The sequence below is a fragment of the Culex quinquefasciatus genome, chromosome 1 (assembly GCF_015732765.1).
Source record: "Culex quinquefasciatus strain JHB chromosome 1, VPISU_Cqui_1.0_pri_paternal, whole genome shotgun sequence".
NCBI lineage: Eukaryota > Metazoa > Arthropoda > Insecta > Diptera > Culicidae > Culex > Culex quinquefasciatus.
In genome coordinates this window covers 111,750,651-111,822,739 of record NC_051861.1, presented here as the reverse complement: position 1 = coordinate 111,822,739, position 72,089 = coordinate 111,750,651, and the positions used below count along the sequence as shown (strand labels likewise).

The 72,089-nt window shown below is 36.2% G+C and overlaps 1 protein-coding gene across 3 annotated transcripts; it reads right to left on the bottom strand.

Moving 5' to 3' along the window:
• Positions 1–39,803: 39,803 nt before the first annotated feature.
• Positions 39,804–71,329, bottom strand: LOC6050205 (rhombotin-1). 3 transcript variants are annotated; one of them, XM_038248764.1, is made up of 4 exons: positions 70,423–71,329; positions 47,786–48,129; positions 47,597–47,737; positions 39,804–41,498 (listed from the first exon to the last, which is right to left on the bottom strand). In XM_038248764.1, the coding sequence occupies exons 2-4, from the start codon at positions 48,127–48,129 to the stop codon at positions 41,123–41,125; spliced, it is 861 nt and encodes a 286-aa protein (XP_038104692.1). In that variant the 5' UTR covers positions 70,423–71,329; the 3' UTR covers positions 39,804–41,122. The 3 variants fall into 3 exon arrangements, with proteins under 3 accessions (XP_038104692.1, XP_038104691.1, XP_038104693.1); XM_038248763.1 differs by having other exon boundaries at positions 70,417–71,328; XM_038248765.1 differs by having other exon boundaries at positions 47,597–47,722; positions 70,417–71,328.
• Positions 71,330–72,089: the final 760 nt, after the last annotated feature.

Genomic DNA, 72,089 nt, shown 5'->3' with positions numbered 1-72,089 from the left:
TAAAACTCAATTGCATAAATTCTAACCCATAATAGAGCTGTCACTTTTTCAAAAAACTCAAAGTTTGACATCAATCTACTGTTCCTTATTGCAACATTTAACGCATTTTTTGTAACGGAGGTATTACACTATGGCAAACGAACAAACTCGCACTTTTTCGTTTTGACAGTTTGCCAAACTCGCAAACTTGTTTGCGGCAAACTGCAAACAAATGTTGGCGAACACACGAGTTTGTTTGTTTGTTTGCCGTAGTCTAATACCTCCTTAAGGTACTGTTTCTATTTATAATAATCATAATTTGGAAGGCAATTTCACCCATCTGTCCATCCTTTTTTGAAAATACTTGTCATCATTCTTCATTATCACAATATTATTATAAGGAATTCCAACAAAAAACAACATCTTTCCTCCATTATCCCCCTGGCGAAACCTTTTCAGGGGACATCTTTCGAAAGAGTCAGAAAAAAATCCTCCTCTCATCGATAAGAAAGTGCAGTGTCATTAATTAAAAATTCCTGTTCTTAGAGCAAAAAATACATTCGGTCACCCTTCTTCCTTGCCGAAGTAATGAAGTAACAACAAGCAATTTTAATGCAAATGAATTGCCGGCCCATAAAATTAATCCCACCGGACAGGTCCCCGAAGTCACCTCCCGCCAAGAATCTTGCGACCTCTCGGTAGCCTCGGTGAGTTATGGGACGGAGAATAACCCTTTTTTTTTGGTTAGGGACGGGATATCGAAAGAGGCCAGTTTAATTACCGCAGGCCGTCCCTCATCTTCTCTGACCTGATTTATAATGGCAATTTCTTGTTTTAACCCGTATAGGCCTGGGTGAAATTGGAATCACTAAAATGGCCATAACTCAGCGAAAACTCAACCAATTTGCATACTTCTTTATTCGTTGGACTCGTTAGAATGTCTATTTTCCGAAAATGACCCGCAGAACCCGGAAATGTTCCGGTGGCCGGAGATATTCCGGTGGGTCACTGGGTCAAACAGGGTCAAAAATGGCCATTTTTGGGTCCCGCACTATTTTGTTAATAAAAATCTTGGAAAAAAACACATTTTTTTCATGTTACGATATTTGTTCTACCAACAGACAATACTGACCATGGATTTTGCACCACCAGGGATGTTCCGGATTGAGCGGGCAGGTTCCCTACCCCGGGGGAACCGGTCAAGGGACGGTCAGAAATAAAACTATTTCTATCATGGCAATATGGGTGTCAAAGTTCATCATTTTCAAAACAAAGCTCATTTATGATCCCCAAAACCACTTTTGGACCGATCTGGCCACTTTGGGACCGGTTCCCGGTACTCCGGTGGAACTCGGAATATGGCAAATTACGGGATTATTTCTGAATAATTTTTGACAGGGCAATATGGATGTCAAAGTTCTTCATTTTCAAAACAAAGCTCATTTATGATCCCCAAAACCACTTTTGAACCGATCTGGCCACTTTGGGACCGGTTTCCGGTACTCCGGTGGAACCCGGAATAAGGCAAATTATGGGATTATTTCTGAACAATTTTTGACAGGGCAATATGGATGTCAAAGTTCATCATTTTCAAAATCAAGCTCATTTATGATCCCCAAAACCACTTTTGGACCGATCTGGCCACTTCGGGACCGGTTCCCGGTACTCCGGTGGAACCCGGAATAAGTCAAATTACGGGATTATTTCTGAACAATTTTTGAAAGGGCAATATGGATGTCAAAGTTCATCATTTTCAAAATCAAGCTCATTTATGATCCCCAAAACCACTTTTGGACCGATCTGGCCACTTTGGGACCGGTTCCCGGTACTCCGGTGGAACCCGGAATAAGGCAAATTACGGGATTATTTCTGAACAATTTTTGACAGGGCAATATGGATGTCAAAGTTCATCATTTTCAAAATCAAGCTCATCCATGATTTCCAAAATCACTTTTGGACCGATTTGGCCACTTTGGGACCGGTTCCCGGTACTCCGGTGGAACCCGGAATGTGGCAATTACGGGATTATTTCTGAATAATTTTTGACAGGGCAATATGGATGTCAAAGTTCATCTTTTTCAAAATCAAGCTCATCTATGATCCCCAAAAACACTTTTGGACCGATCTGGCCACTTTGGGACCGGTTCTCGGAACTCCGGTGGAACTCGGAATAAGGCAAATTACGGGATTATTTCTGAACAATTTTTGACAGGGCAATATGGATGTCAAAGTTCATCATTTTCAAAATCAAGCTCATCCGTGATTTCCAAAATCACTTTTGGACTGATTTGGCCACTTTGGGACCGGTTCCCGGTACTCCGGTGGAACCCGGAATGTGGCAATTACGGGATTATTTCTAAACAATTTTCGGTAGAAAAGTGGTTTTGGGGATCATGGATGAGCTTTATTTTGAAAATGTTGAACTCTGACACCCATATTGCCCTGTCAAAAATTGTTCAGAAATAAATCCGTAATTTGTCATATTCCGGGTTTCACCGGAGTACCGGGAACCGGTCGCAAAGTGGCTAGATCGGTCTAAAAGTGGTTTTGTAGATCATGGATGAGCTTGATTTTGAAAATGATGAACTGTGACATCCATATTGCCCTGTCAAAAATTATTCAGAAATTATCCCGTAATTTGCCTTATTCCGGGTTCCACCGGAGTACCGGGAACCGGTCCCGAAGTGGCCAGATCGGTCCAAAAGTGAGATCATAAATGAGCTTTGTTTTGAAATGATGAACTTTGACATCCATATGCCCTGTCAAAAATTATTCAGAAATAATCCCGTAATTTGCCTTATTCCGGGTTCCACCGATACCAATCCCAAAGTGGCCAGATCGGTCCAAAAGTGGTTTTGGGGATCACGGATGAGCTTGATTTTGGGAATGATGAACTGGCATCCATATTGCCTTGTCAAAATTATTCAGAAATAATCCCGTAATTTGCATTCCACCACCGAGTACGGAACCGGTCCCAAAGCCAGATCGGTAGTGGTTTGGGGATCATAAATGAGCTGATGAACTTGACATCCATATTGCCCTGTCAAAATTATTCAGAAATAATCCCGTAATTTGCCTTATTCCGGGTTCCACCAGGCCGGGAACCGGTCCCAAAGTGGCCAGATCGGTCCAAAAGTGGTTTTGGGGATCATAGATGAGCTTGATTTTGAAAATGATGAACTTTGACATCCATATTGCCCTGTCAAAAATTATTCAGAAATAATCCCGTAATTTGCTTATTCCGGGTTTCACCGGAGTACCGGGAACCGGTCCCAAAGTGGCCAGATTGGTCCAAAAGTGGTTTTGGAAATCATGGATGAGCTTGATTTTGAAAATGTTGAACTTTGACATCCATATTGCCCTGTCAAAAATTGTTCAGAAATAATCCCGTAATTTGCCATATTCCGAGTTCCACCGGAGTACCGGGAACCGGTCCCGAAGTGGCCAGATCGGTCCAAAAGTGGTTTTGGGGATCATAAATGAGCTTTGTTTTGAAAATGATGAACTTTGACATCCATATTGCCCTGTCAAAAATTATTCAGAAATAATCCCGTAATTTGCCTTATTCCGGGTTCCACCGGAGTACCGGGAACCGGTCCCAAAGTGGCCAGATCGGTCCAAAAGTGATTTGGGGATCACGGATGAGCTTGATTTTGGGAATGATGAACTTTGGCATCCATATTGCCTTGTCAAAAATTATTCAGAAATAATCCCGTAATTTGCCTTATTCCGGGTTCCACCGGAGTACCGGGAACCGGTCCCGAAGTGGCCAGATCGGTCCAAAAGTGGTTTTGGGGATCATAAATGAGCTTGATTTTGAAAATGATGAACTTTGACATCCATATTGCCCTGTCAAAAATTATTCAGAAATAATCCCGTAATTTGCCTTATTCCGGGTTCCACCGGAGTACCGGGAACCGGTCCCAAAGTGGCCAGATCGGTCCAAAAGTGGTTTTGGGGATCATAGATGAGCTTGATTTTGAAAATGATGAACTTTGACATCCATATTGCCCTGTCAAAAATTATTCAGAAATAATCCCGTAATTTGCCTTATTCCGGGTTCCACCGGAGTACCGGGAACCGGTCCCAAAGTGGCCAGATCGGTCCAAAAGTGGTTTTGGGGATCATAGATGAGCTTGATTTTGAAAATGATGAACTTTGACATCCATATTGCCCTGTCAAAAATTATTCAGAAATAATCCCGTAATTTGCCATATTCCGAGCTCCACCGGAGTACCGGGAACCGGTCCCAAAGTGGCCAGATCGGTCCAAAAGTGGTTTTGGGGATCATAAATGAGCTTTGTTTTGAAAATGATGAACTTTGACATCAATATTGCCCTGTCAAAAATTATTCAGAAATAATCCCATAATTTGCCTTATTCCGGGTTCCACCGGAGTACCGGGAACCGGTCCCAAATTGCCAGATCGGTCGAAAAGTGGTTTTGGGGATCACGGATGAGCTTGATTTTGGGAATGATGAACTTTGGCATCCATATTGCCTTGTCAAAAATTATTCAGAAATAATCCCGTAATTTGCCTTATTCCGGGTTCCACCGGAGTACCGGGAACCGGTCCCAAAGTGGCCAGATCGGTCCAAAAGTGGTTTTGGGGATCATAGATGAGCTTGATTTTGAAAATGATGAACTTTGACATCCATATTGCCCTGTCAAAAATTATTCAGAAATAATTCCGTAATTTGCCTTATTCCGGGTTCCACCGGAGTACCGGGAACCGGTCCCAAAGTGGCCAGATCGGTCCAAAAGTGGTTTTGGGGATCATAAATGAGCTTTGTTTTGAAAATGATGAACTTTGACATCCATATTGCCCTGTCAAAAATTATTCAGAAATAATTCCGTAATTTGCCTTATTCCGGGTTCCACCGGAGTACCGGGAACCGGTCCCAAAGTGGCCAGATCGGTCCAAAAGTGGTTTTGGGGATCATAGATGAGCTTGATTTTGAAAATGATGAACTTTGACATCCATATTGCCTTGTCAAAAATTATTCAGAAATAATTCCGTAATTTGCCTTATTCCGGGTTCCACCGGAGTACCGGGAACCGGTCCCAAAGTGGCCAGATCGGTCCAAAAGTGGTTTTGGGGATCAAAATTAGCTTTGTTTTGAAAATGATGAACTTTGACACCCATATTGCCATGATAGAAATAGTTTTATTTCTGACCGTCCCTTGACCGGTTCTCCCGGGGTAGGGAACCTGCCCGCTCAATCCGGAACATCCCCGGTGGTGCAAAATCCATGGTCAGTGTTGTCTGTTGGTAGAACAAATATCGTAACATGAAAAAAATGTGTTTTTTTCCAAGATTTCTATTAACAAAATAGTGCGGGACCCAAAAATGGCCATTTTTGACCCTGTTTGACCCAATGACCCACCGGAATATCTCCGGCCACCGGAACATTTCCGGGTTCTGCGGGTCATTTTCGGAAAATAGACATTCTAACGAGTCCAACGAATAAAGAAGTATGCAAATTGGTTGAGTTTTCGCTGAGTTATGGTCATTTTAGTGATTCCAATTTCACCCAGGCCTATACGGGTTAACTTGGTCGAAAGATGGACGGAATTGGTGGTTTGGTGACGTTTCTTCCGGAAAATTAATGGTCATTTTGGAAGGGGTTTGGAAATGTGGTCCAAGATGGCGGTGAATATTAATCCAAGATTGGTTAGAATACTAGAAGCGTGCAGCGAAAAGCTGAAAGTCGGACTCTTTACTCTTTACTCTTTACTCTTTACTCTTTACTCTTTACTCTTTACTCTTTACTCTTTACTCTTTACTCTTTACTCTTTACTCTTTACTCTTTACTCTTTACTCTTTACTCTTTACTCTTTACTCTTTACTCTTTACTCTTTACTCTTTACTCTTTACTCTTTACTCTTTACTCTTTACTTACTCTTTACTCTTTACTCTTTACTCTTTACTCTTTACTCTTTACTCTTTACTCTTTACTCTTTACTCTTTACTCTTTACTCTTTACTCTTTACTCTTTACTCTTTACTCTTTACTCTTTACTCTTTACTCTTTACTCTTACTCTTTACTCTTTACTCTTTACTCTACTCTTTACTCTTTACTCTTTACTCTTTACTCTTACTCTTTACTCTTTACTCTTTACTCTTACTCTTTACTCTTTACTCTTTACTCTTTACTCTTTACTCTTTACTCTTTACTCTTTACTCTTTACTCTTTACTCTTTACTCTTTACTCTTTACTCTTTACTCTTTACTCTTTACTCTTTACTCTTTACTCTTTACTCTTTACTCTTTACTCTTTACTCTTTACTCTTTACTCTTTACTCTTTACTCTTACTCTACTCTTTACTCTTTACTCTTTACTCTTTACTCTTTACTCTTTACTCTTTACTCTTTACTCTTTACTCTTTACTCTTTACTCTTTACTCTTTACTCTTTACTCTTTACTCTTTACTCTTTACTCTTTACTCTTTACTCTTTACTCTTTACTCTTTACTCTTTACTCTTTACTCTTTACTCTTTACTCTTTACTCTTTACTCTTTACTCTTTACTCTTTACTCTTTACTCTTTACTCTTTACTCTTTACCTTTTACTCTTTACTCTTTACTCTTTACTCTATAAGTTTTTTGACAATTTTGTCAATTTTGTCAATTTTGTCAATTTTGACAATTTTGACAATTTTGACAATTTTGACAATTTTGACAATTTTGACAATTTTGACAATTTTGACAATTTTGAAAATTTTGACAATTTTGACAATTTTGACAATTTTGACAATTTTGACAATTTTTACAATTTTTACAATTTTTACAATTTTTACAATTTTTAACAATTTTTACAATTTTTACAATTTTTACAATTTTGACAATTTTGACAATTTTGACAATTTTGACAATTTTGACAACTTTGACAACTTTGCTTATTCTTGTTTTTTGTAGCAATCATTTAGACAGCTACACTGAAAAAAATGCTCATAAAAACTTTAAGCAATGCAATGCATGGTTTCAAATTAATTCTTGTCGTCCTTCCGCAGTAAACACACCATTTTTCAGCGATCACAAACAATAAATTAAAAAGATCATTATCTGCACTGAATGCGCGCAGCGAAAAGTTGTTGAAAATAAACCTGACAATTGTATCATTTTCCGGCCTCCCTCGGAAAAAAATGTGCAGTCAAATGGCACTTTGAATGCACTTTTCGATAGCGCGAACCTCCTCCCACCCTAACAATAACAAAAACAACAACAAAAAAGCCAGTTGCAACTCCACTTGCCCACCGCTTATCTGTTGATCAGCTTTAAAAACGAAAAATTATGAGCTAATTATGCATGAAACCGTGCGCCCCTTTTTACAGTTTGTACACATTTTAATGTGTTTTTTTATTCGTGTGGTCGTGGTCAGCCCTTCCACCATTTTTGCACGGCACAGCCCTGAAACCTGAAACCACACGCGTTTTTCCGGAACTGTTGTGGGGTGAAAACCCCCACCCCGAAATCCGTGCAACCGCGGTCAAATGATAATGATCTGTTTATTTTGCGCCGAAAGCTTTCCATAATCGGCAATTTATTGAAATTAACTCGTGGTTGTAATTCCACCCACCCCTGCCAGCGCTGACGTTCACCTCTTCGACAGGGCTGTGCCAAACGACTCCCCGTAGTCCGGTTTCGGTAATCAAAGTTGGCCGTGCCTCGTGATGATGCTCGGCATATGGTTGCAGAAAAGCGCCACTTTTACGACGTCTTTATCAGTCCGTTCCGGGCGCCGGAATGTAATCCCCCTCTCGTCTTATCACGTGGAGTGGTCCTCCCCTCGGGGGAGATGACGCCAGCTTCTTCTGCGTATATTTATCGAGTAGATTTCGGTGCGAAATGGTTATGACATGACAAACCGCAGTTATCGTCCGAAGAAAGAAGAGATTTCTTTTTATGACCTCCCCCTTTGTCCAATCCTGATGGGTCATAATCGCAGCTTCACCTTAATTGAAACGATCCCCCAACAAAACCGTATGCCCTTAATCAAAGAGTGGGGCTACCTTAAATAAATCTTCCCCAACCCCACCGCTCCTGTCAAAACAACCCCCGGTTTTGACAGGTCTGGTGGTGCCATCTGGTGCGTGTCCTTTCATATGCAAACCATGATTAATTGATTGTGACCAAATGTTGTCACTCGCACCACTCGTCCTGTCATCGCCGCCATGTTGCATCGTAGTAGGCCGTTGCTGGTCTTGACTTTGGCTGCAACCTTGCAGTGATGTTTGTGTGGCAAATGTCAGTGGTGGGAATGTCACTGCGTTGGAAATAATCAAAACAATGTTCACACGCTAATCTAAAACAACTCAAGTTTTGAATTTGGAAGGTTTTTTCACTAAAAATGTCAAAAATGTAAAAAAAAATCATAAATGTCGAAAATGTCAAAAATGTCAAAAATGTCAAAAATGTCAAAAAAGTCAAAAATGTCAAATATGTCAAATATGACAAAAATTACGAAAATGTCAAAAATGTCAAAAATGTCAAAAATGTCAAATATGTCAAAAATTACAAAAATTACAAAAATTACAAAAATTACAAAAATTACAAAAATTACAAAAATTACAAAAATTACAAAAATTACAAAAATTGCAAAAATTACAAAAATTACAAAAATTACAAAAATTACAAAAATTACAAAAATTACAAAAATTACAAAAATTACAAAATTACAAAATTACAAAATTACAAAATTACAAAATTACAAAATTACAAAATTACAAAAATTACAAAATTACAAAAATTACAAAATTACAAAATTACAAAATTACAAAATTACAAAAATTACAAAAATTACAAAATTACAAAAATTACAAAATTACAAAATTACAAAATTACAAAATTACAAAAATTACAAAAATTACAAAAATTACAAAATTACAAAATTACAAAATTACAAAATTACAAAATTACAAAATTACAAAAATTACAAAATTACAAAATTACAAAAATTACAAAAATTACAAAAATTACAAAAATTACAAAAATTACAAAAATTACAAAAATTACAAAAATCACAAAAATTACAAAAAAAGCAAAAATTACAAAAAATACAAAAATTACAAAAATTACAAAAAATACAAAAATTAGAAAAAATACAAAAATTAGAAAAAATACAAAAATTACAGCAATTACAAAAATAACAAAATTTGTTTGTTTTGTTTTTTTTTTTTGTTTTGTTTCTTTTGTTTGTTATTTAATTTAGAAAATTATTGCTTTTAATATTTTTTCAATTTTCTTGACCTTTTTTAAAACACGCTCGCAAATGTGTCATTTTCACAACCCTTGACACGCACGATTGCACTAATGATTTTAAACTCCGTGACCACCGCCATCGTCGTCGGTTGCACATCTTCTTGTGGCAGCAAGTGTCAGTTGCACAAACCTCTGGTCAGGTCAAGAAGCGGTGTCTCCCCCTAAATAGTGGAACATTTTGCCGCTCTAAACTCCGATGTTGATGTGTGTACAAAGCTCATAATTGCATAATTCCTCCGCTTTTATTAGCTATTATCGTGACAAAATGGCTGGAAAAGGGGATTTCTGCGAGGAATTTGTGGAGTTTCGGGAAGTGTTGCCAGATTTTTGGTAGAGATTCATTTTGAAATAATTTTAAACAAATCTTGTCAAACCAAAATTGTCGTGTAATAAAAAATACAAAGTAAAACTTTGTTGACTGTCAAAAAAGTTTCTTGAAATGACTTACACTGAAAACTGTCAAAGTGACAGCTAACGAGTGTGTGACCAAGGGGCGTGACACTTTCTTCTATGTTTTTTATTTTGTGGATTTATTTGGGTTTGCGTTGAAATTTTAAAACAAACAACCTGGCACCACTGCTCTTACTCAACCCTCAAGAGCCTCGCTTCCCGATTTGTCGGTCTCTAATCTCATTTGACCAAAACCCCAAACGACGCCAACGCCATTGTGGAGAGCAATTTTGCGGCCGAACCCCGCTCCTAAATGATCTCAACCGTATAAGTTTAACTTCCCACAAGGCCCAGTGAAAAATAACTATGTGTCCACCTCCTCCACCACCTTCACCACTGGCAGCACTGCTGTATTGGGAAAACATCATCACAGCAAGCCGTTGCCGAGAAACGGCCGAGACCGAGAGTTTGTTATCTGAAAATAAATGAAAGGATGTGTCATCACCATATCTGGGCTGCATAGTTCCTTTTTGCTCTGCTGGTTGTGGGGTTTGCCTACCTCGCAGGCGAAACGACGCTGCTCATTTACATTCAGCACCCGAACACACACTCCCGGGAGGTCCCGCCACAGTCAGTCATCGCCTACTAGTGTATGCAACTTTCACGCCTGATTTTCAAAAACGGGAGTGGGGGTCGCAGCATCTGGGACCATAATTCGATACAAAATGCTCCTGCAGGCAGGCCTACTGAGACTTTGAACGTGGCTCGAGTGTCATGGCGGCGCGACGTTTCGGGGAGAAGGGATTTGGTTTGGCGATTTAACGCCGCCGTCCCCCCTTCTTGGTCTGATCTTCTGAGACCGTGAGCTGGAACGGACACGTTCCCAGATTTGCATCAACCACATTGGGGGATATCGGATCGCCTACTATGCGTAAGTTTGTTTGGGGGAGGGGGCGGAAATTGCAGGAGGAAAGCAGCCATTTAGAGGCTTTGTTATTAAATCAGCATCCATCAGGTGCAGGCTGTGGAGATGCAACCATAGAGTGAAGTTGAAGACGTTGTTGTGAAAATTTGACCTTTCGTTTGACAATCTGGCAACACTGGATGATCCTAAAAGAATTGCCTATTGCAGTAGGGTCCTAAATTGTTATGTACAACGGTAAAAAACACTATTTAAAAAAAATCTGATTACTTTTTTTTCATTTTATGCAAAAAAATGACAAATCGACATTTTAACATTGATCAACTATGATCGCCTTGGAACGAACTGTCAAGTAAGATGCTTTCTGTCAAAAAGAGCTGCGAAGTATTTTTAAATTGAACTGAAAATTCATTTTAAATCCATTGCGGTCGTACAAAGGGTCATTTTACTCAGAAAAATAAACTTTATAGAAGAGAACAATAATACAAAAAATTTGAGCCTAATTGTAGGGCTCAATTGATCAACCTTCGCAGTGAAAAAAAGCCAACTTGGCTGGGAATTTTTTTTTTTTTTTTTTTTGAATTAAATATACTTTATTGAATCTTTCTTATAATAATTACATTTGGTTTACATAATAAGTGGTCAGCTGTGGCTCTTCAGCTTTAGTTTGCTTTTCGTGATTTAAACACTGTTCATTTTCTTAACTTTAAAAGTATTTGATTTATCATTTTTGTAACACTAGGTACAAACTTGGCTGGGAGTTTGGTGGAACTCGAATAAATTTTTCTAACTGGGTGTTGATCAAGGTATGTAGACTAGATAAGGTAAGGCGGGTTTTCCAGCTGTCAAAAAAATAGTTAGCACGAAAACGCTTTTTATTTAGAGATCCAGAAAAGTGAAAAGCTTTGCTTGGTCAAAAAAGGTAGTTATAGAATGATAACATTTTAAAAGAGTTTTTTTTAGTGGTTGAGAATACATGAAAAATGCTACGAGCAGAGAGGTTTAAAATCCTCCAAAAAATGCTACGTCCTGTTTAAAAAAAAACCTTTATGAAAAGCGTAATTTAATCTTGGCATTTTTTTAATTTTTTTGTTAAAAAATAAGGCTAAAGTTCTTCAATATTGACTTTTTGTCAAAAAAAAATGTTTTAAATCATTTTTTTCTTAAGCGTGCACAGCAACCAAGGAAGTTGTTGTCTTCTTATTCCAAAATTGTCAAACTTACGGACCCAATCCTGCAACAACCTGACTATGAAATATGTTATTTTTTGTTGTAAATAATTTTATAGACAGTAATTAGGGGATTATTCAAAAATGATATCGATAGTTTCCGTAGTTTTGAAGATACTAAAATGTATGTAACAAAAATCTTGGTGCAAAGCTCTGGTTGATGTGCTCCGTTAAAGCAAATTTTTCAACACAATTTAGTAAAATTTCAGTAAAATTCAATTCATTGTATTTACCTCCTTTTTTTCATTTCCATATTATTATTATTTTTAATCATCTCCTTATTTTTGTTTTTTTTTTTATATATTTTTGAGTTGATTTTCGCAAATTTGTCGGTGTTTTGATTTTGGTTATTCTTTATGTTTATTTTCTTTACCTAATTGATATGTATTGGATTTCTTTGCATTTTTTGTTTCTGTTTTTTTATTAGAAATTTTTTTTTAACTGATTGCACTCAAAATTTTGTTTAAATTTTGAGTGCAATCAGCTGATTCACGGGTTGTATTTTTGGTATTTTTTTACGAAGCATAACATACGTTTAGTTTATAATAACTTAAAAATCAATAATAAAATTTAGTAAAACTAATTATATGGTAATGCTTTTAATTTTCGATGTTTAATTTTATTTTCTTATTTTTTATAGTTGACGATTTTAATGAGCAATATATTTATTTAAAAAAAAATCATGCCATTGAGGTGGAAAAGTGTCTACACGGAAAAAATCGTACATGAAATCAAAAAAACAGAAATCATGAATATCTATTTAAGAATTCGTGAATAATTCGGTTCACGATGTTCATGATACTTAACAATATAAAATGAATAAAGTTTCATAAATTTGTGAATTAAATCCCAATTTCAAAAAAAAATTAAAAAAATCAAGTAAATTCATGAATATAAAAACGAGATAAAAAATCATGTTCGTGAAAACCCTGTTCATGAGTTCGTGATAAAATATTCATGATTTTAACGTAATTCTATTCTCTTCGATATGTTGTTTTTTAAGCATTTTCACATTCTTATTCGTGAATGTGTGAATCATGCTTGTCATGATTTCTTTCATAAATTCTTTCATGCGTTCTGTTTTCAGTGTAAAAAACTGAAATTATCGTCTCTACCACTCGATTATCTTGTTTTTAAAAATAATCAAACATATCATTCAAATTAACATTTGAAATGGTCGAAAATAAATGTTTTTGGGTATTTTGAAATGTTGGGGCTTATTTGAAAATAAGGCAATTTTGCTAAGTTAACGTCACTTAAAAATTCAACGCCATATTGGAGATGTAGAGAAATTGCTCATATCATAACATATCCAAAAATTCGATTTGTTGAAAATGGCTAGCAAAATAATTATTTAAAAAAAAATATTATAATTTTATTCTAGCAAAACTGTTATATGAGATTTTGAAAAAAAATTTTGGCAAAATTTAATTTATGGCAGATTATCAATTTTTTAATTGGGTCCTAAAATGAAGCTTAGATTTCTGATATTATTGTTCACAGCGATAAAGCTTATTTTTCTGAGTACAATGACCTTTTGTACGACCACAAAGAGTTTAAAATGGATTTTTAAATCAATTTTGAAAAATTAACCTCGCGGTCCTTCTTGACAGAAAAGCTCCTACTTGACAGCTCGTTCCAAGGGGACCATAGTTGATCCATCGGAAAAATGTTGTCTTGTCCATTTATTTTTTGCATTAATAGTCAGGACCCGGTGCCTGCAGTTCCCGTTACAGTTTATATGTGTGTGTGTGTGTGGTCCAATCCAATACCCGCTGGCCGGCAGCGAAATTATGGGAAAGTATAATTAGTATCAGACTTGGGTTATGCTGATACAGCTTATCTCAGTCCCGGGTATTAGGTGGTGACAGCCCTCGCGCTGCTTCCAATGACCCATTTCAGAATGGCAGAGATCCTAGCGGCCCAATTCCGCGGTCATTGGGCATTGTCTGGCCCCGTCTAAACATAGAACAAGAACCAGACGGATCCTCGAACTATCTTTAAACTTCCAATCCCATCAGGCAAAACAGGGATCAGCACGTATATAATGATAAATAAGTGGCATTTGGGTAAAAACACTTTTTCTTCCTCTTTTCCCGCGCGAAACAACGACGCAGGCCAAACACGATCGAAGCACGCCTTGCCTCGCAAAGAGCAACGGCGAGACTCTTCCCGTTACAGTTTATATGTAATTCCAATAAGAATGTAACAGAAATATCAGGCTTCGGGTCCAGACTGTTAAAATGAAAAAAAAAGTGATCAGAAATGGTTTTGATGGGTTTTACAGTTGTACATAAAAATCTCTATTGATATTTCATTGCAAAATACTTATCAATTTTTTTTTTTCAAACATATTTTTTGTATTTTAAACCGAATGGAAAAAAAAATCGCAGCTTCCGCGAAACGTGAAAAATCAGTAGCCCTCCCAAGTAGCACTCATAACTTGTCGACTGTTGAATAATAGTTAGACAATTGTTTTTGATAAACATACGAGAAAAAATCTGAACATAACTTAAATAACAGTTTGTATCACTGCTTGTATAACTGACTTGTGTAACTATCGTGTTTTGTGCCACAAAAGTGTTAAAGCACAGTCAACTTCACTCTTTTCCAACAAAACACAACATAGGAAAAATGCTCACCTATTTGGAGGGTTCCATCCAATTTGCTGATTTACACTGTTTAAACAACTTATTTTGGAACACCTTCGATAGAAACTTGCCTGCTCACTTCCGTTTGAGGTATTTATCACTTGATTTCAGTCGAAAACGCTTTTCATGAGCTGTAATTAAACGTCAAAATCCTGATATGCCATGATGCTGTTCCCTCATCTGCATTGTTTTCCTAGAAAACAGTTTGTTGAATAAGAATAATATTGCACTGTTTGTTTCACTGCTTATCTAACATTGTCATGTGACGGCATCTTCTGAAAAATGGGCGTGGCCAACCATTCTATAAATAACCTGAGGTTTTCTCGCTTTGTTACACAAATGTTATCGGAGAATAGGTTATATAACTGATATTCAACAAACATATTCAACTTGACATTGCGTGTTGTTAGGTGGTGTAAATTTGTACGTGAGGTATTTAGAGTTTCAAAAAATGTTTATTTATCGAAGATTGCAATAATTTTAATTGTTGACCGATTATTTATAAAAATATCGCCGGTAAAAGCTACAAAAAAATATCAGCTTACGGAATTCATGATCGAGAAAACAACAAATTAAAATCACACCAATTTTCAATGTTACTCCGTGGTACGGTAATCGAAATGACAGTTGAAACGGTTTGTTATAACAAAGTTACATAATGGAGTTATAAAAACTGACTTGAAACAAACTTATATAACTTTATTTCCAATGACAGCCTTTTCTGGAGTTAAGTTGTATAGCTCACTGCAGTATAACAAAGCTGACAGCAGCCTTCTTATTGACGTTTAGGCCAGCTTGTTTACTATGAAGCCTCGTGGAGAGATGTGGAAGCGCGCCTGGACCTGCCTGGAGATAACAACAAGTCGTCGTAGTCATCGGATCGAATCTTGGGAAAGACGAAGTTCATCAAAAAATGAAAATCTACAAGTTCGCCATGAAGAGGGTTTCACATGAATCACAGTTAGAGAGCGCGAAAATATTATTTTATTTTTTTCATACAATTTCAATTTTTTTCTAAATAAATCGGGCAGAAACAAGCGTACCAAAATAGTCAGAGATACTATTCATATTGGCTTCGTCGTTGATTGAAATTCTGATAAGAACTGTTTGTTTACATGTAAGTTGGGTAAAGGTTAGACAACTGTTTTCAATCTATCTTTCCTTTTCAGTGTGCGCTTTGATTTGACAGCACAGCCGTTAACCACGCCCCCTTTTTTTCGTTGAATCTCTTGTTTGCTAGCACAGTGTTGTCAGATACATTTGTACAACTTACTCTGATAACTTGCATCTTATTCTGGCAAGTTATACAACAGAAAAAAGTGCGCTTTTTCCAATGCACAGGAGTTGTAGAACAAGTTGTGGTAACGAGGCGGATTGATTATACAACCAGTTAGGAAATACGTTTATCTGACAAAGTGTGTTGCTTGGGCTAAAATGTTCATTAGCTAACGATGGGCTTTGTCATACAGGTCATGTCATTACATAATCACTTGCATTTTTTTTATAATTTATTTTAATACATGTTCAACATCCAAAAATACAAAATTCTGATGAAAATATACCACGAAATTATCTAATTTTCACTTTTCTTATAATCTTCACATAAAATCCGCCATTTGTGCATTTGTCAATTTTGACAGTTGATGCTTCAAACGAGGGGTAGCTCAGTCATTCTTTTCGTCTGGAATACCACTCTACGCAGCATCCAACTTCAAAATCAAAGCCGCTCGTTACTTCACAGTCGATTAAACGGCTCAGCCAAACTCCTTCCCCCTCACACACGCAATTGGGTCCTAAAATGAAGCTTAGATTGCTGATATTATTGTTTACAGCGATAAAGCTTATTTTTCTGAGTACAATGAACCTTTGTACGACCACAAAGAGTTTAAAATGGATTTTTAAATCAATTTTGAAAAATTAAACTCGCGGTCCTTCTTGACAGAAAAGTTCCTACTTGACAGCTCGTTCCAAGGGGACCATAGTTGATCCATCGAAAAAATGTTGTCCAGTCAAAAAAAAATTTTGCAATCAAATGAAAAAAAATGATCAGAAATTGTTTTTAATCGTGTTATTTACCGTTGTACATAAAAATTGACATGGGGCTTTAGTACCCAATTTCAAAGTGCTCAAGTCGTCCGGACTGCCTACCTTCCAGGGGCGACGACGACGACGAAGACCGGTAAGCCAGGGATGAATAAAATAACAATAGACACCGCAGGAGAACCGGCCAAGTCGAGGTCGCAGCTGTGAAAAATGATGTGCGAGATCATTTACCCGGGGATCTTCCCGGAGAAATCGCCGTTCCGGAACAGCATCCGTAAAAAGAAGTAGAAGAAGAAGATGCGAAAGATTTCTTGGGCACGTATGAATACATGTTTTTAAATTGCGATTTCAACGCCGCAGCAGGAACATCCGGACGTAAATGGTACTTTTTCGCACCCCCTTGAACAAGATCGACGCAATAAAAGGGTAAAGTGGCGAGTTTAGAGCGGAGTTTTCTTAAAAAAGAGGGGAGCGTTTTAAAGTTGGCAAAAAGAAGAATGGGATTTCCGCGCGGCCAAGTAGGCTATTTCGGTGCTCGTTTGGTGGGTGATGATTTGGAAAGTCGTTTTCGGAGAAAAAAGAAAAGCGTGAAAAGGATAACAAATATTTATGACCGGCAGATAAAGTGGAATTGTGTTTGGCACGGTGATGAACGATTATTGTGAGGATTTGAGAGAAGCCAATTTCGATGCAATCTGTTGCAAGACTTGAAAAATATTGTGGATCTATGAAATACTAAACATTTAAAAGCAGAAAAAATAATGTTGCGAAAATAATTGCGTACACAGCAATAAAAGTAGGAATCCAACCATGTAAAATAAAATTACAACCAGAATATTTCGAAACAAAAATGGGAAGGGCGAAATCTCTTTTTTATAATTTTTGGTGAAGTATGTCGACCTCCTTTGGATTTCACAAATCATATTTTCATGTTGTGTATTATTATTTATTCGGATACAACTTTGTCCAAACATTCCCTTTGTCACCATTGACCATTAAAGTTGCTGTTCTATACAATTCTGTTGCAATATACTTATCAGAAACAGGATCAGAATAATTTTCGTTAAATATTAAATTTCCCGGGAAATTTGTTGAAAATTTTCCGTTTCCCGCGAATTTTGTAACGAGTTGTTCTGTTTTTTTTTTTTGCAATTTAGTCCTAAAATTAAGTTGAGATTGTTTATTTTATAACACACAGCACGCTGAGACTTATTTTTCTGAGCCCAATGACACTTATTGTCTACATTGTCGAGTCGCAACCGGGACATTCCGGACGTAGTTCCATCGCTGCCGATCATTAACCTCCCAACCACCCGCTGGCCTCATGTCCGCTTCCGTCGTGTCCTGTTTCGGATACCGCCACCCGATTCAAGCACAATTCATTCATACTCACACGTAAACATAAACACGCGCCTCGAGGAACGATCTTTTCATTCGCTGTCAAAATCAAGTACACGCTTAAGTTAGGAGTAGTCAGTTTCGGGTTGTTATTACCCGGTCAATATATTTATAATGTTTTTTTTTATTTTAAACTCTAGAGATTTAATTAATTTTAGGAAATTTGGATTACAAGCTTTCTTCACAGAAAATATCTTGCTTGACAGCTCGATCCAAGGGGCCTATAGTTGATCCATCGCAACAATGTTGACTAGTCGATTTGTTTATAAGTTTCCTTGAAATAAAAGTGATCATAAATGGTTCTCATGAACCCAAATAAAACCTTATGAATTATGGAAAAGCTGTTGCAACAGGATGTGTCACGATGGCAGGACATGCCTAACTCAAAGATAGTGAGAGAAAGATAAGGCGATAAGCGGAAATCCTTATCAGTAATCTATTTCCTAAGATTCCACATCTGTTCTACTCAGTAAATTTGCAGGTCCCGTGACCAGTCCCAGTCTGTCCCCCGTTCGATTCACAATGGTTTCCTGTGAGATTTGCAGCAGATCGGTCTGTTCGACCGAAAAGAAGGTAAAGTGCAGTGGACCGTGCGCCAAAGTGTTCCACCTGTTGTGTGCCGATCTGAACAAAACCTACGGCCGAGCGCTGGCCGCCGAGGTCGGTCTGTACTGGTTCTGTGCCGAGTGCCGAGGGATTCTGGTTGGCCAAAAGGGCGGAACTTTGCTGGCTGATCTTTTCAAACGCGTTGACACGATCGAAAAGGCCATTTGCCGAGGGGACTCTGGTGAGGATTTGATCAACGGTGAAACGGCGGAGGTGTCGGCTTTGGAGCTTCTTCCGGTGGAAATCTGGGTAAAGGTGTTCCAGAATTTAAGCGGATATCAGCTGCGTCAAATTCGACAGACATGTCGCAGTTGGAACCAGATTGTGGGCAGTTCAACTTCGCTGATGAACAAGTTGATGCTTCGGCTGCCAAAGGGCATTATTTTGGACCAGCACAGTGAGGAAGCTGAGCTTCTTTTGTCATGCAAGAATCGCTATTTACACGTCGTTTTGGATCAGATTAGGATCGTAAGAGTGAACAGGTGGTGGCTATCGGTAGCTGAAAATCTGGAAAGTTTGTCCATAACCAAGAGTCCAATCACAATCGCTTCGTTGCTCGCCATGCTGAAGCCATCACATAACCTCAAAAGCCTAACGTTGTCATGTGGTCCCTTCGTCGATGCCCGCAATTGCCCGACAAAGCTGAACTTCAAGCTACCTGCGCTGGAAACGCTGGTCCTGGAGGAGGTTGACCAGAGCGATCTGTTGGACGTTTTCGCACATGTTTGCCCTCGACTTAAAGTACTCAAACTTCCCACCGGAAGCTGCGCGGAGACCCATCCGCAAAAGGTGGCCAAGCTGGTCGCCGCCGTTAAGGGGACACTGCAAGAAGTTGAACTCCCGATATTACAACGTTTATGGCTAATGCTCGGTTCGATCGACGAGTTGCACTTTAAAGGAATGAGCTTTTCAGCGTGTTACGAACAATTGGCTATAAAACAAAGTCACTTGATGAATTTGGTCCAAAAATTTCCCACTATTGAGATGCTGAATCTATCATCCACTATCATTTCCCTCAATGCGGTAAGAATAGTCAATAATGCCTAATGGTTGAAACATTACTCATACCTTTCATTTCAGACTTTTGAAGCAATCGGTAAACATCTAACAAACCTGAAACGTCTGCAGATTTCTCCTCGCGGAAGCTCAGCTCCTCTGTCTACAACATTCCTTCATCAAATGCTGGATCTCACACACCTGGACATCACTGGATGCAATCGTTACTATTCCTCAAATGAACTCAGCTTTACCAACTGCAGAAATAACAGCCTCAAATTTCTAAGCTTGAAAAACTTACAAATTTCCAAACCCTACTCGGGTGCCTTCCCGTACATCACTCATCTCAACCTGTCGGACTGTAAAGTTGATAGCTGGTCGGTCATTTTTGATCCCACCCTGCCATCTCTCCGTCACATCACGCTCGATTCAGTTAGCGTTGAAAAGTTCGATGACTATCTAGCAGATTACATGGAAAATTTACAACATCTCAGCATTCGCAAATGTGAGCTAAGGAAATCACTTCTGGTTGCACTGGTCTCGCTCTGTCCAAAATTAACCGAGATCAGCTTAAGCAACGTTGGTGATGTGGATGATGAAGTTGTACAAACGGTTTTCAAAAAGTTGAACAATCTCAGGAAAATTGCTATCAAAGACTGTTACAAAACAACCAAACTTTCTATGAAGCACTTTGAAAGGCATCGTTCGGAAGTGGAGTTTAGTCATTTTAGCAACTGTAATATCAGAAACCAATCAGTGGAATACACTTCAAGACCTTACGAAACCTATTCTGATTATTCAGACTGAATTGTTTTTTTTTTTTTTTTTGCATATTGTTATATATTTTCCTCTATTTTCTCAAATGTCTTTTTTAACAAAATATAATATGGCTTAAAATGTCTTCTTTTAACAATTTTTATTTATGATGACAAATTAAAAACATTTTAATCAATTTAGGAGATTTCTTTGTAAAATGTCGGCAAATCAGCGATGGGTATGAAGTAAAAAAGGTGACATTAATTACATCTGAAAATGGTAAATTTTTTATCAATTTCTGTGGAATTTTACTTTAAAAATAGATAACTGATCAACTAAAAATATAATTTAACCCAAAAATGACGAACTTCTCGTCACAGTGTTCTGATGCAAACAATGATCGAGCTCGAGCTGTCACAGCTGTCACGTTGGCTGACGTATCGGGCGGTCAGTCAAAAAAAAAAACAGCTAGAAGTCGCCTGACTAACAACACATTCAAAGTATGTTTACATTACAGCTGGAAGTTTGTTTGCATCAGATTTGCTATCTCTTTCTAGCAAAAGTTTTTTGTCGGGTGACTTCTAGCTGGTTTTTTGACTGATCGCCCGATATGTCAGCCAACATATTTCGCAGGGCTGTGACAGCTCGAGCTCGATCTTTGTTTGCATCAGGACACTGTGACGAGAAGTTCGTCATTTTCGGGTAATTTTTTTTTTCACTGGTCCATTTTAAGTTTAAAATTTATGTGATTTTGCCTACGAAATAAAAAAAAATAAAATTCATATTCAAATCAATTGATTTGCAGTTCAATGACTTGTTTTTTTATGATTTTGGTCACATTTCCCATAAAAAGCCCATTCCTCAAGAATGAAATCAAATGTTCCCCCTATCTCCCTCCAAATATTCCTCCTATTTCCCTCCAGTTCGCAATCAAAAGTTAAATTGGTTAAATCGTCCCTGTCAGTTTACGGTCTATTATTTCACTAAAAAGCGCCGTTACATGGGTGGTGTGTGCCATCATAACCCTCCTCCCCCCCTATTTACCGTGTATCACATTCATTCCTCGTCGGGGGACGCGCCATTCATAACCATTTCGCAACACCGAACAACTCAAACTTTTCCCGTTTACCGCAACTTCGCTAGGGTGCATGGTCTGAGGACTCAGGTGGATTCGTTTCTCCCGAGGTGTGCGCGGCTGCTCGAAAAGGAAAACTTTTCCCTTTTTCCTAGCATTTTTTGCTGTCATATTCGTATAAGCACTCGGCTGAATTGCTTGGAGGAAAATAACTCATAGATTAAAGTTTAAGACAGTGGAACAAATCTGCGATTTGAGGACCCCTCGACAGCGACAGCTGTCAACGTGACGTTTAGCACGCTGAACGAAAGTTCCCCAACAAGCGTTAAATTTCAGTCTATGTAATCACATTCTTTCTCACACGTCCATGAGTTCCCACTCCACTCACCAGAGCAAGGCAATGAGTGGCGATGAGTGGCATTTGGCAGTGCTTCTCTTTTCCCGAAAGGCCAAACGAGACGCTTGCTTTGTGCTTGCTTCTCCACCTGTGTAGTTGTGGGCTTCCTGTCGTCACCCCCGTTAATGTTTGTTGACATTTGTTGATTCTGATTTGTTTTGACGTTCGAAGGTGGAGGTGGAGAAAGGAGCAAAAATTGATTCAATTAAAGTAACCGTGCATGTTGAATATTTCTCAGTTTGCGTGAAACCGAACCTACTCAGAAATGAGTAAAATGGGGTAAATGTCAGATTTTAGAAAATTTTACTCAGAGTTCAATGAAAATTAAAAGAATTATCCTGAATATGGCAACACTACTGTCAAAGTGACGTTTGCTTTTTGTTGAAAAACCAGTGTTGCCAAATAATCAAACGAGGGGTAATTCTCGCATTCTTCAGCCACCAACCATCAATCGAGATTGTATCGTATCTTGATTGACTACTGACGGATCCTTTTGTTAAGGTCACCCTCTTGCCAATAAAGAAACCCAAACAAAAGACCGCAGCTTAAACGGTTGTTTTGTACCACCATCACCACTGTAATGATTGTGTTTGTGAGAGATGCACATGTTTCCCTCAAGCTTAATTACCTCGGCAAGAATCGATTGAGTCACGTAACCTCAACAATTCACCGCCGAAAACGTCTTAATACTTATCTTTACCAGTTTTTTTTCCCGTAAGGGAAAAATGACCAAATATCAATCATTGTCCAGAAACCGGCTTCGCCCTAACCTAGAAAAACGGAGAAGGCCATGGGAAATGGAGATGTACGCGAGGAGCGGACTACTTGGATGAGTTCAATCCAGGAGGGGAAGTATGGCATGTTGGACATCCGTCGACGCGTGGTCGCTTATCTTTATCTCGTTTGTAGAGTGATGATTTATGATGTGGTATTTGTAACAAAGCAGGGCGGAGAGTTGGGGGTTTTGTAAGGAATCCTTTCCGATTAAGGTCCTTTGAAGTAGGGCTGCGGAACTTTTGTAGCAACTCCGACATCGGCTTTTGTAAAAAAAAATGATTTCAACTCCAAAACCCAGCTTTGAGATATTTTTTGAGGATTCAGTCGATTTTTCGAACTGGCAACATTTCAGTTTTGACAGAAGTCAAATTTAGTTTTACAAGTCAACAATCATAAACATCATCAACACATTCAAAGTATGTTTACATCGTGCTGGAAGTTTTTTTGCATCAGATCTGCTATCTCTTTCTATTAAAAGTTTTTTGTCAGACGATTTTTAGCTGGGTGTTTTTGATTGATCGCCCGATATGTCAGCCAACATATTTCGCAGGGCTGTGACAGCTCGAGCTCGATCATTGTTTGCATCAGAACACTGTAACGAGGAGTTCGTCATTTTTGGGTTAAATTATATATTTTGACTGGGCCTAGAAAGCCTTATGTCAAAATGTAAACAAAGAGTCTTTCCTGCTCACGTCAGTCGATGTTTACATTAGGAACGAGCAGGATAGACTCTTTGTTTACACTTCGACAATGACCCTATTCCATTGTTTTTTTTTTTTGGTACAGATTATCTACAAGAAAATGTCACATTACACGCTTATTGCAATGTCGTCAATTTTGAGTTCGAACTGATTTTGCTGCATAGTCTCGTTTTTTTTGTGGAATCGGAATAAACGTCATTCCAAAAACAAACAACAAACTCCGAATCAAGTCATCCTTCCTGTGCGTCCCATCACCGGACACGGACCGGAAATAATCGTTCCTCTTCCCCTCTCTCTCTAAACTGCAACCCGCAAAAAAAACCCGATCCAATTCACTTCAGATCCGTCATCCCGGTACCAAAAAAATTCCACCTCCCGAAAACTCAGTTTTATTTTCAATTACCCTCTTCATCTAATATTCATAGGGAAATTTGACGATTTGTGTTTTGCCGCCGCCGTTGTGTCATCGCAGCGTCCTTCTGTCACCCAAGAGGGAACGCGCCACCGGTAGCCTACCTTGCAGGCGCGCACAGCAAAACAACATTTTAAAAATTCTCATTTCCGGCTCGAATTGCAACCACTCGGTTGGTTGGTCTAAGCAAGCGGCGACGACGCGACTTCCTGTTGGAATTTGCAACGCGGAAAAAAAAGTGGAAAAAGGAAATAGACTTGTGCCGAGTTGTGTGTTTTTTCAGCTCAATTTAATTCGGCCGGGATTTTCAAGCGTCACCCCTTTTTTTCGGGGCGTTTTCTCCTCGTGGTGGAAGATTATTCCGGATGATAAATGATGGAACTGAGCGCGAATCTAGGCGAGTTTTGGAGGGGTTTTTGAGATTTTTAAAATTCCAAGCGCGTCCGCGCTTGCTTTGTTTTTGTAACAACTTGATACAGCAAGGTCCGCGGTAAGCTGCGACCAACTCGTTGCGACCTGAATGAATAAAATCGTTCTACCCGGTAAGAAATTGTCATGATTTTTTGCTTGTAGGGTCGACATTAGCTCAAATTGGCCCTATGAGGAGTGCTTTCCAACAAAATTCTGCTTGTAATTTTAACTCAAAACTGTGTCTTTCTGTGTCAGCGTGCAAGTTTTCGAGTGACAAATAAGCAGCTGTCACTTTTGAAATCGGAAAAGATTTTAGAATGGATGTAACCGACGAGCCCAATGTAAACATTCCCTAGAGTCTATTTACACTCAAGGTTACGTCCTCGGTTACGTCCTTTTCAAAAGCCATTGGCAGAATATATTGATTGTTTACACTTTGGCATTGGCCCATTTACATTGTTTTGCTTAATTTCTAAAGAAAAGTCCACTAAGACGTAACTTTGAAATATAACAAACAGCTATTTCCACTCACAAACAATGTAAACATTCACTTGATTTTGTTTTCAATCAAGATTGCGTACTTTTCAAATGTTTGTTTTGGTTTTAAAAGTGACAGCTAAAGGGCGGATTCGCTACCCAAGTAGCACACTTTGTTCGCCAAAAGATTTCCGAACTTGTTGTTGAACTCATTTACTATGTTTTCCCAACGTCCCTGAGAACTCTTGAACGCTGGAAAAAGCGCACGTTTTTCTGTTGTTGAACATCTCTTAACACGTTAGAAAAGTGCGTGTTTTATTTTAGTTTTACCAGCGCACATCCTACTCGCAGAGAGAACGTTTGTTAAACATGCCATAAGAACTTTTGACTATAAGAATCTGAACCGGGTTGGATAACGTCGTTAGAACCGTTTAACAACATTCTGCCTCTGAGATTCAGATAACCGTTCAAGAACATATCGTGACAGACAAGAATGTTTAACAGGCTTTTCATAAAATACGTCCAAGGTGTTCGTTTAAAAGTTTTTTTTTCTTTCTTAATTTAATCCTTTATTTGTGAGTAATGTAAAAGCTTTACGATACTTTAACTACTAGTTTTTTTTTGTAATTTATTAGTTTGAACTTGAATACGTCATTTATGAATGCTGGATAGTTAAAAAAAACCAGCCATAAAAAATCATTCAATTTCCTAATTATGCCTTTGGAGATTTTTTTTTTTTCAATTATGTTTGAGTGCTAATCAACATCGCATGCTACTACTACTCCTGCTACTGCTGCTGGTTCTCGGTGCTGCATTTACAGTTTTCCTTTTTGATGAAGAATCCTCAGGGCAAGTATCGAACCCAAGATCACTCCAAATGTCAAGTCCGGGCGCGCGTCTGCTTCTTTCCACGAGGGGTTATGTTGGATGAACAGGCCTAAACGTCAATAAGAAGTCTGCGGTCATCTAAGTTTTACCAAGTTCACTAACAGTTGGCCAAAACTTCTTTTGAACATAAGCTGTTTCTATTTTTAGAACTATCTGTGCTTGTTTCAGTAACATGTTCTTGCTCGGTTTTTTAAACACGATCGCGAACTACACATAAACAACTTGTTTACGTGATACACCATCCGAAGCCAAAGGTCAATTCTTCTATGTTATCATGTTTAGCAAACTGAAATGGAACATCATGTCTGCAAATGTCATTTTGCTTTTCAAGTTCTACAAGCATGTTCCATTTGAGTCAGAATAAACTTCAAAATGAACTATTCGTAATCCGTGGCATTTGTGTTACACAACCATGTTGATCAATGGTTTTTTGATAAAAATGTGAACAATTGGCCAAATTTGATGACACTTGTTCAATAATTAACGTATAAAAACGCTTATGCAGCAATTGATTAACAAAAAAATAAAGAGCGATGTTTTACTTGCTACTTGGGTAGTTCGAATGGAACAGCCTTAGAATTAGCGAATCCGAATTCGACTCGGATCCGGAACGACTGACAGAGTCGAAATGTAAACATTAGTTTGATAAATCAGTTTTTACGTTTGAGTACTTTTTAATTCGAATACTTTAGAATTAGCGAGCATTAGAATTAGCGGACATTCGAAGTAGCAAAATTCGTTTCATACAAAATTCTTAAAAACTTGCAAAATCCTCAAAAATTTTAAAGTTCTTAAAATTTTAAAAATTCCAAAATTCTCATATTTATTAAATTTTGAAAAGAAAACTCAAAGCACTCCAAATTCTTGAAGTTTTTTAAATTTTCAAAACTCTCAAAATCCTTAAAAAAGTTTATAACTTTTAATCCTCAGAATTTTTAACTTTTTAAAACATTCTTAATTTTTTGTTTCAATTTTAAAAATTTATAATTTTACTAAATTCAATTTTTTTTAACAATTTAAAATTATCAAAATTCCCAAAACTTTCAAAAATTGAGAAATTCTAAAAAAAAATCTCAAAATTCTCAATGTTCTCAAAAAATTTAAAATTCCAAAAAATCTCCAAATTTTACAAATTTTCAAAATCAAAACAAATATCATTTTTTTAATTTTAAAATTTTTAAAATTTTAATGTTTTTAGATTTTAAAATTAAAAAAAAATCAATTCAAATTGTTTAAAAATCTCAAAGTTCTCAATGTTCTTTAAATTATTTAAATTTTCAAAATTTCCATATTTTCAAAATCCTCAAAGATCTGAATGTTAATATTTAATTTTAATATTTTCATGATTATCACAACTCTCAAAATTTTTATTTTTTTCAAGTTCTCAAAGTTCTCAAAATTCTTGAATTTTTACAGTTCTTACAATTTTGGTATTTTTAAATTCTCAAATTTTCAAAATTCTCAAAATCATTGAATTTCTTAAAATTCTTAAAATTTTAAAAACTAAGAAATTTGTGAAATTTTACAAATTCTTAAAGTACGCAAAATTCTTGAAGTTTTTATTTTTTCTAAAATTCTCAAAATCCTAAAAAATCTCAAAATTTTAAAATTTTCAAGATTTGCAAAATTTAAAAAAAAAATTCTAAAATTTTTAAAAATTTTCAAATTTTTCAAAATTTGAAAAAAATTCATAGTATTCTAAATTCTTGAAGTTTTAAAATTTTCAAAGCTCCTTAAAAAAGATTATATTTCTCAATCCTTAGAATTTTTAACCTTTATAAACATTCTTGAAATTTTATTTTTTTTAATTTAAAAAAATTATAATTTTACAAAATTCATTTTTTTAACAATTCCAAAAAAATGTTTTTTTTTAATTCTCAAATTTTTTAAAATTTTGAAAATTCTCAAAGTTCAAAAATTCTCAAAAAATTATAAATTAAATTTCCTAAAACTCTCAAATTTTTAGAAATGCTAAGAAATCAAAATTATCAAGGTTTGAATACTTTTAAAGTTTTAATTTCTTTGAAAATTCTCAAAATTTCCAAACTTCTAAAAACTCTACAAATTTTTTGAAATTTTCAAAATTAAAAAGAAATCAATTTTATTTTAATTTTCTTTTTTTTTCAATTTTTTTTCAGATTATAAAATTTGTTTTTTTTCAAAATATTCAAATTGTTTAAAAATCTCAAAGTTCTCAATGTTCTTTAAATTATTCAAATTTTCAAAATTTCCATATTTTCAAAATTCTAAAAGATCTGAATGTTCTTAATATTTTCAAAATTATCAGAACTCTCAAAATATTTATTTTTTTCAAATTATCATACTGCCCCTGATCGCATAAATGTCCCATATGCATTTTCATCGTTTTTGAGTTATTAATGCAGTTTTGTTCAGAATCGCGTGATCTTTCAGAAAAGCCTATAACATCCAGTACTTTGTTCTAGAAATCAGGAGAAAATTCAGTTTTTTCGTGAAAACATAACACGTAGCCTTATGTGTGGGACAAACATGCCTTGCGTTTTACTAAGCTTGCTGTTTTTGCATATGGGACATTTATGCGAACATGGGCAGCATAGTTCTCAAAATTCTAAAATTTTTAAAATTTTTACAGTTCTCACAAATTTGATTCTCTTTTTAATTCTAAAAATTTTCCAAATCTTCAAAATCTTTGAATTTCTTAAAATTCCCAAAATTTTGAAATTTTTGCAATTTGAGAAATTTGCCAAATTCTCAATGTACGCAAAATTCATGAAATTTTTAAAATTTTCTAAAATTTTCAAAATTCTTAAAGTTTTTAAAATGTCCAAAGTTCTCAAAATCCTAAAAAAATACAAAATTCTTAAAATCCTGACAATTGGGTCCTAAAAACATTAAGCTTAAATTTGTGATATTATCGTTCACAACGATAAAGTTTATTTTTCTGAGTACAATAACCCTTTGTACAACCGCAAAACCGTATCAAAATCGATCCTACTCAGAAATATGTAAATGGGGCATCTGTCAGATTTGAGTGAATTTCACTCAAAAATGGGACCAGAACAGTTCAACGAAAATTGAGCGAAATTTACCCAGATCTGAGTCAAATTTACTCAAACCTGACAGATGCACCGCTTCACTCATTTTTGAGTAGGTTCTGTTTTAACGTAAACTGAGTGATTTTGAACATTATCCCGCTCACACTCAATGTAAACATTGACTAGAGTTTTGATTAAAATAGGTTGCGTTCTCTTTTTAAAATGATTGTTTTGATTTCAAATGTGACAACAACTGCCCAGTCAACTCAATCGGAATTCTGAAACGGAATTCAATTCAAATCTTTTACGTATTCCGTTTTAAACGCAACAACCGATAAGTCAACGGAATCTGTTTGACATTTGATTGTTTATCCTAGAACAAATATGCACGATGACAGAGAAAGGCTACTTTATGAGTATTTATTACCCTTTAAAAAATGTTTGGCTGAGAACGTGCACACAATCCAGCTATTACAATTTGCAGTCAAAATTCTGCAAGAATTTTAAACATTCTCGATAACTTGTCGACATTTTTTTCAAAGCAAATCAACAAAGCAAGTCGCCAACTGTTGACGTTCTTTCCACTTTCCAAGCCAGTCACCCAAAAATTGGGTGTGAAATCGAGTGATCCTTGAAATGCGTCCGATACATAATGGATGAGAACAAAACTCGCAAGGATTGCGGAGATTCACCCAAGAGGGGGAACGCAAACCTTTCGCTAGTAGGCTGAGGGCAATTTTAAAATTTGATGACTTCAAAAGATTTGATTTGGCGCTCAATAATCGTAAACATCGGTCGGCCGTTTCAGAGCGCCGTGTTCGACACCAGAGGATAACATGTGTTGTTTCGATTGTTGTACGACTGTTGAATACATATATCTGGTTTTCGATGTTTGATTTTCGCAAATGGGGGAGAAAGCTGTCAGTTTTTTTTTTTTTGTGTGGTGGTTGTGGAATGTCCGCCACAGGCGGAATTGTTCCAACCCTGCCAGGGTGTTATAAATTCCACGTTCCTCAAATTTATTTCCTTTTGATTGAGTGTAAAATTTGGTAAAATGATTGATGGAGGGGATTTCGGATTGAATCGGGCTTGGCGTTTTTATTGCATGTTTGTTTTACTTTAAACTCGTTGAATTATTTGGCCGGAGATAATTTCCAAAATTACTGCATAATCTTAAACGGTCCCAAGGGGCCCATCTGCCCGGTTGCAAAATTCCCCCTCGCAAAATTTACATACCTGCCAACTGTCAGACGGTGCAACCACAACCTACACATAATTACGCACCCAAAAAGAGCAAAATAAACACACTCTAAACAGGCGTTGTGGCGCCCTAAAAAAATCTCAGAAACTCACTCTTGCGAGCGATTTAAATTCTATTTAGTCACCCATCAAAACCCAACCCCCTGGGCTCTCAAACTCCACCGAGAGATAAACAAATGAGATTATAATCTCGGCAGCGTCCTTAATAGTGACATAAAAACACGCGCAAACACTTACTTGCGCCGTCTTGGTTGTCATTCCCCTCGCGCGAAAAAGTTCTCCGAAAAAAATCCGACAGAGAATAATTTTTCAAAGAGATTAAACCGAGATTTGCTCAATTTTCTACCGACAACAACAAATCGGTGCCCCCACCCCTGCCACTGACAGATTTGGAGCTCCTGCGGAGCAGAGTTTGACATTTACGGGCTGTCACTTGTGCACGATTGTTTGGACGGATACACTGTTAACTGAAACTACTCAAATTGAAGTAGTATTCAGTTTCTAACTTGAAGATTTTCGCGTCTTCTTGTCTCTGCTTTCCAAAGCTGCCACCCTGCCTGCTACGATCAGCGGGTATTAAGTTCTTATCCTAAAAGTGAACCGGAGAGCGTTTAAACCGTACTCGATTAGTCAATTTGGCGCGTCTTAACGCGTCTCTTGCCCCACCTACTGCGATTCGCGCTCCTCCTGTCAAAAGAGGTCGCCAAAACCGAGGGGCGCGAAACTTGAGCGATAACATTTTTTTTATCCGCGAAAGTTCTTTCGCTGCTCATTTGCATACAAAACGGCGGCGACGACTTTTTCGTGGGGGGTGACGGAATGACAGTAATAAAAACAGACGTCTTACGCGAAATGTGCGAATAACATTCTGTAAACATTTTTCAAGGATTTAGCGCGAATCAGATTGAGGAATGATACACCATCGCGGTGGAAATTAGACCGAGGGGAGCGCCAACCAAGTCGTTTGTCACGAGGACTTCCGGCGCTGACGCGCCGTCGACCAAATCGATCGAACCTAACCTCAAAAATCTCTCAACGACGATGACAGCGGACTTTTCCAGACAAGACAATAAACGTTTGTCGCAAAAGACGACCGAAGAAGTGTTTATTTTCTTTTTATCCGCTTGTTTACACCTTGTCTGGAGTGTGATGATTCTTCAGCTTTTGACAGCCTCCTTCGTTTTCCCGCGGTTTCTTTCACCTAACCTGCAAACTCACCGTGACAGCGGTGCCGGAAGTGGGACTTGGTTACGCAAAATGTGTGTGTGATTAATCGTTATCACCACAAACTTCCGTGGCAAGCAAACACCAAAAAAGAGGAGACAAAAATTAAATTAATTTCCCGTAGTCCGGCATGTCGTACCGCATAAATCATTAAATATCGCTCTCGGACGGCGAACCCCTTTCGGTGGTGACCACCACCAGAAGTGCCCCCTTCCTTCCGGTTTCGGTGAAGCGCCCCTCGGTATCACGTTGCGTCCGCAGTGACGGGAATTATCCGAGTAGGCTTAGACTTTTTTTAAACTTTTTTTTCTGTAAAAAGCGGCATTTTTGAAATTTTCCCATTTTTATTCAAAATTTGTTCCACATTTTAAACATTCTTAGTTAAATTTCAAGTTAGGTTTTTGTTTTTTTAATTGTTTTTGTTCAACCTTTGTTTCAAATCTGATTATTTATTTTTTTGTATTTCTGCTCATTTTTTTGTGAAATTTTTAATTGTCCTACTTTTTTCAAATTTTGTCATTTTTGTTTATTTTTTTTTATTTTTGATAAATTTTTATTAAAAACTTTGTAAAATTTTAGATATTTTTTTGTTCAATTTTTCGGTCTGTTTTCTGTCAAACTTTTGCCCAATTTTTGTAAAAAAAATTTCAAGTTTTTTTGCCAGGGTTTTTTTCTAAATTCAATTCCAAAAGAGCACTAAGCTAACAACATCTTAACTTAGAAAAATGTACCCTCCCTGCAAAGGCTTATAAGATGAAAAAATCTCCAAATCTCTTAATAGCAAATGTAACATCCTATAACAGAATTGATAAATTCGAATAAAAACACTAATTGAACTGAATAAATCTCAAAATATATCTAGATTTTTCCAACTTTGTCCAACTTATATCCAATTTTTGTTCAATTTTGTCAAATGTTTACTTTCTTTCAATTTTTGTTTTTTTTTCATTCTTGTAAAATTTTTGTCAAACTTTTGTCTAATTTTTGTTAAATTTTTTGTTATTTTTTTTCGTTAAGTTTTAGTTTATATTTATTAAATTTTTTTTTATTTTTTTTGTTATATTTTTGCTCATTTTTATGTAAAATTTTTGCAAATTTTTGTAAAATTTTTGCTAATCTTTTGTATTTTTTTTTATTTCTTAATTTTTTTTTAATTTTTGTTCAATTTTTGTTTTATTATTTTCCAATGATTGTTCAATTTTGTCCGATATTGTTATAATTTTTTGTCCATTTTTCAGTTTTTGCTTTTGTACAACTTCCAAATTTCATTCAACTTTTTTTTTAATTTTTTGTTCAGTTTAGATTTTTGTTAAGTTTTTTAAAAAAATGTTAAATTTTAGTTCAATTTGTGTTCAATTTTGAATCTTGAAATTTTTTTGTAAAATTTTTGTAAAATTTTGGTAAAATTTTTGCTCAATTTTTGTTAAATTTTTGCTCAATTTTTGTTAAATTTTTGCTAAATTTTTGCTAAATTTTTGTAATTTTTTATTATTTTTGTTAAATTTTCGATTAATATTTTTTGTTTCATTTGTAAATTTTTTGATCAATTCTTGTTCAATGGTTGTTCAACTTTTGTCCAATTTTCCATTTTTATTCAATTTTTTTTATTTTTGTCATTTTTGTGAAAATTTTGTAAAATTCTTGTGCAATTTTTGTTCAATTTTTGTTCAATTTTTGTTCAATTTTTGTTCAACGAACGAACAAAAAATGAACAAAAAATGGACAAAATTGAACAAAAATTGAACAAAAATTGAACAAAAATTGAACAAAAATTGAACGAAAATTGAACAAAAATTTAACAGAAATTGAACAAAAATTCAATTTCTGTTCAATTTTTGTCAAATTTTTGTTCAATTTTTGTTCAATTATTGTTCAATTTTTGTTCTATTTTTGTTCAATTTTTGTTCAAATTTTGTTCAAATTTTGTTTAATTTTTGTTCAATTTTCGTAGAATTTTTTTTTCAATTTTTGTTCAGTTTTGGTTAACTTTTTGTTCAATTTTTGTTCAATTTTTGTTCAATTTTTGTTCAATTTTTGTTCAATTTTTGTTCAATTTTTGTTCAATTTCTGTTCAATTTTTGTTCAATTTTTGTTCAATTTTTGTTCAATTTTTGTTCAATTTTTGTTCAATTTTTGTTCTAATTTTGTTAAATTTTTGTTCAATTTTGTCAATGTTTGTTTAATTAATTTTAAATTTTGGCTCATTTTTTTATTTTTTTGATTATTTTTTGTTCATTTTTTATTAATTTTTTTATTTTTTTGATTATTTTTTGTTCATTTTTTATTAATTTTTTGTTCAATTTTTGTTTAATTTGTGTTCAATTTTTGTTCAATTTTGAATCAATTTTTGTTCAATTTTTGTTCAATTTTGTCAATTTTTTGTTTATTTGATTTTGAATTTTGGCTAATTTTTTTATTTTTTTGTTTATTTTTTGTTTATTTTTTGTTTATTTTTTGTTTATGTTTTGTTTATTTTTTCAAGTTCAATTTTTGTCCAATTTTTGTTAAAATTTTGTTTAATTTTCGATCAACTTTTCTTAAATTTTTGTTCAATTTTTGTTCAATTCAACTTTTGATTAATTTTGTTCATTTTATGGTAAATTTTTGTTTCATTTTTTGTTCTAATTTTTCTTCAATTTATGTTAATTTTTTGTCAAATTTTTATCCAATGTTCGTCGATTTTTTTCTGACTGTTTTTTTTTCAAATTTGTGTCAAGTTTTTCCCAATTTTGTAAAATTATTGCTAATTTTTTGTATTTTTTGCTAAATTTTTGTATTTTTTCCTCATTTTTGCTATTTTTTGTCCATTTTTGTAAACTTTTTGTTCAATTTTGTACAATTTTTGTTTTGGTCCAATTTTATGTCTAATTTTTGTCCAGTTTTGGTCCATTTTTTTTCTTTTTATCCAATTATTATCCTATATTTTTCAATTTTTTCGATATTTTTAGCTTAAGTATTTTTTTTCCAATGTTTATCCATTTTGATATTTTTTTATATTTGTTGTATTTGTTGTATTTGTTGTATTTGTTGTATTTGTTGTTTTTGTTGTATTTGTTGTATTGTTTTTTTGTAACAAGCATTTGTTTCCTGGTTGCTGGAATTACGGTCTTGAAATCGTGAGTTTATTTAAGCTTTAAAAATTTTTTTTTGATTTTTTTCTTTGAGGAAGTTAAATTATTATTATTATTATTCATAAAAAAAATTGCAAATTGCAATTTTTTTTCATAAACCATTAAAAAATAAATCATGGAAATTATTTATGATTTTATTAGTTTTGCACAAAAAAATATAAATTTGATTTACGATTTGATGCACTTATTCATGAAATCGTGAAACTTTAATCTCGCTGGTATTTATATTCGTTTAGAAATTAAAGAAAACTGTATGAATTACAACCAGATCTAAGTGAAATTCACCCAAATCTGACAGATGCTCTATTTCTATTTACTCATTTTTGGGAATGTTGGGTTTGGTAGAAAATTGAGTGATTTAAAATGAGGGTGTAAACTTACCGCAGTTTGAAAGGTGTTTGTTTACCAATAAAAAACAGTGCACGGTCAAATAAAAAGACTAACTTATGAGTATTAATTACACTTTTAAACAATATTTTGGTTAAAATCGTGTTGTCATGTTATGTGTCGGCTGTCAAAATTTGCAGTGTTGCCAATTCTGCTGGAATTTGAAACCACCAATCTTTTCGAAAGTTTTTTTTTTAAATCATAAAACGTTTTTGCACTGCTTACTTGCAAATCAGGGGTTGAACCTCAAAAGCAAAAACTGCTCCTTCCTGCACCGCGTTCCAACCCGTCCAGTTAGATTACGAAAAATGAATTTATGAAGCCGCACACAACGGCACACTTTCTCTCCGGTCCGGTTCCTGCAGGATTCTCCCCTCCGTCTACGGCGTTTTGCATATTTTTTGGTCATTTAACTTAACGACCATTTAATAGCCACAGGACATTATATCTAAATTAAATGGCTCACTGTTTTTCTTGCCGGTCACACATGCACCACGTGGACTTTACCTTCGCCAGGACACGTGTTTTTTCCCTCCGGTTTCCTAAGCGACGACCGGGATTTTCCTGCGGACCAGATTATTATCTTAATGTGGCACTCTTTTCGGACGACCCTTCTTGGACTTGGTTGCAGGACCACCGGGAGATTAGGATTTGCCACACCTTTTACAAAGTGGGGAAGGTTATTTCGTATGCTAAGTGATATTTATGAATTTTTCAACAGCTCTCCCACCTAGCGAAGGATGGCTCAATTTTCTATTAATTTTCGGCTTACGGCGATCCGGTGGCGGGTTGTTGTTCACCGGAAGCTGCCAGGGAAATAATTCAATTTTGAGTGTGTGGATAAGTCAGGTGCAGGAGGTTGAAAATGGTTTTAAAGGTTAGATTGTACTCAGAATTAGGCTTTCTAGTCAGAAATTTACCAACATATTCGGAATGCAATATTTAAAAACACTACATTTTTGTTTATCATTGAAAGTTTTGCATTTTATTCCAACTCTTCCGAATCGACCGAGCCCGTGGACCACATATCACAATCGAAATCTTGATAGGGCACCTCATACACCCGGACCCGAACCGTTTCCCTTAATTGGGCCAGTTTCTCCGGAAGAATGTCTTTGCTTTCCAACTGAATCTCAAGCCGCTCCAGGGTGCGTCCGTGCTCGATGATGTGATCGAGGGCAACCGCCGTCATGGCCCAACAAGCCGGCAGGTTGAGCTGCTTGAGCCGCTTCAGCTCCCGGACCAGGACCAGGACGACGTCGTCGGTTGTCTGACCAGTGACTGTCAAATGTTGGACATTGGGGAATACGGTCACGATGTCATCTACTGAGATTTCTTGGTCGTAAAAGCATTTAAGGGTTTTCACAGAGGTCATCACGTAATCAGGTTGAAATATCTCACAACAACCAATCTCTAGTCTTTCCAGCTGCTTCAGACAAGATATTTGGCACAACTCATCGTCTGAGACTTGGTTCAACGTCAAATGACGAATGTTGGGTGTCTTAGCAAAAAATGCCGACAAATCATCGGGATTAAGGTAAACCCCTTCGAGTTTTAAGCTTTTGAGATTGGGATTGCTGATGGTGCCCAAATAACAATCGAAACCTCCGCTAAATCGTATTCCCAAGCATTCCAACTGCGGCATGTGACTTAGAAAGGTCGGTAATGCAGCTCCGTGAGACGCATCGATGTCAAGAAACAATGTTTTTAGATTTGGAAGATTTTCTTGGATTTTGGACCATATCTGCAACGGAAACCAAAAAATAATTATGGATATTGAAGAGATTTTGTTGATTATCGACATTAATATGTCTTACCTGTGGACCGCGATCACCACCCTTTTCCATTGGTTCCAACCTGAGAATCTCGAGCGATGGCTGCTTGCTGATCAGCTTCATACAGCTTTCCTGTTTCATCCACGGATCTTGCCAATTCGATGCCAACGACAATTCCACGAGGTGTAGTCGATCAAGCGAGCAAATTTCCCGAAAATTATCCGGACGCATGTACGTATTATCCAAAGAAAGTTTTTGTAAAGTAGCATGAGTTGCTCGAATCAGTGGCATAACATTTGTTTCATACGGTTCTGGATTCATTCGTTGGTTCAAAACTTGAAGATTTGGGCATATCTGGCAGAAGAGGTTGACAAATTCTCCTCGAAAGTCGAGCTCTTTCAACTGTTCGAGTTTAAAATCAACCGTACCAGTTACATCGTCCGGCGATTCGTAATCGATACAATCAATAAATCCATCTCTTATCGTGAGGCACCTCAGATTCGGTGTCATCCGCAACAGATCGATAAGTGGATCGACCCTATTCCCAATAAACACCGTCAGAATCTGAATAGTTTCACCAATTTTATCCCAAAGCGGACCTCCTAATCCCAGCTGCACGTGCGCCACGCTGTACCGCCCCGTCACGTTGGCCGCCATCTTGGATTGCTCGTGGTGATCGTCGCTAAACGGCGCCGGCCAGCTGTCAAACCAAAGCTCGAACTGCGCCATCAGCGCCGGGGTGTCGCAAACCACGTGGTTCCAGCGGCGACACGTGAGTCGAACGCGCTCCAGCTGGACGGGGTTGAGGTGGGAGAAGATCTTCGCGAGCAGTTCCGCCGGAAGCTGTTCCCACGGGGACGGTGAAGGTTGCTGCTGCATGATGGCGGAGAAGTTGACACTTTGAACGCTCACTTGAAACTGTTTGACGGCAGGACAGGATGCGATCGAACGTTGGCTATCGCGTCAACTACTTGATGTTTTGAGCGTAAACAAAGCAGGGAAAGTTTGCAAACAAACGAGCGATAATCGCTTATTAGTCAGAGATTGACTCACTAAAGAACTTCGATAACAGAAGAAATTTGTCTGAAAACATTGTTAAGGTCTATACCGATTAGCACTGATAAGAATATATAATTTACCAACACACACTCAAAGTTGGGCCAAGTAGGTTTTACGCAGTGACATCATTTGACGTAATTTCAGATTTAAGCCCAGTGAAAAAAATATAATTTAACCCAAAAATGACGAACTTCTTGTCACAGTGTCCTGATGTAAACAATGCTCGAGCTCGAGCTGTCACAGCCCTGCGAAATATGTTGGCTGACATATCGGGCGGTCAGTCAAAAAAAACAGCTAGAAGTCGCCTGACAAAAATATTTGCTGGTAAGAGATGGAAAATCTGATGCAAACAAACGTCTAGCTGCCATGTAAGCATACTATGAATGTGTCGGTTAATTTCTGATTAAAAAGCCTTGTTCTTATTGCAAACTTTGCACCAAATTATTCGCCACACAAAATATTTGCACACTGAAGATCATTTTAAATGAATGAAATCTGGATTTTGAAAAAAAACATTTTCAAGTTAAATTTTACAATTCGAACAAAAGATCAATTAAAAAATATATAGATATTCAATGATAAAATTGCAATAAATTTAAATTTTATTATTATTCCACTCTTCAAATCATTAAATAAAATTTAGAAAAATTTGGTACAAAAAAAGTCAATAGTCAATTAATTGGTTATAGTTTGTTAAGCTGTTCTGTTAGTTAAATTTACGTTTTTGATGTTGAAACATTTAAAGCAAACAACATTACTAATGATTTTCCAAAAGCAACCATAATTTTTGAATATGTAAATGCTTGGTAAATGGTTGGAATCTTGTTCTAATGATTGTTTTCCAGCCTTGTTGGAATTATTGGTGAAGTGTAAATTTAAAAGTATAATTTATGTTCAGGAAATTTTATTAGAATGAAAATTATATAAAAAAAGAATTTTGAAAACAAAAAATGTTTTGGAAAAAAAGTATTTCATATTCTAAATTTAGAAGAAAAAATGGTGAAAAGCTGAATTTATCAAAATTCCACATTAAACTATTCACATTTTCAAGTTTCAGTAGCTTATTTTTGCGGCCTACTAGGTGTAGCTGGCTGAGGACCACTGGACTTTTTCAAGATTTTGTAATTAGGGGGCTGCCAGTACAAAAAAAAACTATTAAAACATTCGAGAATCCGTATCTTGAGAAGAGATTTTCTGACCGATTTGGTGTCTTCAGCAAAATTGTCCGGATGTCATAAGAAATTCACTGAAATTTCAGCAATAAGCTGAGATTATGCTGAAATTTCATTTAATTTCAAAACTCTGAGTTCTTTGCGAAAATTTCATGTGATCTAGATTCAGTTGATTTTTAACTGAATTTCTGCGAAAAAAAAATTGTTGTGCATCCGTCAGTACACTCTGGTTAGATTTTACTCATACTCACTTTTTGCAGTGGGTCTAACATTTACTCAATGATGCAAAACCCCCGGATTAGTCTGATTCGGCTTTTTACGCAATTCTTACAATGAGTTATTTTTATGAGTTTGTGGGTAAATTTTCACTCACTCTGACACTTAATTACACGCTGAAGTGTGACTAGCGATCTTTTTATAGGTGCACAAAAAATAACTAAGTACACGCACGTTCAAACTCACTCAGTTTTCGTCAAAACCGAACCTACTCAGAAATGAGTAATGAGGGCATCTGTCAAATTTGAGAGAATTTTACTCAGATCTGGGTGAATATCACTTAGTTTTCGTGGATTTCTGAGTGAAATTCACTCAAATCTGACAGATGCCCTCATTACTCATTTCTGAGTAGGTTCGGTTTTGACGAAAACTGAGTGAGTTTGAACGTGCATGTAAACTCACGAAAAAAACATATTATGAAAAATGTTCGTAAAAAATCCAAATTGACAACACGAAATTAAATCATCACTCCTACTTCCACCAACACCCACCGAAATTCCCACCCTAAATTCATTCATTCAGAACCTCCTCCATCGAAACAAGCAGCAGCAGTACCGCCACTCAGCTAATCAGATTTCTACTTTATGCCACCCGGATTAACACCGCCCGTCAGTCTGCTCACCTTGCTCCAAACCTTCTCACCCCCGTCGTGAAAAATAAACTTAAGAACTTAAGTCGCGACATCGATCCCTTCCGCGCGAACCAAATGCCAATTTTCCCTCGCCTTTTTCCGAGAACGATTCAATCCTTTTGCACTTTTAACCCGCCACCAAATCTCTTCGCTTTTCCGCCGAGGGAAGGAGTTAATTGAAACATTTAAATACATAATTATTCGTTTCATTCAAAGGAAAGGGGAATTTTCTGAGGATGGGGCCACGGCAATAAAACTTTATTGGCAAAAGTTTCCGTCGGATTTACGACGCGCTCAGACAATCCCGCGAAAGAAAAAGAGTTAAGAAGACAGTTTTGAGAGTTCGCCTTCCCCGTTCGGATTGATTGACTTAATCGCGGTGATTACTTATTCCAGTGTTTTTTGGCTGATGGGAATCCGGACAGCTGCAGCGGATTTGCATTTCTTTCCTTCAGCAAGTTGGGAAAAGTTTCGGAAAGTTTTAAGCCAAGTTAAAGTTTGAGACTTTTTTGGATTAATAATTTCTTCATTTATTTCAATAATTTTTCTAATTACCACTTAAGTTTCAGATTTCTCCTCCTCCAATATTGATTAGTACACAGTTTTCTTTGGTTTACCTCCAGTTTTGTCTGTTTGTGATTATCGGTTGTAGTGAGTATCAATTTGTAGTTTTATTACACATGCCAAAACATTTACTTTTTGTTTACATTACTATGACAGAGAACGTCAACGTTCCTTTATTTTATGAGAGGTGTCACTTGCATTTACACAGTTTATTTATTTCAGTGTAGCAAAACGGGGGTTTCGAAAAAAGAAGAGTAGAAAACTTTCGAAAAAAAACAAGGACAACTATATAATACTTTATATTTGTGTTTAACCTACAAATTTCGTCGTTGGAGGTGAAAAATTAGCATACTCAACAAATTATTCGATATCGCCTAGTATTTACAAGTGAAAATTTACACGAGTGTAGTTAAGAACTAATCAAGTCGACCTTAGACAGTAGTTTGCTAGTACAAAATCTGCGTTTTTTTCGTTCCTTTCGCGGTCATTTCTCCCCTTTATTGATCGTTTCTGAATTATGAAAATTTAACAAGTGAAATTCTAAATAATACACTGAAAAAAGTAACACGCGAGTTAAAATGAACGAAAACGAACAATAACCTATCGTTTTCGGATCCAGAAACGATCCGAGGGCTGCACCGCAGTCGGATTCGAAGCGATTATTTTTTCCAGTTTGGCACATTTTTGCTTCGAGACTCAAAATTGACGGGGCGCGGGGAAATGATTCAATAGACCTAAACATATTGCACATCGTTGTTTATTTTTTTTTCTCGGTAATTTTGAAGGGGTTTGACAGCTGAAAACAAGCGGAATTGTGACGTTTTGTGGCAGTTTTGTTCAATTTTTGATACGTCGCCAGACTGAAAACTCAAAAAAGTGACCAGTTCTGTGTCAGCGTGTAACGAGATTTTGACAGATCGAATCAATTCAGTTTGATGACAGATAAAAAGAACGAAATGTGAATCTGAAACAACTCAACACTAATAAACTGTCGTGCTCTTTCGATTAGCGTGTAATTTGACAGCTGCTTTGATCGAAAGTTTTATCATTTTGACAGACGCAGTTTCGAATTGTGTTTTTGATCATGTCTGACGGAAATTATGTGAAAACAAGTGATATTTCAACATAACAGAAGTAGAACCAAAAAAGAAACACTGTCAATCTGTCACCTGTCACCAAACGTCAAAACGCAGCCCCTTCCCGTCCCCACCCGCCCTCAGACAGTCCAACAAAGTTTATTGTTATTGTTCTCCTTACAATTTAACTAGCAGTACTGAGTGCGGCCTTCATGTGGGTCGGCGTCCCGAACGGTCCGCCCGGTCCGCCAAGCCCCACCGGAAGGTTACTGTTGTTGTTGTTGTTGTGATCACCTCCGGCGGTTGCCCGTTGCTGTTGCTGCTGCAACTGTGACATGAGTCCCGGCTGTGGTCCACCAATTCCGTTCTGCACCGGATGGTGACCACCGGCGGCGCCTCCTCCCCCTGCAGAGTTTTGTTGCTGCTGCTGGCCACCCTGCCCGATTTGACGTTTCAACATCGGATGGTTGGCCATCGAGGCAAACACCAGCCGCTCCTCGTAGTCGTACTCGCAGAGGATTTTGTTCTCGCACAGGTAGAACTTGTCTCCGACGCAGAACCTGAGAACAATAGGAAGGAAAAAAAGTGAGGTTAGGTTTGGAGGAACAACTTTTACACGTTCAATTAGGTTCGATTCGTTTGCCAATCTAGTTCGGACAATGGAGTAACTTTTCCCAACCCGGTCTGTGGCCGCGAGGCAGTCAGTTTGGCCGCGGATCGATTTCCAACCCAATTTCTAACCTCAAAAAACGCCCCAAAATTAATGAATCCATTCGTCATTCGCGAGCGCTCGTTCCAAACACGTGAATGTAAATGATACCGTAATTATTTACCCTCCTCACCAAACAGAAACAGAAATTTCAAAAAGCTAAAATGTTATTAAATCCAAGCAAACTGGGAGGGGGCCGGGACTCGACCGCAAAATATGAATGATAGTGGCAGAGACCCCCCCCCCCCCTTCCCCTCTAAAGGGGAAAAGGGGTAGTATAATTTATTTGCCAAGGATTATAAATCAAATTAAAACAATATTACCCGCTAGGATAGTTTTGAATTGTGTGTTTTGTCGCCGCTCTCTTGGCCGGGAAGTCGTCCGGACAGTCGTCGTAGCAGGCGGTGGAACTTTTGACGTTATGATGTGTCATTTAATGTCCCCTTTGCGTAAATATTAGCCGAAAGAGAGTGGTGGCGAGATCATTTTTCTTCTCGGTGGAAAGAGTTTGGGGTTACCAGATAGTATTCTTTTAATTATGTTTTAAATTTTCCCTTTGATAAACAAAAGGTTATGGAAGCTGACAGCACTGCATTGCGAAATGTCATTTTTGGTTTGATTACTACATCCTTCTTCAAAATTAATCAAAATACATCAAAACCAAACTCACTCAGGAATAAGGGAGTAAAAAGTCAAATTTGGGTAAATTTCACTCAAATCTGAGTCAATTTACTTTATTTCCAAGGAATCATAAACAGAAATGGGAGAGGGGAAAGGTTCATTCAGGAATCAATGAAATTGATTGAAATTTACCCAGTTTTGAGGTAAATTCAAACACTTATCATATAAACAATGCAAATGGGCAAAAGACAAAGTGTAAACAAACAGCGCATCTTGCTTGTTTCTAATGTAAACACCAACTTTAATAAGCGCCTTTTGCCAATATACATTGTTTTGTTTAGATTTTGAGCTCTACACTCTTACCAAAATTACTCACATTCCGTGAAATCCAAATTAACTGAGGAATGAGTGTTTAAAATGTCAAATTTGTTTATATTTCGCTCAAATCTGGCTAAATTTCTACACCTTAATTGATTTCTGGGTAAAATTAATCTTGATCTGCCATTTGCCTCACATTTTTTAAACAGATCCGACTCAAAAATGAGTAAGAGACTTGGAAAGAGAGGTAGGTATCAAATTTAGGTAAACTTTATCCAAATCAATAAAAATTCGAAAATCTACACAGATTTGAGCTGAATTCAACAAATATCAAGCGGAACAAGTGATAGGACATTATTATTGGCAATTATTCAGCTATTCCAGCATTTCTTGGCTACAATCGTTTATTTTTAATCGGTTCAGCTAACAATTCACATTTTTGTAAATATTTTCTATAGATGTGGGACATTTCACTGAAGGTCGGAAGGAAACACATTGACAGCAGTTAAAAAATCTCACAAATTCAAAAAAAAAAAATTTTTGTAAGGTTTAGCATACTTTCAAACACGTATAAGCTATGCATTTTTGAGCTGTTTTACTTTTATTAAAAAAAGATTTTTTGCATAATTTTAAAGTGTATACAGTTTTTCTAGAAAAAAGTTTTTCAAAATGTCTGCAATCTTTGAAAATAAAAAGATGTGGATTTTGCTTCATTTTTCTATTTTATAAATGTATGTATCATTGAATTTTCAAAAACATAATTTTTATGAGTTTTTGAATTCTTTCAAACATTTTCATTTGTGAGTTTTGGCATTCCTCCAAACATGAGCCGTTCTTTTGTATACCGTCTATATTTATTATTTATGTAATTTTTTGCATTCTTTTGAATATGAAAACTGCTTTTAAAAATAATTTATTGTTTAATCAATAAAATTCTGAGAACTTTGCATTTTTTCAACATTCACCGTTTTGTTTTATGATTATTTTTTATAAACTATAAATATTTTTTTATAAACTAATAAATTTTTAATTATAAATTTAGAGATTTTTTTTGCATTCTTTTGAGTGTGAGCAGTTCTTAGAAAAATTAATAAAAAAAAATTCTAAAAAAGATTAATTTTAATATTGTTGTGAGTTTTTCCTTACGTTCAAAGCAGTTCTTGTAAAAATAATCAAACTTTCAAATTCAGATTTTTTTTCATTTTTTGTACAAAAAAAGTTCAAAATTAAGTCCTATGTAACTTTGAATTATTTGAACATTACCAGTTCCGCAATATTTTTTTCAATTGTGCGTTACGTTTTGGTTATCGGAAAATCATTACAGAATACTTTAAAAAAATGAATTTAAAAAAAAATATATTTTTTATAATGGTATTGAAAATATTGAACTGCCATATAATTCCGGATCTGAAAACGCAGAATCTTGAAATTAAAAGTACAGATTTTGTTTTTTGCTCGAAATGAAGTAAATCAAAGAGATTCCAAATAATTATAATGAAATTTTCTGGCAGAAAAAATCGAAAACTGAAAAAAATAATCACGAACCTCAAACATTTCAAAACAAGGAAATTTTAGAAATTCAGAGTTTAAGAATTTAAAAAATATAAAAACTTTTTTTTTCATTGAAAAATTTAAGAAGATAACCAGTGAATTAAAAATGTTAAAAAAAAAACAAATATGTATACAAAAAAATAAAAAAAATCAATAAATCACATATTCAAAGCTTGAAAGTTCAAATAATCGATAATTATAAAATTCAAACGTTTTTAAATTTAATAATTAAAAAAACCAACATTTTCAAATTAAAAAAAAATAGTGTTAAAAAAAATTGAAAAGATCAGAACATCAAAGTTTTTAAAATGTATTTGCGCTACAATCAAAAAAATTTCAATTGTTAAAATAGCATAGCATAGCATAGCATTGGTGTCTACCCGTAGCTGCTACTTCGTTATTGATCAGGACCCCCAAACATTGCTCCGTGGACCACAGATGAAAAGTAGGAACCAATCATCACCCCTTCGCAATTTTCAAAGGTCCCTATCATGCTGATCAATACCGACGCCGGCCACGACCAGAGGTAAGACACGGGGAAGTGGATGGGAATGTTAGTCCGATACTTGAGTGATAGAGACCGCCAAATCGACTGCGTCTCCGACAAAGTATCACATGAGTTTTGAGGGGTTAGTAAGATGGGTATGAGGTCTGGATTCACTGTGGTAGGTGATGCGACCATAAGCAATTTGTTTATCGGTTGAAATTTTAAAAATCTTAGGCAGCCGGCTGCGGAAAGATAGCTATCTAGGGATTTAAATATAGTATTAATTCGACCACGATTCTCCAGAAATTCTCCGTCGGCGTGCCTTCCGATCAACGGTGATGTAGGAAAGGCCTTCATTTATTGAAATGATATAGAAAGGGCTTAATCCAGCAATACGACTTGCTAGTCTCAAAAAAAAAATAGGTACGTTTTTATAGAAAACTATAAATAGAGAACAACACAAAAAAACTCAACGGCCAACGAACGCAAGTGGAAAAAAAACAATGAAAAAAAAAGAAGATAAAAAAACAGAACTGCGCGTCCCATAAAGCACCACACTACTGATGCCATTATTTAATTATAATAGCCAATCACCCCATGCACTCGAACAGCGACACAAAAGAGACGGAAAATAACATGAAAAAAAACAGGACTGCGCGTCCACACAGGCACCGCGCTACTGATCAAAAAAAAATTCAATTGTTAAAATAAAAAAAAACTTTTCAAACTCGAAATTTTGAATTCAATAATCTGGGAACTTGGAAAATTTCAAAATCAAAATTTCCATCCAATCAAGACTTTTTTCAACCTAAAATATTATTTAAAAAAAATCATTTTAAGATGGCGGTAAAAATGTCGGCATTTAATAATTGAAAAATTAGCAATCTAAGAATTGAAAAATCTAAGGAGTTAAGAATTTAGGAATTCAATAATTTCGGAATTAAATAATTTAAGATTATAAGAATTTAAGGAACTGTTAAATTTGGAAATTTAAGAATTGAAGATTTCAACAGTTTCAGTTTGAGAATTGATGAATTTTAAAATTAAGAAATTTAAGAATTCAGGAATTAAAAATTATGAGAATTTAAGGATTTTTAAATTCAAAAATGAAATCTGAATTTTTTATTTTTATTTTTAGGTTAGGACAAGTTATACTTTTCCATAATTTCGTTACCAGTTAGCGGGTATTGAATTGGAAACACGCACACACACACCGGATAATTTCGAATTTTTGATGTTTTGAATGTACACGCACGTTTAAAATAACTCAGGTTTCGTCAAAACCGAACCTACTAGGAAATGAGTAAAGGGGGCATCTGTCAGATTTGAGTCAATTTCAAATTTGACAGATGCCCCCTTTACTCATTTCTGAATAGGATCGGTTTTGACGAATACTGAGTGATTTTAAACGTGCGTGTAGATTTAGCTTGGGTTTAGCATTTTTTCTCGAATCGATTTAGAAATTAACCCAGCCATAAATGAAATTTATCCAATCCAAATTTAACTAACAATTTGAGTAGTATTTTGCCGGGCTTGAACTCAATAGGCTGATACACGAAGAGATTTGTCTCCCCACAAACATCAAACCATACAAAATTGATTAAATTTGTACTAATTTGACGTTTGCAAAGGGTGCCGAAAAATTTGTTTATGCAACAATAAATAAGCATATTAAAAGTTACAGCTTTTTGTTACAATTGGGTCCTAAAACTAAGCTTAAATTTGTGATATTATTGTTCACAACGATAAAGCATTTTTACTGAGTACAATGCGCGACCGCAAAGGATTTAAAATGGATTTTCAATCCAATTTTTGAAAATTCACTTCGCAGCCCTTCTTGACAGAAGGCAACTTGATAGCTCGTTCCAAGGGGACCATAGTTGATCCATCGTAAAATGTTGTCCTGTCAATTTATTTAATTTTTGCATTAAAATGAAAAATAAGTGCTCAGAAATGGGCGTTTTTCCCGTTGCAGATACAATTTACATAAGGCTTAAGGACCCAATTTGTGTAGTATTTTGCCGAGCTTGACCCAAGCCTTAATTGAGTGATGCATGAAGAGATTTGGTTTTAATTATATCGACTCTCCCCACAAACGTCAAACCATACAAAATTGCTGCCAGATCTGTCCCAGAAGATTTTATGGAAAAAAGATCCGGCCACAATTTGTACTGTTTTGATGTTTGCTGAGAGTGCCGAAATGTTTGGTTATGTTGCTGCTTGCAAAAAATAGGCATATTAAAAGTGACAGCTCTTTATTATGATCAGGAAATGTATACACGCAAACCCAGAAAGGTACAAAATACTTTAAACTAAATCAAATCCACTTGAAAACTAACATCTGACATCAATTTTGATTACATCAGTTTTTGTCTTGCAACCCTGCTACTTATTCATTCCAGAAATAGTCAAAACCATTCACAATCACTCCAGAAAAAGAGACAATCCCCGCAATTCTTTGCGGGAAATCCCTTCCCGAGATCCCATGGTCCTCATCCCAAAACCCATCCACACCCAATCATTAATCATGCCGAAAAAGGACACAATCAAAGCCGGCCGGCGGAATCAATTTTCCACGCCGGTTTTTGACATTTCTGTGTGACACAATACCGCCCCTTCCCCCTTGCTCATCATCCCACCGGCCTACTGCATGATAAATTGTTAATGTTATTATGCTATTTTCCATTACTGAGGGAGAGAAGGAAGGAGGGTAGCTTCTTGAACGGTTTTTTCGGAAGCATCCGAAAGGTCAGTTTCTCCGCCCCCTTCAAAGACGGGCGGCCATTATGTATTCATCAAAAGTCGGTTCTGACAGAAGCGGAATTGTTTTCTGATTTCCCTCCAGAGCTATTAAGCGGAGGGTTGGAATTTTAAATGTCACAAGACGGAAATGGCAACCTTTTTTTCAATGTTTGTTTTGTTTTTGGCGCACATCCGGTTGCGGACGACGTGAATAAATGATGCCTTCTTACCGGTGGTTGCACTGCTGACAGGCGAAGCACTCCAAGTGGTACACGTTGTTCCGGGCCCGCATCACCATCTCGAACGCCGGTATCACCTTGTTGCAGGCGGCGCAGAAGCCCGTGTTGCCAAAGAGTCTGGAATTTTTCAAACTAGATCAAAATCACGGCATGCCACGTTTGACAGCTGTCAGCACTTACCTCAGGTAGTCGCGCTTGCACAGCATCAGGTTGCCCTTGGTGTACAGGGTGGACCCAACTTCGCCGAGCCGGCAGTCGCAGCAGCCGCACTTGAGGCAGTCCTCGTGCCAGAGCAGGTCCAGCGCCCGCAGCAGGAACCGGTCCTGGATGTGTTTCTTGCAGCCGGCGCACAGCTGCTGCGGCTGCTGTTGTTGTTGTGACATTCCGTTCTGAACGGGACCACCCTGTTGTTGTTGCTGGTGCCCGTTGACAGTTTGCTGCTGTGGCGCGCTGGCAACACTGCCCCCGTTCAGCGCTGGACCACCCGTCGGGTGTTCCGCCGTGGTGACGTCCATCGTCATCATCTACCGGAAAAAAGATAGAGAGAACAAGCGAAAAAAACTCGTAAATATCGCGAAACTTTTCTCATCTGCTAAATGGAGAGGGGTTCCTCGGACGGCGTGATAAGTGCAATTTTCCTGTTGTCTTCCGTTTACCGGAAATGCATCGCGTCCCTTTGGTTGGCCGGATGCTGGCCGCTTTAATGGCGGTTTGATGGGAACGACTTTTTAATTAACTGCCAAGAAGGCACTGGGTTTTCGCGAAAATTTATCGTTTCTCCCATCCCGCTTTGTTTGAAAACAAACTGAAAAGTGGAAAAAGTTTGCCGCCATTTTTTTTATTTGCGATTGTTTCCGTGACCAAGGTAAATCTAGTAGGCGCGGACGGTGGCGAAGCCACGTGATGACGTGGAGCGGGATGAACGAAAAAAAAAACATTGAAATTGTGGAGTTTCAAGTTTTGTTGTTACGCTTTTTTCCGGTTGAGCAACCCTTTTTCTGTTTTGTGTAAATTGCAGGTTTTCAGCGGACGCTGTCAACGGAGTTGTTACTCGGATTCGGAATGAAATTGAGTCATTCCATCAAACAGTGTAGCGATGACATTTATTGAAGTTTAACCTAAAATCAATATTTGTTTTAAGCGTGTTTTATTGAAATCATAAAAAATGCAAGTTTTCTTAACAGTGCAGCTTTGACAACTGCTTTATTTCGAATGGAAATTCATTTAAATAATCGAATCAAGTCTCGCTAGTGGAACAACTGACAACTGTTAAAAACATGAAATCGCTAGCCTTAAAATAGTCAAACAAAAGGATTGAAAATTCAGCATTCATTTCGTCGCTAACATTTCAAAAAGTGCCAAAACATAGCATTTGCGTGAGACATAGCACTATTTCAAAAGTTAGCGATGATTTGACAGCTGATTTTGACGTTTGAGTGCTTTTTATTACAAAGTTCCTTCTGCTCTTTCATCCTAAAACACTAAAACTTATAAATAAAACTATGCACTGAGAAATTAGTTCTAGTAAAACATAGAATCTTACTTAATTTCATCAAAAACGCGATCAAAAATGAGTGAAATTTACCCAGTTTTAAGCAGACTGAATCCATATTTGACATTTGCGTCAAACAACATTTCTACAGAGCAAATTTTGGGTTGCCATTTCAGTAAAGTAAATAGCTGAATGCGATTCAGTAATCATCACACTTGCTGAAATTCGGTAATAAACAAAAACATTACTGAAAAATCAGTAACTGCATACCTGTCAAACTGAAATGTCACTTTTGACATATTGTTTGAATGCTGCCGAGAGAAAATCCTCTTTCAAATGTGTGGATTTTTAAATTTTGTATTGTGATCTTTTGAAACAAAGGTAAGAAAAATGTTAATAACAAATGCCTCGATGCAAACCACCTGTTTTTTAGGTTTGGACGATTGATGAAATAAATGAATTATTAACAGTATTTTTAATGACAAGCATAATTAAATTTTGATTCAGCAAATTTGCTGGAATCTTCAGCAAATGATCTGTCAAACTGCCACATGAAAATTACGGAATTTTCAGCAAAATAATTTGACGTTTCTTTTGGTTAAATTTCAGTAGTTTTGACAACCTGGAATTTTATTAAGTCATCTGTCAAAGTGACAAATATTAGTCAACTGAAAATTCAGTAAAATCTAAATTACTGAATCGTTTACTAAAGTTCCAGTACATGAAAATTCAATAAAACTGTACTGAATTTCAGCAAAAAAAAAATGGCGTGCAGAATTTATTTTATTTTTGAAAAGGTCCTTTTGGCCGATGCACGAAGTGAATTGTTTACCTTTTTTGGTACCCTCCGCAAACGTCAAACCATACAAAATTTCTGCTGGAATTTTTCCGAGACATCCGAAAAAAGATCCGGCAGCAATTTGTAATGATTTGATGTTTGCTGAGGGTGCCGAAAAGTTTGTTTATGTTCTGCTTGCAAAAGACAATAAAAAAACTTTTTTATTGCTTTTTGTGTTTTTTTTAAAGCCGTCTTGAGTCAGAAGTATTCAAAAACACCCAAAAAGCAAAACATGAAAATTTTGTTAATTGGACCTTTTCAAAAAATACTCCAGATTTCTGAATAGCTTATGGTAAAAGGATACTTGGGAAGTTATTTTTATGAACTTCTGAACTAAGATCAAATTTTAGTACACGCTCATTCAGAATCACTCAGTTTTCGTCAAAATATTCACCTACTCAAAAATGAGTAAAGGGCGCATCTGTCAGATTTGAGTTTATTACTCACTCAGATCTGGGTGAACATCACTAAGTTCTCGTGAAATTTTGGGTGAAATTCACTCAAATCTGTTTTGACGAAAACTGAGTGATTTTGTACGTGCGTATATAAAATTTTGACAGATGGGTCATTCCAGGTCAACTGAGTACACTTTTGGACTCGACCTTCACCGATTTGGACCAAACTCGTAGGGAACGTTCATCTATCGATAGTTAACAGAAATCCCAAGTTTGGTGCTGATTGGACCATCCCTCTATTTTTGGCACCGCCCTCTTTTTTTGACGATTTTCTAAAAAACTTTTTTTGCTTTTAATCATAACTTTGCAACTATTCCATCTAAAGATGAAAACATGGTATCTCCCGTGTTGGAATATTCTAACCGGATGAAAGTCTAGTGCTATCATACGTTTAATTACAGTTAAACAGCAAGATAAGCGTTGTGCAGCCATCCGGAATTGTGCGACCTTTATTGCTAATGCTAATGCTAATGCTAATAATAACTTTGCAACTATTCGAGCAAAAGACTTTCTATAGGTTGCATTTTATAGAAAATTGTCCAAGGATTTCGATAAAAATAAATATTTGACCCTTGAATGTCTCCTAATATTATATTTTAACGTTTTAAATAATAAAATTAAGTTTTGACCAATTTCTTATATTTTCATTTGTTTTATTTTATCACCATCGTGTTCCCCGGACAATTTTACAAAAAAAATCAATGTAGACCTCAAACTAAAATGAACTATAAGTGAGAAACAGCGATTTTACTGAAAAAAGTTTGATTTTGCCTAGCACTTTGAAGTACATGGTGTACTTTTCAACAAAAAGGGATAAATCCCGCAAAGTTCAGTTTTTGTATGTGAGAAACTTATTTCGGATTTGAATCCATAGGACAGAGTGCTGCGCAAAATCAAACTTTTTTGAGTAAAATCGCTGTATCTCGCCAATAGTTCATTTTAGTTTGAGGTTTACATTGATTATTATGTAACATTGCCCGGGGAACACGATGGTGATAAAATAAAACAAATAAAAATATATGGGATTGGTCAAAACTGAATTTTAAAACAGATGTACAAAAAATACTTGATAAAATTTTGAAAATCTTAAAAAAATTAATGAAGTCTGCTCAAATTTGTGTGAAAATCATTCAAATTTGTCGTTTTCCTTAAAAATAATTTCTGATTCAAACATATTTACTCTCAAAATTTTACTTGTGGAAACTTTTAAAAACTGAACTTTTGAAATCTTAATGAAATGTACACAAACGTGGGTAAAATTCCTTCATATTTGACATTTGTACTCAATCTCATTTCTAAATTGGCGGGTTCAGTTTAGAAGATACCATTGTTGTTTTGGATAAGCATATGAACACTCATGCTCTTTAATTTAACGTGTTATTTTGACAGAAAGAGGATCAAACGTAGAAGGCTTTCTAATCAGAAATTTATCAACATGGCAGCTGGAGGTTTGTTTGCATCAGGTTTACTATCTCTTTCTAGCAAAAGTTTTTTGTCAGGCGACTTCTAGCTGGATTTGTTGACTGACCGCTCGATATGTCAGCCAACATATTTCGCAGGGCTGTGACAGCTCGAGCTCGATCATTGTTTGCATCAGGACACTGTGACGAGAAATTCGTCATTTTTGGGTTGAATTATATTTTTTCACTGGGCCTTATAGGCTTGAGTAAACATTTGGCTTAACTTTTGGCACGTAACTCAGCAGCTAATTTTCCAATAAATTAGGTTATGTTTCGATCTAAGAGCGTTTCGATTTGCTCCAAAATTCCTCCACCATCCATCAATCCAAGTAGGTCAGTTAACCCCCCTCCAGAATTCCAACACTCCTAACCTTACTTTGGTTGCTTTGATCTCAAACTCACAAACCGCACACCCAGGATACACTCTAAACTTGCACTGCACAGAATTTAATTTCTGACTTGTGGCTTTCCAAACTTTTCCCGGTTATAAGATACGCCCAACATTAAGAGGTTTCCGTGCAAGAAAATTCAAAATATTTTACCCTCCGGCACTCCCAAGAGTCGGAAAATGCCTCACACATGCTTTTGGGGGAGGGGGGGCTCATCTTCGAGGTTAGGGCGCAACAATGACACAAAAGGGCCTTAGGATCCAGTTCAAAGTTGGTATTTTCGGTATCGGAATTTTCGGAACGGAATGTTTACCTTTGTATTAGCTACCTTCCCCCACTAGCTTTCCCCGTCTAATCTCACCACTTTATCGAAGATACTCGAGTGTCTGACAGTGTGGTGGTGTCCCCCCCTTGGGCGATGAATATAAGATAAGTTGGTGGATAGTTTTGTTACTTTCTTTGGCGTAGGATATAGTTTCCTTTCGAAGAGAAAAGTTTTCTACGAGCAGCAAATTGATGGCACTTGATCCTTATTAAATATTGAAATTCAATGGTTTCACTCGTCGTCGACGTCACCCCTCTGGTCTCTAGAGGATAAATATTAGATGTGCCGAAAATGGCTGACGTCTTGTCACTGGATATCCGACGGTGTCACTGTTTTCTTGAAGAGTTTTACGACCTTTTATAGGGCTGCAAATTGATTAGACGGGACATTTACCATCGAAAACTTTTGTCTTCATTTCTATTCAAATTTAGTTTTTATCTTTTCGACAATTAGTTACCACCTACAATTATGATTATCTTGGTTCTGTCAAAATTGACTACACTCTCAAATTTCAAATCCCTCAGTTTTCGTCAAAACCGAACCTACTCAGAAATGAGTAAATCGGGCAAATTTAAATATTTGGGTGAACTTTGCCCCTTAACAAAAAAAATACAACCAACACAGAGAATAAAGAGCCTAATAAAAGTCAAACTTTCGTTTTTCTTCCAGAAAAACGTTAAAAAACTGAGTAAAATGTACACAAATTTGGCCGATTTACACTTAAAATTTGGTGTATTCTCGTGTTTACTCCAAATGTGAAAATCTTCAACAAAATTATAGTTTGCCAATGTTTAAAAACTTAGTAAAATATACACTAATTTGAGTGGTACTCATCTATATTTGGCATTTGTCCTCAAACTCATTTCTGAGTCATTTTGGATGAGCAAGTGAACACTTAAAACTATTATTTAGCGTGTAATTTTGACAGATTAACAAATAAAATATGAGTTGCATTGTTAATTTGATTTTGGTTAACCACGGTAAACTGCCTTGAAATAATTCATTGGCGTCGAGCTGTCAAAAATTGATCGCGGTGGATACTTTTCTACCACAGTTTCTTGTATTGGTGGATTTTTGACAGTTCGAAATATTTCAAGAAAATTTACCGCGGTTAATCAAAATCAAATTAACAATTCAACTATGATTTTTAGCTAAATTAATTACAGTTCAGAAGATTCTGAGTAATTCGTGACACAGTTGAACGCTTATGATCTATGATTTAGCGTAGTATTTTGATAGATTTACGCTCAAAATTTAGTTTGAAATATTTAAAATCAAATTTACAAAAAAAACATAAATAGTAAAAAAATAATTTTGTAGTGTTTATAACTCCAATTTGATAAAACTTGATAGAAACTTAATATTTTGTAAATTAATTAACTATTTTTAAGTGTGTAATTTTTATGTCAAACACTCAAAATTAAATTCATCCAAAATTTGTTTGTTTTTGTCGTCAAAAGACAGAAAAATATATACAAAAGCACGTGTTATTTCACCAGAGTAACACTCCAAAATTGACTTAAACAAATTTTTAAACAAATGTAATTTTTTAATCAAAATTTAAGAAGAATTCTCGGTTACTTTTTTTCGAAATTTTCTTTTAACATTTTAAACCCATGACGCATAGAACCTTTTTAAAAGTGCTCCACAGTCAAAATTTAAAATATCCTTTTTTTAAAGTTCACCCGTTGTCACCTTTATAAAGAGCACCAAATTTTTACTGTTTTAAAGTGTTCTTTTGAAAAGGGTGACAACGGGTGAAAAAGGGCGGAAAGTATACTTTTTTGAGGTAAAAAATTAGAAAGTACCCTTTTGAGTGATAGGGGAAATTCACCCATTTTAATCACTCTAAGCCGTTCGACCAATTCTCATCACTTTTGCCATTTTCCGCTATTAAATCAACTTTTTCATATGTATCAACAATGGAGAGTTGCTTGCTCACTTTTATTTGAGCTATTTATTACTTTGGAACAGTAAAAAACACTTTATGAAAGCTGTAATTCATGATCAAGGTGCTGATAGGCCGATAATAGAAATAGGCTGAGAAAGGGTATAGTTCCCCTAGTTCTGATTACTCCCTTTCATTAAATATGGTTGAGCGTGTAATTTTGACAGAATTACACTCAAAATTTGCCTTATCGTTTTTTTTTAATTTAAAAAAATCTGTCTTTAAAATTGAGTTAAATAAACACAAATAATGGTGTTGTGTTGCCAGAATTTAAATCATCTTAAATTTAAAAATCTATCGCCAAAATTTAGCAGAAAATGCAAATAATTTTAAAACAGTTGAACACTCTTAAGCGTAATATTTTGATAGATTAACGCAAAAAATTTAGCTTGAATTTTTTAAAATCAAATTTATTCAAAAAAATATAAATCTTCAAAAACAATAATTTTACAGTGTTTTTAACTCCAATTCGATAAAACATTATTGACATTCTATATATTTTAGATTAATTAACTATGGTTAAGTGTGCAATTTTGACACAATTACACTCAAAATTTAATTTACCAGAAATTTTATTTTTGGTCGTCAAAACATAACAAAAAATCATTTGTGTATATTTTATACCAGAATAACACTTCAAAATTAACTTATATTTTTTTTAAATAAATGTAATTTTTGAATCAAAATTTGAGTAGAATTCTCGCTTTCTAGAACCTTTTTAAAAAGTGCTCTACACTCAAAATTAAAAAATATCCCTTTTTAAAGTTCACCCGTCGTCACCCTTTTATTGTGTATCAGATTTGAACTGTTTTGAAAAACTCTTTTGAAAAGGGTGACGACGGTTGAAAAAAGGATGGAAAGTATCCTTTTTTGAGGTAAAGAAATAGAAGGTACCTTTTTGAGTGATAGTTCTGATTACTCCCTTCCATTAAATATGGATAAGCGTGTAACTTTGACAGAATTACACTAAAAAAAATTCCTATCATTATTTTTGATAATTAAAAAAACTGTCTTCAAAATCTGAATTCAGAATTAAATTTATCACAATTTAAACCATCTAAACCATTTTAAATTCTATTGTTAAAATAATGCAGAAATGCGTATTATTATAACAAAATAACACTTAAAATAAACATAACTAAAATAATTCAAAATTCAAATAAGTATTTTATAAAATCCAAATATACTTTATCGTTATTTTTTATATTTAACAAAAAAATGTCTTGAGAATTGAGATTTTTTCCAGAATTTTAATCATCTAAAATTTAGAAATGTGTCGTTTAAATTACAGAAAATGCGTATTATTTTAATTAAATAACACTCAAAATTTAACTAATCTAAAATTTTCCAAATTTATATTTTTTATCAAAATTAAAATATTCCATATTGTTATTTTTATATATTTAAAAAAAATCTGTCTTCAAAATTGTGTATTATTTTTCCAGAATTTAATCATCTAAAATGTATAATTGTATCGTTGAAATAAAGCAAAAATGCGTATTATTTTAACAAATTGTTATTTTTCTAGAATTTAAATCATCTAAAACTTTGATATCTATCGTTAAAATATAGCAGAAAATGTGTATTATTTTAACAAAATTACACTTAAAATTTAAATAGCCTAAAACCTTCAAAATTTATATTTCTCTGTTAAAATTATATTTCTAAAAAACGCAGAGACCTTATTTTGAGTTAAAGAAACTAAAATATTACGATTACTCTAACACTCACTATTGAGTAGATTAATGTTCACCTATCTTAGTGTTTTTAGATAAAACTGAAACACTTTAAAACTATGGTTTATCGTATAATTCGGACCAAATTACAATCAAAACTTCACTTTAAAAAATATATTCATATATATCTTAAAAACTGAGTGAAATGCGTGTGGTATTTGTTTTACAAATTTTAAAGTCTTTTAAAAACTTGTAGTCTTGTTACATTTTTTACACATACTGGCATATATTTACAGTGTTTCTTGTTAAGCAGATAAAATGTATTCAACATATAATAAAAAAAATGAAGTATGATTAAAAAAATCTGAAAAAAAAAGTTTTTTCTTTATTTTTGACTAACAACACTTAAACGTGCAATTTTGACAGATTTGAACGAATGAATGACAGATTTACAATCAAAATTAAACGTGTGTTAAATTAAAAAAAAAGCTGAAAAATCTTGGAGTAAATGTTATCTAAATGTCATATGAGTCCAAGAACTTAATTCTGAGTAGATTCATTTTTAACAGATATCTGAATCTCAATCTGAATGGTTTTGGATAACAGACTTTGACAGAATTACACTCAAAATTTAATTTACCCCAAAATATTGAAATTCTTCAAGAGATCCTTTTCAATGTTCACACTAACAACTGTCAACCAAAAATCACAAGTCATCGACATTCCAGCAATCGACCACCAGGAAAAAAAGTCACCACCACCAAACCATAACACGTGGTTTACCAAACAAATCCGGACTTGCCAACGAAATCGCAAAAAAAACACAGCTCTACGTGACCGTCACGTCGGTTACAGCAATTAAATCTGATGTGTCAACTGTGGATTCAATTTACCACCGCGTCAATTTCACCCCCGGACGGAAAACCCGCGCCAGCAAAAATGAGATAATTGAATAACACTCGTCCAAGTAGTCATCGCCGGACCCCGGTCCTTCACGCTGTGGAGGTCCAACGCCTGCTTGGGTTTTCTTTTTTTCGAGCAAATGTCAGCGAAATCGGTAACACTAGAACTCGGCGTCCCCCCCTTTTATTCGCTAGTTGTATGTGATTTGTATGAGTAATTCTAGGGCGGACGTGAAATTGCTTACTTTCTAGTTAAAACGAAGCGAGGGGTACGACACTGTTTGAAAAAAATTAAAGGTTTCAAGCTAACGTCATTTTGACAGGTGGTTTTGACAACTCGTTGAATTTTTTTGATATTTTGTCAATAAATTTAAGCGAACATCTATTGTCAAGTGTCTTACCCCTTGAAGTAGACTACCGGGATGACGAAAAAAGTCGGCAACTGTCACTTGCAACGGTTCGCGTCCAGAATCTACAATGACGGACCGGACGATGACGACGTTTGCAATTAAAATAATTAAAAATCTCCTGCGCTTGCAGCAGAGGGATATCATCATGTGTCTACCCCAAATAATGTCATTTGATATCCGGGTGACATCGCAGCAGGCGCAGCGCAGCGTTTCCAATGGCAATTTGAGAGTTAAAAATTGGCGTAATTCAATAATCGAAATTATTACACACGTGGGTGGTGCCGGCGAATTTTTTCCACGTCGTTACTTGCCGGACACGTGTGCAGCGAAAATCCATCAAAAGTAGGGGGTTTTTGTCGTGATTTTTTGCACTGGGTGGGGAAAGTGACAGCTGGTGGAACAAGGGAAACATTTTCGATGAAAATAGCGGCCTAAACATCAACAAAAATGATTAATTTTCGCGCTGAGTGTACTTCTCGATTGGTTGTCAAACCATTTTTGACAGATTTGTTTTATGACAGTAGGTTACACGCAGATTTCAAAACAATCAAAATTATTCTAAATTGTAAATTTCAAAGTCAGATTTTTCAACTGATTTAAATCGCTTAAAGCCTTAAATCTCATTTCCTAAACCACAACACAAATTGCTGATGTTTTTTTCAACTCAAAACACATCTAAGGGACCACTTTTCAAGCGCATCAGATTAGCAGCGCCCTCTCATGTTCCGGTCGGATCGTCGGATTTTGTTCCGCGTAAAGGTTCCGGCCCCAAACCTCCGGGTTGACATTAAAGGATTTTTTTGCAACCCGTTTTTTTTTCCTACCACTGCAGCCACTTTTCTATGCAATGTGCAAGTGCAGGCATCAGCTTTCCCGAAGGCCTGGCCTGTCAGACTAAACCCGTATCATGTTTAGCATATCGGGGGGAGGCCCCCACTTGCAACGCTGACAGAAAAGGGGCGATTTCGCTGTCAGAACGCTTTAAATGTCAAAAATGCCCAACATCGGACAGTTTTCGGTTGATGTCGGCCCGACAAGCTGACATTTCGTGAATTTCTAATAGGGTTTCTGTCAAATTTTGCTTCCTAACCTCAAAGTTTCATCATTCCACCGTCAACAAATCCCATTACGCCTGTAAATCTCACCCTAAACCCCACGTGGAGTGAAAATTACCCTGCCATATCTATTGCCACTGCCAACGGGGACGACCGGGCCGGTGCCATGTGTGATGCATCGGTGTAACCCCTAACCAACGTCAACAAAGGCAGCAGAATGCAATTTGTGTGCAGCTCAGGCGTGAATACGATAACACGTTTCTTTTGCTACCTCCCTCTTCCTCTCTGTTGTCGTTTTTCCCATCGCCGTCAGGGAGGATGACAGTCGCAAGAGGATCGTCGCCGCAGCAGGCGACGATGATACTCCCTCAGCATGACAGATGACGTATCACGATGATGATAGAATGCAGAATTCGCTCGGCAGGCTCTGGTGAGTGTAAAACGATATGTAAACGGCTTTTTGTGGCCTTTTCCAGGTTGCTTGCACAATGCACACTTTTTTTTTTCTAGAAACTTCAAAGTGACAGATCTCGTTTCAGGTTAGAAGGCTTCCGCAAACAACGCAACGATCTCGCACCGACCTGCTAATTAGCGCAGTCATTGTCGTGCAAATGACCCATCAATCGACCACACACGAAACCGTCTTCCTCATGATTAGTTTCAGATGTACCCAGAATGCGGGACAAAGTGACGGCAATTAGTACCTTTCCCCTTCCTCTCCTCCATCAAGCGCCTAATGACAAAACGAGCAACAAGCATCTTGCGTCGTGCCATTCTGACCGGCCTACTCTGCCACACTATTTGGATAGTGTCATTTGTTAACTTAATTTGTTTGCACCAACAACAACTAGACTAGAGAGCAGAGCAGCTAAATACTTTGCCACAAGTGGCGGAGTAGGCCTTGAGTGGTCCAGATTTCCGTCAGAAACGTCAACTTTTCAGTTATTCGAGGAGGTCGAGTATTAAAATTGAAGAATTTCAAGAACATGTGAGTATTGTTGTCATTCTGTCAATCTGTCAAGCTGTTAATCTGTCACTCTGTCAAGCTATCACTCTGTCAAGCTGTCACTCTGTCAAGCTGTCTCTCTGTCAAGTTGTCAATCTGTCAACCTGTCAAAGCTGAGCAAGCAAATCAAATTCTGGGATTCGATTTGCTTCCAGATCAAGCGGAAATTTGGCAACTCTGTCAATCTGTCAAAGCTGAACAAGCTAATCAAATTCTGGGATTCGATTTGCTTCCAGATCGAGCGGAAATTTGGCAACTCTGTCAAGCTGTCTCTCTGTCAAGTTGTCAATCTGTCAACCTGTCAAAGCTGAACAAGCTAATCAAATTCTGGGATTCGATTTGCTTCCAGATCAAGCGGAAATTTGGCAACTCTGTCAATCTGTCAAAGCTGAACAAGCTAATCAAATTCTGGGATTCGATTTGCTTCCAGATCAAGCAGAAATTTGGCAACTCTGTCAAGCTGTCACTCTGTCAATCTGTCAACCTGGCAACGCAGAGCAAACTAATCAAATTCTAGGTTTCAATTTGTTCCCAGAGCAAGCAAAAATTCTGCAACTCTGTCAAGCTGTCACTCTGTCAACTTGTCAATCTGTCAAAACTGAGCAAACAAGCCAATTTCTAGGATTTGATTTGCTTCCTCTGTAAACCTGTCAAAATTGGCCAAACAAATCGAATTTCTACGATTTAATTTGTTTACACAAACACGCGTCAAAATTAAAACATCTGCCACCTGTCAAAAACCGAGCGCCACGGACGCTTAAGCGTTCGCCTCACACCACCCTGTGCGTGTGAATTGCGTGTGTGGCAATGTAATTAATGTGTAATTAGCATCATCAGCAGGCAGAAGGAACGGTTCTTCAAGATGTTTCCCGCGTCCTTCCTCCCTCCTTCGCATTCTGTGCGGTCCAAAAATAGAGCGGAACTGCGCCGCGCTGACTGGTTTTGCAGTTTGACAGTTGATGGTGGATTTAGTTGAAATTAGCATTAGCATTAGCATTAGCATTAGCATTTTAGGACGCCCTATCCACGGATGGCTCCACAACGCTTATCCCACTGTTTGGTCTGGTTGTGTTAGACCCTCATCCGGAACAATAATCCAACACGGGAGATACCATGTCTTCATCTTTAGATGAGTGTGTAATACAGCCCAGGGCATAAGGGGGTCCTTGCCGGGTCTAAGCTATCCTTTGGGGAGCGGAAGGAATGTTAGTAAACACCTATCTAAAGTGCGCAAGGATCCCTACGACACCTTAGTGGTATAGATGTTTGTAGGGAGGTTTTGGACTCAATGTTAGTAGGAGAGGTAGAACCCTAGGATATACCTCGAGAGGTATTACGGGCGAATCAAGTAGAGTTAGTTTGTTTTTATTATTAAACAGTACAGATTGTACAGTGTAAAAGATGCATGATTTATTTTTTTATATTTTAAGTCACGGCAGATACAACGCGACGAAGCCGTGATTCAATTGACTGTAGTATTACTAAATTAGATTAGCTATTATTTCCTGTAAAAGCAATGTTGATTAAACACAGTTTTAACAAGTCTGCTGTTAAACTCATGTTACCGACTGTAAGAGTAAAGAGAAATTTATATTTTCCTTTAAATTATTAGGTGTTTAAGCGAAATTCGAGGTCATAAATTATTTAACGCATACTTGGAATTTTGATTTTAAACTCTTACAGCGATGCCGAGTAAACATTATTTATTTATTTATCTGTTTTATTTAAATGTAAGTGTTAGAAGTTAAATTAATACGACCGATTCAAAAAGTATAATTAGTTATTTTTTAACTTTGTTGTGTGTAATGTGTTTAACCAGCATATTTAAAATTTTGAAAATAAATGCAATAATAACGGAAAGTCCTCACAAGTGTTTCAGTTTAGGTATCCCTGGGAACAAGAATATTACCAAGCTCAGCCACACTCTCATACACACATAAACCAATACATATTTTTAGACTTTGCCATAAATGCAACTTAGATTTTTATCATGGACTTTGAAACTATTTATGAAAATTTGCCATCATTTCACAGAGGCATCGACATACTGTAATCATCCTGAAATGAAGCTAATCAAACTTCCAGAATAACTAAGTACCCGAAATTGGGTTGAATTTTCAGTAAAAGTAGACTAGCGTACCAAATGTCACTCACTAAGTGGCACTCACATGCTCAAACAGTTCTCACTCGCAGATGGCTCTCACGCTCACACTCATCATTCATTCTTCTACACTCACATCCACACATACTTGAAATGTCAACATGAAACGCGCTCACCCGGGTCTTGAAGACTGGAGACCGCTCGCCGTTCCGCAATCGCACCCGCATCAAAATAGGGTGCAACACGACCACACCGCCCTGAAGAAGCCACTTTTTGTTTGCCGCGTGGTTCGTAGACATCCATGTGTTCATCAGCCGACCTTCGGGAAGCCGCCTTCTTACATTTTGCCAGCAAAATATCCATAGCAACGATCCACTCTGCCAGCTGTCATCTTCGTACCAAAATGCACCAACCAATACACTGACACCGTAACTTCTTCTCTAGTACTCTCTCTCTCTATCCATCTTTCTTTCTTTCTCTTCGCACTGGGAGAGAGGAGAAAAATACAGTGACACAAAACGGCTTTCCAAAAAAGGCGAGGAACTGCTCAAATAAATCGCTCGGAAACACTTAAAATTCGACAATTTCTATAAAAACTTCACCATCTCCTTTCAGCCCATAGCACAATCTTCCCGATTCACCACTTTTCTAGTTCCAAAACGTCAAAAAACATCCCAAAATCGCAAAAACAATCACGACGAAAAAATAACGCGACCGAGGCCAACATGGCTACCGCTCTCTCCTTGATGGTGGATTTAGTTGAAATTTGACAGTTTTTCGACGTGCTCAATGTGGAAGATCACGAAAACGTGATTTTCAAGCAGTTTTATAATAAGGATTTCGAGAAGAAACCTTTTAAAATTGCAAAGTGACAGCTACGTCACCTTAAGCATGCCAACTTGATGAATCATTGTTTGAAAACTGCAAAAAATGCACATTCAAACAAAAACCTGACAGGAACGAGTCCTGTAACCGCAAATACCAGAAGCATTACGACGAGGACCTCCCCCCAGCTTGGAAACGCTCGCGTGATAAATGACAATTATCGAAATCAGCCACGACGAAACTTTTTCCGTTCTGCCCGACGGCAGCAGCAGGCCATGAATTTTTACGAGACCGTGTACACGGCGATAAGGACCTGTTTAAGTAGGTTCCACCTCAGTCGTAAAAATGGTCCCACCCTCGCCGGAGGTTTCTCGGTTGACAAATTTATGCCCCCCTCAAGTGGTTAATTAAATAAAAAACATACACCGCCGCGTTACCCCCCTCGAGTTTTCTTGACGTTTGGTCCAAGCAGGCGTCGAGTGTTTGTTTTACGAGCGGTGAGTTGACATCAAAGCCTACTGAGTTGTGCCTTAACGGCGTGCAACTTTGTGCTGTGTGGCATAAAATTTGCCACTTTGCTGTGTGATTTGTTGCTGCGAGCTGTAAACGAAATTTATTGGATAGTTTTTGAATAAATTTATTTGGCTAAACACTAAGCAAAAGTGGGTTATTTGGAATTAGAGTGTACGGTAACGTCAGATTGACAATCTGTCAGTTGGGACAACAATCAATGCAGGTAAGTTTTGCAGGCAGCTTCTGGTAAGTAATCTGTCAACTGTCATTCTGTCAAATCTGTCAACTCTGTCAATCTGTCAACAAATCAATTTCTCAAACAAAAATGTTCCGTTCGCAATTAAATTTGTGTACTCCAAACATACACGATCATTTGCTCAGACCGGCCATTGTTGAGGAAGCAATTACACTAATTCATCAGCAAACAGGCCAAAATTACCGATAATGACGCCCCGAACTGAACAAAAAGCCACTCAAAACTATTTGAATATCGTTCTTCCGTTTCCGACAATGGTCATAGAAAAAAATCCAATCACCAAAGAAAACACTCAATTTCAACGAATCCATTAGCGCAAGCCACACGGAGAGAGAAAATCTCTTTCCTTTCGCTCTTAAACTTCGTTTGTTTACATTTAATTATGAGTCCGATCTGACATTTCAAATCGCTCAAAAGGCAAACAAATGTGAGCGCTCGACCCATGTGGTGCCTGCACATTATCGAAGAAGGAGGAATACAAAGGAGGAGAAAGGCCATAAATCCTTTAAAAGGATGGTAAATAAATTAGAAGCTCAATTGGGCCGGACCGGCTTTGTTTACATTTGCCACGTTGAATGGATGCATCCTGCCAAGGACTGAAGGAAAAGTGTGAAAAAACAAACCTCGAAAAGCGAGCTAATAGGTCAGAAAAAGCATCGATTATGGTGCAATTTAGGGATGTTCCCTAATGGGCCTTCCAAGGGGAAGTAACATCCTGGCTAATTATCCCGAAGCCCCAAAGTCGATTTGTCCAGATAATTTCCCAGCTCATAACTTCCCTTCCGAGATTCTGTTTGAGGGGGGGGCGAAAAAAGAACCAAAAATTACCATAATCTCTTTATAAATTACTCCCCCAGATTTTGTTCCGGTCGCCCTCGTCTCGAGCATCCAAGTAGACGACTTTTTCCCACAGCCTACTCGGCTAACGGCCGTTACGGCCGTAGCTGTCAGATTTTTTTTCCTTCGACGACGGCTGTTGCTTCTTAATCTGGACCACCCTCGTCGGGAAGACTTGCTTTTTTTCTCAAACAAGATGTTGGCCAAATTTTTATGCAGTCCGAAACGTCCGGAAGACCGGGAAGTTGCGGATCTCCGGTTCATTTGGGTGATTTTTCTTCCGCTTTTCCGGCAGAGTAGGGGAGGCCACTTTGTTTTCTTTGCGGCGTGATTAAGAGTCCGCTTTCGCTTGTTGGTTGCGGTTTGAGATTGTGATTTATGGCTGGAAGAATGGAATAAGTAATCAGAGGGAACGGTTTTATCTGGTTGGTTGAGAGAGATATGGGTTTTGCAACAGTTTGTTGTTGTTTTTTTGGTCTAGTGCAACGTCTGTGAAATCAGATCTATGGTAAACAAAACTATCAAAATACCAATCTGTCAGCTGCGATACACTCTACAGGAGAATTGAGACAATGCAATCTAAGCACGCAATTCAGCTGATCCTTGAAACAACTGTCAAAGCGATTCTAAGCTGTCACTTTTAGCCGTTTGCATCGTTAATCGTGTTACACTCTAAAATTATTCTTAACAATTTAACAATTTAACAATTTTGACAATTTTACAATTTTGACAATTTTGACTATTTTGACAATTTTGACAATTTTGACAATTTTGACAATTTTGACAATTTTGACAATTTTGATAATTTTAACAATTATGAAAATTATGAAAATTTTGACAATTTTGACAATTTTGACAATTTTGACAATTTTGACAATTTTGACAATTTTGACAATTTTGACAATTTGACAATTTTGACAATTTTGACAATTTCGACAATTTTGACAATTTCGACAATTTTGACAATTTTGACAATTTTGACAATTTTGACAATTTTGACAATTTTGACAATTTTGTCAATTTTGACAATTTTGTCAATTTTGACAATTTTGACAATTTTGACAATTTTGACAATTTTGACAATTTTGACAATTTTGACAATTTTGACAATTTTGACAATTTTGACAATTTTGACAATTTTGACAATTTTGACAATTTTGACAATTTTGACAATTTTGACAATTTTGACAATTTTGACAATTTTGACAATTTTGACAATTTTGACAATTTTGACAATTTTGACAATTTTGACAATTTTGACAATTTTGACAATTTTGACAATTTTGACAATTTTTACTGTGGCAAACACAAATATGTCACTCTTGATCTTCAAACTTCGATGCACTGTACGGAAGCATTGAATCAATGTAGGTTAAAATTTAGCATCATCTGGTCAGCAAAAGAACTGTCAAACAACATGCCTACACGCTCGTTTCGAACGACTCATTTCTGAGTTATTTTCACCCAGATTTCGTCAAAACAAAACCACTTTCAGCCGTTAGTCGTTAATGTTAATGTAATTTTTGGGCAAAAGGATTAATTTGAAATCTTCCACATGTGTGACACAAACTTCAACAATATCTGCAAAATTAGTTCCAATTATTTACGCTCTTCAGTCCCGTTTCATTCGTCCTAAAAACAAAACAACAACAACAACAAAGCAACCCCACGATTGCAACCACACACGCCGCCGAAAGGGCCTCCTCGGATCAAAGGAGGTCGGGGCTTAGAAAAATCTGTTCTCAAAAAAATGCAATTAACGAAACGCAACGACAAGAGAGAAAAATCAATTAACGCCTGCTTTGATTTACATTTCGTTGCAGGCCGAGATTGTTTCGCTCTCACCCCTAGCAGAGAGAGCGGGACCTGCATCAAAGTAACATATGATTTTTGAAAAAAAGGGATCACACGCAAACAACACAAAAAAACGCTAGAAATCAAATTTTCTTGTTCCCTTCTGGGTGTATTGGTAAAAGTGGCGTACGTGTAAGTGTATGCAATTAAAAATTAACGAGCTCTGCTGGAGGAGGAGGGAGCGCGCGTGTGTAGCAACCCCTTGATTTTGTTCCTAATTTTTGATGAGGACAACAACAATTCCGGCTTTAAATTAAAACTTCTATTTAAATTTAGGCTTTTCGTCCCTTTTGATTATAATGGGGTTGGCACGCGAAGCTCGCCGTCGAATTATTGTCGTCGGATTCTTTGTTGAGGAGATTGTGGAAGGGTTCCCGGGCGAATTTTAATTGGATTTATTAATTGAAATTTTGCCTCAAAGTCTCGGCGGAAAATTGCATTCTTGTTTTTTTTACAGCTGTATGACAAATCCAAGAAACCCTTGAAGAATCGCTTTAATTAGAGCGCACAAACATCAATCACGGACGAAATTTGAATGTTTTCAATTAAAAGTGTAATAAATAATTAACCGCGGTGCACGATGACGCAAGGCGACGCAACATTTGGGTTAAAAATAAGCGAATCCACGTTTGTTTGTTGCTTTATTTGGCTCGCCTATTTATAAAGCACAGTCAATTATCTGTGCAAGGCCTGTCATCGGTGTAATCGCGAATCACAACCAGTAAACAGTAGTTGAGAGTGGAACAGAAAATTGATTGATTGACGAAGCGGAACAAAATAAACAAAGGCGCTGATGGCACCGGACAAGTGGACGTTTAAAATTAAGCGTGTAGCTGTCAAATTGACCAACTGTCATTGAAACACGCTGATTTGCAGAAAGTCAGATTTGGGTAATTTTAACTCCAGTTCGACAAAAACTAAGTGATTTGAAATGAGGTTTTTACGTCCATTTCTCTATGGCCGCAAACACTGTCACTACTAATCTCCGGCGCAAAGTGTACCCTTGTTTGCACATTCCGCACTTCTTTCTTGACCGAAATGTTTGAAAACAAGCCGGCCTTCACCGCAGTGACGGGGGGGGAAGCAGTTAATTACACAAATATGGGCTCAGCTTCGCTTTCTTCTGTGTTTTGAGTGAGCGAAGGATAAACATCTGGAAATGTCAAAATGTGTTGACGGCCACCGCAGTTGAAAAGTTTGATCAATTTTGAAAAGTGGAGTTATTTAATTTAACTTTCATTTGAATTGTTATGTGTTAATTTTTTCTTACAAATTCAAATTTCCACTTTCTCTATTTTGCATCAAAATTAAGATAAACTTACAATAATTGTCGATAAAGGAGGTATTACACTATGGCAAACAAACAAATAAACTCGTACTTTTTGACAGTTAGGCAGATTGCCTGCTTTGTTTGTTTGCAGAAACGTCAACCTGCATACATTTGGCTTTGTTTCAGAGTTTGGCAAACTGTTAAACAAAAAAAAATGTTTGTTTGTCATAGTCGAATAGCTCCTTAACTCTTAAATTAACTTTAAAAATGAACGTATGCAAACAATATACTCTCAGATTTTGAATGCATTTTAAAAATTCATATTTTTGATGATGTCCTGATTTTGATGATGATTAAGAGTAAAAACCCCTCAATATTATTCTGATATTAATGCTCCAAATTTTCATTATTTGCAATATGGGTATCAACTGATACGGACATTTAGCGTAAAAAAAACTCAAACTAACACAAAATACTCAAACATTCACAAATTGGTGAAATTTTCACGAGATACTAAATTTTTTACAAAATACTAAAATTTTAACCAAAAAAACGTGTTGTTTTAACATGCTTTCATAATCTGAATTTGGTATAAAACGACGCGATATATTTCATGAGTTTGCAATACGTTAGAATTTTTAACCTTGAAAACTCAAATTTTCTCAAAGTATTGAAACTAAAATTATTAGAATATTTTTCATAGCTATCAAAAGAAGTGATTTTTTATGAAGTTTCACAAAATTTAAGTTCTTTTTCGAAACTGAAATTTTACAAACAGTCGTATTTTTTTATATTTTTAAATTTAATAAATTTGCTATTGTATTGAACGACCCGATAAAAATATTTATTGAAAATTTCAAAAAAAAATCATGTAATATTTCGCTCATATACAAAATATATAAACGTTTTAAAAAAATATGTTTTGTGATCAATTTTAACTCTTAAATATTCACAAACCTTTGAAATTTTAATGATTTGCAGCAAAAGACTCAAATTTCATAATTTGCATTGTTGGCACCAAATAAAACAAGGAAAATAAAACATTAGAGCAGTTCTCTAGGATTTCGGTCATTCGATTTTTTTTGTATTTTTTAATCCGACTGAAACTTTTTTGGTGCCTTCGGTATGCCCAAAGAAGCCATTTTGCATCATTAGTTTGTCCATATAATTTTCCATACAAATTCGGCAGCTGTCCATACAAAAATGATGTATGAAAATTCAAAAATCTGTATCTTTTGAAGGAATTTTTTGATCGATTTGGTGTCTTCGGCAAAGTTGTAGGTATGGATACGGACTACACTGGAAAAAATAATACACGGTAAAAAAAATTTGGTGATTTTTTTATTTAACTTTTTATCACTAAAACTTGATTTACAAAAAAACACTATTTTTAATTTTTTTTATTTTTTGATATGTTTTAGAAGGCATAAAATGCCAACTTTTCAGAAATTTCCAGGTTGTGCAAAAAATCACTGACCGAGTTATGAATTTTTTAATCAATACTGATTTTTTCAAAAAATCGAAATTTTGGTCGTGAAAATTTTTCAACTTCATTTTTCGATGTAAAATCAAATTTGCAATCAAAAAGTACTGTAGTGAAATTTTGATAAAGTGCACCGTTTTCAAGTTATAGCCATATTTAAGTGACTTTTTTGAAAATAGTCGCAGTTTTTCATTTTTTTAAATTAGTGCACATGTTTGCCCAGTTTTGAAAAAAATATTTTTGAAAAGCTGAGAAAATTCTCTATATTTTGCTTATTTGGACTTTGTTGATACGACCTTTAGTTGCTGAGATATTGCAATGCAAAGGTTTAAAAACAGGAAAATTGATGTTTTCTAAGTTTCACCCAAACAACCCACCATTTTCTATCGTCAATATCTCAGCAACTAATGGTCCGATTTTCAATGTTAATATATGAAACATTTGTGAAATTTTCCGATCTTTTCGAAAAAAATATTTTTGGAATTTTCAAATCAAGACTAACATTTCACAAAGGCCAAACATTCAATATTACGCCCTTGGAAATCTAAAATGCTTTGTTTGCTCTGATTTCACTGATCTTTTTAAATATTTTCTTTATTTCTTGATTAGCATTCAATAATTTGAATGGAAGAAGACAAACCATGAAAAAAAATCTCATTTTCACAAAATAGCATTTTTTTGGTAATACTCAAATTTAAATCATTTGTTATATCAGCATGAAATGACGTTAAATTTTATTGGATTTTTTACAAAATTATGATTAACGAGATTTTTTATAATTTATGTTGTTAATCACCAAAATTAAAAAAAAATACCATAATTTAAAGAAAAAATGTTACAATTTTCTTAATTTTCAATTTGAAAATCAAGCGACGCGAAAAAATATATAATTTAGTCAAAATTCATAATAAAAATATTTCCTTCCATACCCTCTTCCCAATTTTTGAAATTTTAGGTATTTTTAAGAAAATGTGGTGTTTTGGGAAAACTTTAGTATTTTACATCAAAGTTCCTTAATAAATACAAAAAAAAGTATTTTACACAGAAACTCTAGTATAGTATATTTTTTCCCTATTGATTTTGTTTAGAAAATTTTGAATGAAAGAAGACAAACATTTTAAAATAACAATTTAATATTTTTAAATTTATTTAAAATAGTTAAAGTTGTAGTTAAAAAAAGTTAAAAAAAAATACTAATGCTAAAAATGTCATCAAAATATGCAGAGAATTTTGAAAATTTAATTTTTAAATTTCTTTGGAATTATTTCTAAAGAAGTTAAAATGAAAATCAGTATATTTTTTAATATCATACGTTTTATTAATTAAATTATTAATAAATTAAATTAATAATTAATTAAATTATTATTTTAAAAAACATCTTCAAATTATAAATTAAAAAACATATTTTTCTTTGGCCCTTAATACTTTGAAGCAAATTTATGCAAAATTTGACAACTGTTAAAATGTTTTGATGATTGTTTTTAAAATATAACCCGGAATCGTTTACATTACTAATTCTGCAAATATATGCAAATTTCAAAATCCTAATCAATCTTCAACGATCAGACTCAACCTCATCTCCGATTTGCTCCAATTCCCACCGCCATCAAGTGACCGCACCCGTTATTCCAAAGGGTGACAACACCTGATGTAATCGATACCTTCCCTTTGAGCAGAACATGACTTTCTCAAAATCGCAAAACTCATGACACTTACGGATACCTGGCTACTGTTGGCAACTATCTTGGGTCCGAGATGGTTGCCGCGGTGAAATTCCTTCCGCGTGACGGCGGCGGCGGCAACTTCTGACAATGACAAACGGGTGGACCCCTCGTTCCCCTACAGCAGCGCGATCCGGAGAGGAATGTCGGGTAGCTCGATCGAGTTACACTTTTTTTTTTGTTGCTTTTCTTTTCTGCACTTGAAGCTTCTCAAATTTCCGCTACTCGTCGAGGTTTTTTCTTGGTTGTGCAAATTGCAACTCGCTCGAAATGCCACTTGACGTGGCTGTGTGTTTTCTAATTAAAATAACTCGCGAAAAGTGTCGACCCCCTCGTGGTAGTTGCCGCAACACTAAACACTAATAAATTTTAGCACTTCACGATTCTTTTTTGTGAAACTCCAGATGACACTTGACGCATTCCAGCTTCCAGCGCAGTGTCGTTTATCTCTCTCGTTTTGCGTGTAAATATTTAGACAATTATAACAACGTGGTTTTCCTGCGCTTTGAGATGATGAAGTGCCCCTCGCTACAAGTCATTCATGGTGATCACTCAACAAACATGTGGTTATCTGTGCGCGCCACTTAATTAAAAAGTATAAGCAAAACAATCTTCTTGCCGCTCTTCTCCGCGAGCCTGGATTGCAAATTAACTTTATTTTGTTAAAAAGCTGCCGCGATAACTAATTGGAACCATGTGCCACTCGAACATTCAGCAATCCCGCACCCAGCTGTCACTTTGACACTTGCGACTGTCACTTTAACGGCCCGTTAGTCGAAACACACCTGTTTGCCGCCAGCGCACGCTTATCGCAAAAGTAACAAATCAGACTTGTTTTATAACATCCGCTTGCTGCAGAGCAATTAGAACCGGCTTTCGCGACGTTCAAACGTCAACTGATTTGGAATCGCAGCAAGCTTCGACCACATGGCCGCGTCGCGGCGCTGCAACGCTCTCTTTCGCTGACTCGCTCTCTCCGATTTGCGGTGATTGAGGTTATGTACCCAAACAAAATTTGAGATTGAGAGAGAGCATTGCGACCACATGGCGCGCATGGCCTGCTGTGTTTGGAGAGAGCGAGCACCTCTTATTTACCTTCATTTTCCCCGTTTTGTTTATGTGCCGTTTGACACTTTACGCTTTCTTCTCTCGCAATGTTTACACTTCTTTTTTATCACCTCTCGAAGCTGCAGCTCTCTCACCGAAAATTAGCGTGAGAGTGGGGGGCGGTTCGAGCGAGATGGCACTAGCTCTCCACTCTTGTGATCTCACTCGGACTCCCGCAGTCTGAGCGCTGGTCAAGTAGGGGGTGGGACGCCGATTTTAGGGTTATGAATGTGAGAGGGAGAGAGATAAAGGGGAGAAAGCGGTGGGGAGGGCCCAATTTGACGCGGTTACTGTGACCGTCACCTTTTCTGCAGTGTGTGGGGAGAGAGAGGAGGAGGAGGGGATGATGAGCGTGGGAAAGTGGGACAGAGCGACATTTTGAGGTTAGGGGATGGGGAAAATCTCGGTGTCAACTGGAGCGATTTGTTGGCGAGAGTGGGCGACAAGAAGTTATGAATTTTAAGCGAATTCCATTTGTATAAAGATTAAAATGATAAATATTTCTTAAAAACTCCTACCGGAATTTAGTGTGTAATTTGACAGTTATCTACACGCACATCC

Coding starts and splice junctions, on each gene's coding strand:
- LOC6050205 (XM_038248764.1), bottom strand. CDS start 48,129: ATGATGACGATGGACGTCACCACGGCGGAACACCCGACGGGTGGTCCA. Junction 47,738..47,785: donor TGCAAGCGCGACTACCTGAG/GTAAGTGCTGAC, acceptor ATTTTGATCTAG/TTTGAAAAATTCCAGACTCT. Junction 41,499..47,596: donor TGTCAGCAGTGCAACCACCG/GTAAGAAGGCAT, acceptor TATTGTTCTCAG/GTTCTGCGTCGGAGACAAGT.